This window comes from Mustela putorius, unplaced genomic scaffold (assembly GCF_011764305.1).
Source record: "Mustela putorius furo isolate JIRA1106 unplaced genomic scaffold, ASM1176430v1.1 tig00000695_pilon_pilon_pilon, whole genome shotgun sequence".
Taxonomy (NCBI): Eukaryota; Metazoa; Chordata; class Mammalia; order Carnivora; family Mustelidae; genus Mustela; species Mustela putorius.
In genome coordinates, this window is record NW_025421447.1 from 3,091,468 (window position 1) to 3,154,279 (window position 62,812).

The 62,812-nt window shown below is 48.1% G+C and overlaps 2 protein-coding genes and 1 long non-coding RNA gene across 11 annotated transcripts; 2 read left to right on the top strand and 1 right to left on the bottom strand.

Annotated features, from left to right (window-relative positions):
• Positions 1-8,046: 8,046 nt before the first annotated feature.
• Positions 8,047-13,388, top strand: MCL1 (MCL1 apoptosis regulator, BCL2 family member). Its single transcript, XM_004776787.3, has 3 exons — positions 8,047-8,846; positions 9,197-9,444; positions 10,394-13,388. The coding sequence occupies exons 1-3, from the start codon at positions 8,159-8,161 to the stop codon at positions 10,508-10,510; spliced, it is 1,053 nt and encodes a 350-aa protein (XP_004776844.1). The 5' UTR covers positions 8,047-8,158; the 3' UTR covers positions 10,511-13,388.
• Positions 13,389-20,977: 7,589 nt separating this feature from the next.
• On the top strand, positions 20,978-23,659 carry LOC123392914. Its single transcript, XR_006607608.1, has 2 exons — positions 20,978-22,470; positions 22,832-23,659. It is a non-coding gene; the product is annotated as an uncharacterized LOC123392914 (long non-coding RNA).
• Positions 23,657-46,221, bottom strand: ADAMTSL4 (ADAMTS like 4). 9 transcript variants are annotated; one of them, XM_045083126.1, is made up of 20 exons: positions 41,944-46,221; positions 41,335-41,460; positions 35,260-35,464; positions 32,058-32,162; positions 31,802-31,877; positions 31,162-31,517; positions 30,259-30,940; positions 29,911-30,013; positions 29,037-29,173; positions 28,459-28,663; positions 28,048-28,220; positions 27,786-27,897; positions 27,497-27,682; positions 27,179-27,308; positions 26,420-26,624; positions 25,894-26,070; positions 25,398-25,604; positions 25,106-25,285; positions 24,675-24,819; positions 23,657-24,528 (listed from the first exon to the last, which is right to left on the bottom strand). In XM_045083126.1, exons 3-20 carry the CDS (start codon positions 35,268-35,270, stop codon positions 24,392-24,394), a joined length of 3,327 nt encoding a protein of 1,108 aa, XP_044939061.1. In that variant the 5' UTR covers positions 35,271-35,464; positions 41,335-41,460; positions 41,944-46,221; the 3' UTR covers positions 23,657-24,391. The 9 variants fall into 9 exon arrangements, 7 of the variants coding, with proteins under 7 accessions (XP_044939061.1, XP_004776852.1, XP_044939057.1 ...); XR_006607606.1 differs by lacking the exons at positions 35,260-35,464; positions 41,335-41,460; positions 41,944-46,221 and adding an exon at positions 34,601-35,211 and having other exon boundaries at positions 23,657-24,115; positions 24,675-24,833; XM_004776795.3 differs by lacking the exons at positions 41,335-41,460; positions 41,944-46,221 and having other exon boundaries at positions 35,260-35,934.
• Positions 46,222-62,812: the final 16,591 nt, after the last annotated feature.

The window sequence follows — 62,812 nt, forward strand, 5'->3', positions numbered from 1 at the left end:
CTCCTTGAACACACCACAGTTTCTGCTCTGTGCCTTTGCACAGCTTTTCTGTTTAGAATGTTTTGCCTCACGTACTCCCAATGAACACTCACACACAGTTCAAAACCCAGCTCAAAATCACTTTCTCCCAAGGCAGAGTTAAACAAGGCACTATTCCTTCCTCTGGGTGCTTATACATTTTGCTCTTAAGTCTACTTTTGGCACCAAACATGGTTTGATTTTAATGTCCTTGTATTTGCCAATTTTTTCCTCTATGGTTACTGCTTTTTATATTGTTTAATAATTTTTTCCTACACAGAGTTCATAAAATATTCTCCTATATATAATGTTTTCAATTTCAATCCTCCTGGAATATTTTTATATATACAGTATGAGGCAGAGATCCAGTTATCCAGTGTCCTAGCTCCATGCAGTGAGCAATATGTCTTTCCCCTACTGATTGCCAATGCTGCTTCTCTTACCAAGTTTCCATATACATGTAAGTCTACTCATGGGTTCTCTATTCCATTAATCTGTTGGTCTCTCCCTGCTGATATCACACTGTCTTTTTTCTCTATAGACTCGTAAGTCATGTCCAACATGTTGTTCTATTGTCCTTTTTTTGTTTCTCTCTCAAGAGTGTCTTGGCTAATCTTGGCCCTTTGGTCTTCCCTATAAGTTTCAGAATCAGCTTACCCAGCTCCTTATTTGGAACTGCATTCAACATGTGTATCAGTCTGAAGGAGATCTTATTTTTACAATTATGGGTCCATCTACATATGAACATGGTTTATATCTCTATTTGGGTTTGTAAAATGTATTTCAGAGAGTTTTATAATTTTCTCCACATAGGTTTGCACATAGTGGTAGAATCTACTGGTTGTGCTTCCTTTTTTCTAGAATAACAGAATCCCCAATTTTTAGCTGGGCATAGAGACACTCAGAACAGATTATACTTCATAGCATCCCTTGTAGGTAAAAGATCATGTGACTAATTTCTGACTTACATGATAATAACAAAGACAGTATGCAGAATAGTATGGGAAGTGTCATTAAAGGAAATTAGATACCCTTTAAATACATCATTCAAGGAAACTAGATACTCTTTTCTCCTTCTTGCTAGTTGGAATGCACATAACATGGGTGAAGCTTGCCATCTTGGGCCATGAAGTAAAAAAGCATGTATGAAGAAACCAGAACAACATATTAGAAGAAATTGGAGTTTCTAATCATAACAGATCCACCTTTCTGTCAGAAAGGAATAAGAATGAATATTGGAGAGGGCAACTAGCAATGTTTGTCACACCTTCTGAGAGGCTACTGAACCCTAGTTATATGCTAGTTTAACCTGTGCGGATTAGGGTCTGAAATTGCAATCCTCTAGGCAAAGATGACAATTATGGTGTTGCAATGGGAGGGCAGGCAAATCCTGATGCTAAAGGCACGGGATATGATATGCAGTAAGCGGTGTAGAAGTGTCGAAAATGGCCAACTAAACAAGAAGTTCAATTAACGATTTTGACAAAAACCAGGAAATCAACCATACTGGTGTATAAGCGAGAATAGCCATTAGAGAATATGATCATGGGGGGCTGTTTAGGAAAAATTGTGCACACCTTAGAAATAAGGCCAAAAAATGACCATGTGGTCTTTTAATATCATGCTAGAACATTTCCAGGTAAATCTGCCTGAGGTTCACCAACTTATCTTGGGGAATATAATTTTGTTTGATTAGCACCCAAAAGTTTTATAACCTTCAAAAGTTAGAGGGTAATATGCAGTGATGTTTTTCTCATCAACTAAAGAAGATAACCCCAGGGGCACCTGGGTGGCACAGCTGGTTGAGGGCCTGACTCAGTTTCAGCTCAGGTCATGATCTCAGGGTCCTAGGATTGAGCCCTGCAGCGGGCTTTATGCTCACCTCGCTGTCTGCTTGAGATTTTCTTTCTTTTTCCCTCTGCCCCTCCCACTTGTGCTCTCTCTCTCCAAAAATAAATAAATAAATCTTTTTTTTTTAGATTATTTATTTATTTATTTATTTGACAGAGAGAGATCACAAGTAGGCAGAGAGGCAGGCAGAGAGAGGAGAGGAGGAAGCAGGCTCCCCGCTGAGCAGAGAGCCCGATGCGGGACTCGATCCCAGGACCCTGAGATCATGACCTGAGCCAAAGGCAGCGGCTTAACCCACTGAGCCACCCAGGCGCCCAATAAATAAATCTTAAAAAAAAAAAAGATAACCCCAAAAGTTAGTTTATTGCCTTATAGGAATTAACTGCTTTTGTATCTAATTTAGCATCCTTCTTCAACAGTTCCCTAATACGAATCTCAACTTTCGTATCTTCATGGAATCAGTTTTGCCATTGTGTTAATTTCTTTATTTTTTTAAAATTTTATTTATTTGACAGACAGAGATCACAGGTAGGCAGAGAGGCAGGCAGAGAGAGAGGAGGAAGCAGGCTCTCCACGGAGCAGAGAGCCCGATGCGGAGCTCGATCCCAGGACCCTGAGATCATGACCTGAGCGGAAGGCAGAGGCTTTAACCCACTGAGCCACCCAGGCGCCCCCTGTTAATTTCTTTATTATTGAGGTAAATAAAAATGTGAAATGTGTTAAAAAAGAAATAGTATGGCATAAAGAGGCCTTAGAGCTTAAAGGCAAAAGATCAGCTTCACCTTAGTGGAAGAGAACAGGTGCTCCAGTAATTCTGGAAATTTCTATCAGCAGAGTTGAGATCCTCCCCAAATTCAAGTTATAAATAGGGCTAAAAAAAGGGGGGAGCTTGGGGAGCTCAGTTGGTTAAGCGTCTGCCTTCAGCTTGGGTCATGATCCCACGGGCTCCCTGATCAGCGGGAAGCCTACTTCTCCCTCTTCCCCTGCTTGAGTTCTCTCTTTTATCTCTCTCTCTGTGTCAAATAAATTAATAAAATCTTTTTAAAAAATAAAATATAAATAAAGAGCAAGAGTTTTTTCATTACAGAAGAGGAAAGGCAACAGGAAATATTAAGTATACCCAATTTCAGGCCCCAAAGATGGAGAACAATGCTATTAGAATACATCTTAGTTCTGAGGCACCTGGGTGGCTCAGTCAGCTGAGCGTGGGACTCTTGATTCCAGTTCCATCAGGATCTCAGGGTTGTGGAGTCAAGCTCTGCACTCGGCAGGGAGTCAGCTGGAGATGCCTCTCTCTCCCACTGCCCCGCCCCCTCTCGTATAAGTAAAGCCTTAAAGATTTTTTCTTATTTAGAGAGCTGGGGGAGGGGAGGGACAGAGGGAGAGGAAAGAGCATCCTAAGTAGACTCCGTGCTGAGCATGGAGCCCAATGTGGGGCTCCACCCCAGAACCGTGAGATCATGACAGAACTGAAATGGAGAGTCCAAGCTCAACTGAGCCACCCAGGCACCCCATTTTTTTAAAGATTTTATTTATTAAGATTCTCTCTCCCTCTGCTCCCTACCCCCAACCTGCACTCTCTCAAACAAACAAACAACAAAGAAAGAATACATCAGAGTTCCTAAACTGGGACCTACTTTTTTTTTTTTTTTCTATTTTAAAAGAAATGATGTAAATGGATTCTCTGAAACAAAGGCACATTTTGAAGAGGAAATGTGCTCACAGTTTGGGGAAGTCTCAAAGGATTTAATACATACTTACAGAAAGATTGGCACAGTCAGGATGTCAACAATGCTTTTCTACTGAGGGTCAGGACTGTGACCAAAATAGTTAACCTAAGAACAAGAACCATTCTTGATAGGTGTGTATACAAATCCGGAGGTTACTCCGACTCTGAACAATACTAGGGATCAGAAGTCCTAATCGAACTCAAATTCCCTGAGGACAGGACCTTCCAGATATCCTGGAGATAGGCTGACTCCTTGCTTCTAAGCCATACAGGCTGGTGAGATTAGTGGTTCTCTAACGCAGTCCACAGGAGTCTGGAAGGGGGTCTACCTGTTAATCTTATGTAATATGGATGCCTACATTATGATAATGTCAACACTGTTCTGTCATCCTCTTAGATATCAACCACTATAGACTCTGCCTCCACAGTCTCTCCATGTCATCCTTTTCATTTCCACTGCCATCACCTAAGCACAGTTCACCTCTAATTCTTGCCTATCACATTGTAGTACCTCCTAATTTATTTGCTTCCAATCCTTTTTCCCTCAACCCATTCTAAAACCCACAATTAGAATACTGAATCTAAATTACAGCATACATCACAGTACTCTAGTGCTCCGTGGATCCCAACTGCCTGAAAAAGTTCAAAGCTCTTTGACTCTCAAAGTCCTCAGTGGTTATCATCCATCCTACTTTTCTAGCCTTTACATAGCCTGTATTAGTAAACATTCAGATTCATCCACTCAACAACAGAGTGTCTAGGCATAGCTAGGGTTACAGAGGGAAACACAGTAAATGTCCCCATTAAATGGACAGCCAGTGGAAGAGACAAATAAAACTGAAGAGTAGCCAGGGTGGGAAAAGGAAAACCAGTGCAGTGAGGTGCCCTAAAACCACATAGAGAAAGTGTTTCAAGGGGCGCCTGGGTGGCTCAGGGGTTAAAGCCTCTGCCTTCGGCTCAGGTCATGATCTCAGGGTCCTGGGATCGAGCCCTGCGTCAGGCTTTCTGCTCAGCAGGGAGCCTGCTTCCTCCCCTCTCTCTCTGCCTATTCGTGATCTTTCTCTGTCAAATAAATAAATAAAATCTTTAAAAAAAAAAAAAAAGAAAGAAAGAAAGAAAAGAAAAGAAAGTGTTTCAAGAAGGGAGGGATCATTAAAAAAAAAAAAAAAAGGAGTGATCGACCACATCAAATACCGTGAAAGATCAGGTAAAATGAGAACTACAAATTGACCCCTGGAATTTGCCAGTGTGGAAGTCACTGATGACAGGACAAAAATGGTTTCATTGGAATGGTGACAATGTTGGCTTGAATGGGGTGGGTTCAAGAGACAAAGCTGGTAAGGAGGTTGAAGATGACTGGCATAAAGGAGAGAATCAAAGAATCTGGGTTCTAGGAAAGGCTTTTTGAGGATGTGAGAGAGGACATCAGGTTTGTATGTTGAAAGCAATGATTCAACAGAGAGAAACTGACACAAGAATGTAAATGGATAGGGGCGCCTGGGTGGCTCAGTCCATCAGGCATCTGGCTCTTGGTTTTGGCTAGGTCATGATCTCAAGATGGTGAGCTCCAGCTCAGCGTGGACTCTGCTTCAGATTCTCTCTCCCTCCCCCTCCTTCTCTGCCCCGCTCACAAATATGCATACTCTTTCTCTCTAAAAATAAAATCTTTAAAACAAAACAAAACAAATCATAAAGGGAAAACTGCAAGTACTTGAGACAAAGAAGTGGGATCCAATGCACAAGTGAAGAGGCTGGGCAGGAAGGGTTCGTTTATTTTACAAAAAAAAAAAAAAAACAGGAAGAATGGTGGCAGGAATAAATTAGTAGATTTGGTGGTGAGAAATGAAGTTTTTCTCTTTTGTTTGCTTCCATTTTCTCAGTAAAGTAAGTTAAACAGCTGAGAATGAGGAGGGCAGGAAGGAACATTGGAGGTTTGGGGACAGAAGAGAAGGTGTGCCACAGTCATCTTGGACCATAAGGGAGTGAACTGAAGAAATGCAACAGGAATGCTGAGCACTTGAGATTTCTGGCTGTAAACTTAAAATGAAACCAGCAATGCATTTCCTTTTTCAGCCTTTAGAAAGATAAAGCATTTGCACTTGCTGTTTCCTCAATCTCTCTCCCCTTGTCTATTCGATAAAATTGCATTCTAGAAAGCCCACTAAAAAAAGCTATCTTCCATAAGGTCATCTGGCTCTCCTAGCCCAAAGTGATTTTCCAACCTCTCAACTCCAAAAATAAATTGTTGATGCCTCCTAGAGAGCATATATTTCATCTCACATGGTTAGTACTGTGCAAGATTAAAACTTTAGTAAACTAGGGGCGCCTGGGTGGCTCAGTGGGTTAAAGCCTCTGCCTTCGGCTCAGGTCATGATCCCAGGGTCCTGGGATCGAGCCCTGCATCTGGCTCTCTGCTGGGCGGGGAGCCTGCTTCCTCCTCTTTCTGTCTCTGCCTGCCTCTCTGCCTACTTGTCTGTCAAATAAGTAAATAAAATCTTTTTTAAAAAGTTTCTTAAACTAGAGAAATGATTCTTTTTAAATTTTTATTTAAATTTTAGTTACCATACAGTCCAATATTGGTTTCAGAATTCAGTGATTCATCACTTACACACAACACCCAGTGCTCGTCACAAGTGCCCTCTGTAATGCCCATCACGCACCTACCTCCCTCCATCAACCCTCAGTTTGTTCTCTGTCATTAAGTCTCTTATGGTTTGTTTCCCTGTCCCCTTTTCCCCCCTTCCTATACTTCCATCTGTTTTGTTCCTTAAATTCCACATGTAAGTAAAATCCTATGGTATTGGGTGCCTGGGTGGCTCAGTGGGTTAAGCCGCTGCCTTCGGCTCAGGTCATGATCTCAAGGTCCTGGGATCGAGTCCTGCATAGGGCTCTCTGCTCGGCAGGGAGCCTGTTTCCTCCTCCTCTCTCTCTCTGCCTGCCTCTCTACCTACTTGTGATCTTTCTCTGTCAAATAAATAGATAAAATCTTTAAAAAAAAATCCTATGGTATTTGTCTTTCTCTGATTGACTTACTTCAACTTAGCATAATACACTCTAGCTCCATCCACATTGTTGCAAATGGCAAGGTTTCATTTTTTGATGGCTGAGTAATATTCCAGTGTGTGTGTGTGTGTGTGTGTGTGTGTCTACCACATTTTTATCCATTCATCAGTTGATGGACATTTGGGCTCTTTCCATAGTTTGGCTGTTGTTGATAATGCTGCTATAAACATCAGGGTGCATACACCCCTCTGAATCTGTATTTTTATACCCTTTGGGTAAATGCCTAATAGTGCAATTGCTGGATCACAGCGTAGTTCTATTTTTAGTTTTTTGATGAACCTTCATACTGTTCTCCACAGTGGCTGCACCAGTTTGGAGAAACCATTTCTTATTCATTATAACCACGGGATATTTCTCTCCATCCTCTCTGCCACATATTATAAATCCCCATGGTTCTAGTTCTTGCCCAAATACATAATTATGGGATATGGGTTCCCTATCTCCTTATTAAACTGTGATATTTTGGGGAACAGGAACCTTGCTCACCTTTCCAGCTTATGTGCCTCAATCACCTGGCTCTTGAATTTTAGGTATTATTATTATTTCTACAGACGTTTTTAACAAAAAAAGGGGTTGCTTCCTTTAATGTCAACTCACACATATGGCACACAAGTAGGATCCCTATCCTCAAGAGGTTTCTACCCCTAGAATCAAAAGTGCCTCATACTTAGTAAAAAAATAAAAGGTGTCCGGAGTCTCGGAATAGGTGCCAACAGAGTAAGGCTTACACATAAATAACTACAGACCGTGGAGCATAGATGGGGGATGAGAGGAAACAAGTAGGGAGGCAGGAATAAAACGTACCAGGGGCAGAACAATTTCATTTAGTCAACTTACATATAAATGGTCCATAGGGCAGTTCTTGGAGCGTCCCCATCTCCAAACAATGTTGCACTGAGAGCAAAGGTTGTGCAAAATAACTTCAGGTCCCCAACAGTGCCCCTAAGGACCCGTATAGCTAGACTGTTGCTCCCCAGCCGTGCCAGAACTGTCCCATCCCCTCTCCTCAATCTCCGAGTGATCCAATGGGTTAAGACTTTAGTACCGAAAAAAAAAAAGCCTCTGCGGCAGAGCAACAGCGGGGGCTCGAAACCAGGTGTTTGGGAAGTAAAGCGAGGAAACCATTAGCAGGCCCACACCCGCACCTGCGAAAAACTGGAACCCTAGAGCCAGAGCATCCGCGCCGCCCTTACGTAACCCGCCGCGCTCCGCTCGGGCGCCGGAAGACCCCGCCCAGCCCTTAAGCCCCGCCCCTACCTCTACCGGCCGGTGAGGTGCCGTGCGCAACCTCCGGAAGCTGCCGCCCCTTTCCCCTTTTATGGGACTACACTTTTTTTTTTTTTTTTTTTAACTTGCTGACGCCACCATAGGACTGGCCCTAAAACTAAGACACAGAAGCTCCTCTCACAGTCCTACTTCCGCTTCCTTCCACCGAGGAGTTAGGCTCATCCCCCATTTTTCTCACCTGGGAGGCGGCGTCGGCGTCGGCAGCTTGAGATGTTTGGCCTCAAAAGAAACGCAGTAATCGGACTCAACCTCTACTGTGGGGGGGCCGGGCTGGGGGCCGGCACCGGGGGCGCCTCCTCTTCGGGAGGGCGGCTTTTGGCTTCGGGGAAGGAGGCCACGGCCCGGCGGGAGGTAGGGGGAGGGGAAGCCGGTGCGGTGATTGGCGGAAGCGCCGGCGCGAGTACCCCGGCCACTCTCGCGCCGGACGCCCGGAGGGTCGCGCGGCCCTCGCCCATTGGCGCCGAGGGCCCCAACGTCACCGCGACCCCCCCGAGGCTGCTGTTCTTCGAGCCTACCCACCGCGCGTCGCCGCCTGAAGAGATGGAAGGCCCAGCTGCCGACGCCATCATGTCGCCCGAAGAGGAGCTGGATGGGTACGAGCCGGAACCTTTGGGGAAGAGGCCTGCTGTCCTGCCTTTGCTGGAGTTGGTGGGGGAGGCCAGCAGTGGCCCCTGCACGGACGGCTCACTGCCCTCGACGCCACCCCCAGCAGAGGAGGAGGAAGACGAGTTGTACCGGCAGTCTCTGGAGATTATTTCTCGGTACCTGCGGGAGCAGGCAACGGGCGCCAAGGACGCGAAACCACTGGGCGGGCCTGGGGCTGCCAGCCGGAAGGCGTTAGAGACCCTCCGACGGGTCGGGGACGGGGTACAGCGCAACCACGAGACGGCCTTCCAAGGTAAGGGGGTTAGTCGCCGAGGCTGCATTGCCTTTTTTCACCTGTCCCTGGACTCACCCACCAAAGGTGGGTGGAAACCGAAAACAAGTCTGTGTTGAAATGACTCGTAATCTATTTCTGAACCCAGAATTTTCTGGCCGTGAGTCATTGTATCCGCCCATCTTAATTCTTTTGGAAATGGCAGCTCTGTTCAAAGCCCGGAAAGGGTGGGATGTCAGTTTTCAACTGGGGTCGGACTGAGTTCTATAGACCCCAAATAGCGATTTCCCCCGCCGTGGGTGGGCGGACAAATCATGCCCTGGTTTAGACAAAGGAGGCCGTGAGAACCTGCATGCTTTTCTTCCTCTCAGGCATGCTTCGGAAACTGGACATCAAAAACGAAGACGATGTCAAATCTTTGTCTCGAGTGATGGTGCATGTTTTCAGTGACGGAGTAACAAACTGGGGCAGGATTGTGACTCTTATTTCTTTTGGTGCCTTTGTGGCCAAACACTTGAAGAGTATAAACCAAGAAAGCTGCATCGAACCATTAGCAGAAAGCATCACAGATGTTCTCGTAAGGACAAAACGAGACTGGCTAGTCAAACAAAGAGGCTGGGTAAGTTTGTTTTAAGGTTGAAGAGGGGTTTTGGAGTGGAAATGGAATGAAGGATTTTATAGAGAAAGTCTGGGGCTCTCTAAAGCTTTTTAGGATGCACAACTCAGGTTTCAGCCTCCTAACTTAGGATCTCTGTTTGCCTAACCTTGATTTAAGTAGTGAGTTCACAGAGATAGTGTGTATGACCGACTTGAATTGTTTCATCAAAAATCCGGTTTTCTGGGGACGCCTGGGTGGCTCAGTTAGTTAAGCAGCTGCCTTTGGCTCAGGTCATGATCCCAGCGTCCTGGGATCGAGTCCCGCATCGGGCTCCTTGCTCCGCAGGGAGCCTGCTTCTCCCCCTGCCTCTGCCTGCCTTTCTGTCTGCCTGTGCTTGCTCTCTCGCCCTCTCTCTCTGATAAATAAATAAAATCTTAAAAAAAAAAAAATCCGGTTTTCTGGGGCGCCTGGGTGGCTCGGTGGGTTGAGCCGCTGCCTTCCGCTCGGGTCATGATCTCAGGGTCCTGGGATCGAGTCCCTCGTCGGGCTCTCTGCTCAGCAGGGAGCCTGCTTCCTCCTCTCTCTCTGCCTGCCTCTGCCTACTTGTGATTTCTGTCAAATAAATAAATAAAATCTTTTTTTAAAAAAATTTTTTTAAAAATCCGGTTTTCTGTAGGGTGTTGAGTCTTTTGCTTTTGGTATTGTAATTTGACTGGATACTTTTCAGTGGATTCAAATTGTGAAAAAAACTAGTCACTTGAGGATAATAGTAAACTAAATTTCTGAGAGCTGCGCTGCAACCCCCCCCCCCAAAATGAATGTGTCTTTTGTAGGCTGGGTAAATAATTGGTTCATTATGTTTTGAGGGGGGCAGAACTTTAGATTTTTTAAATTCTTTTCTTTATGAATAGTGTTTTTAAGCCAGCGGAAACCCATACTTGAAAATGTGCTTTTCTTTTTTGTTTTCTAGGATGGGTTTGTGGAGTTCTTCCATGTAGAGGACCTAGAAGGTGGCATCAGAAATGTGCTGCTGGCTTTTGCAGGTGTTGCTGGAGTAGGAGCTGGTTTGGCATATCTAATAAGATAGCCTTTTAAGTGCAATAACTGACTTTTAACCAACCCCAGGCAACAAAACCATGTGTGACTGCTGTGAAATCAAATGTATTTATGAAGTTGGACTTAGAGCTGTCCAGGCTGTAACCTCCGAGAGTTCTCCAGCAACGTAGAACAGCAAGTGGCAAGAGGATTATGGCTAACGGGAATAAATACATGGGAAAAGTAGTCCCCCTTGAAGAGTCACTGTCTAAAAGAAGCAAAGTTCAGTTTCAGCAACAGGCAAACTTTGGGAGGCCATAGAGGAGAACTTTTAGATTTAGTGAAGATGGTAGGGTTGAAGAGACTTAATTTCCTTGTCTAGAACAGGAGAGTGGCCAGTAGCCAGGCTAGTCATAGAGTCCAATAAATATGTCCACTGAATTCATTAACTTCTTAAAGTGTTAAAAGAGAAGCACTAACAATGGCATTGATCTGTATAAAATGGATTTAAGCTACAGGTAATAGAACTATGACTAGAAGCCTCAGTACTGTACAACAGTGTGTGAAGGGAAGCTTTTTCTCTGCAATTAGCCTTCCCAGATATACTTATTGAATGGAAAGTCCCAAGTGTTCAGGACTTTTATACCTGTTCTACTTTGGCTTGGTTGAGTGGTTTAGTTTATTAGCCTAGTAATGGCCAAGAATACTTGACTTAAGGCTCAATAATCAGAGTTGCAAATATGAGAATATCCTCAATTTTTAAGGCAAAAACAACTTGTAAATGTATTGTCTGTAAAAATTGTATATATTTTTACAGAAAGTCTATTTCTTTGAAATGTAAAGGGATGAAGAGTCTCGAAATACATTAGTTTTTTCATACCCGTTTGAAAATTTACAACTTCTGTAGTTAGGAATCTATTTCTTACAGCTTTACTATTCTAAATTTTGTCCTGGTCAGTTCTAGATTGTATACAGAACCAATTGGTGGAGTTGTACACAACTTGGTTATAATGGAACAATACTGATTCATAACTATGCAGACTTTAATTTTGCTATCTGGTTGGTAAGTATTCCTCAGTTTTTGTTTTTGTTTTTTAAACTTGGGATTGAGAAATTGAGGAGTGGAAATTCTTCCTTTTCACCTCCTTACATGCGGGTTTTCAATAATTGAGTCAAAGTGGAGTTTAAGTTTGGGGCAGGGGCACATGTGGGCTGATAACTTACAAAATAATGGGCTCTGGTTGGTGAGTAGCTACTCACTTGAGTTCCTTATATTTGACCTAATTTAACTGGTGAAATTTAAATTGAGTTTATGAGCTCATCTTCAAAACTTTTGCTAAAAGATTTTCAGCTGTTCCAAGTGGAACTTACTAACAGTATGTATATAAAAAGATCACATCAGTGGATGAGAGATATTTGATCCCTTGTTTGCTTAATAAATTGTAAAATGATGACTTGGAAAAGCAGGCTTACACTCTAACCATGGTGCTATTATTAGGCTTGCTTGTTTAAACACAGGTCTAAGCCTAGTATATGAATAAAACAAATACTTATGTTTCATTTCTATTAATGATTCCCAAACTTTGTTTCAGATTTTTGTATTGGCATCTCTTTGGATTTCAGACTTGACATGTTATTGAACCTGACTTTTATTTTCTGTCTTTGCTGCTTAATTCTCCCTCTATAGATAGTTATTTCAGTTCTTAATACCCTTACCCTGCCATCCCTGAACTCTTACTAGCCCTTTTAATTTTTGGCACTATGAACCCTACGTAAGCCCCTAAACCCCCACCCCAGGAGACCAGAGACCTTCATCCTTAATGAATTTTATTCTTGGGATGTGGTGGTACAGTGGGTGCCATGACCATAACAGTCACGTGGTAGGAGGAGTCCCTTTTCCTTGGATTGGTACCTTTTCAGTTGCTTCGTCCTGTCTGGGGCGGGGAGGGGGGAGTTTTAAAAGTCCCTTTAGGAATTTTCAAAGGAAGGGACAGCAAATTATGTGACTTTCTGTAGGTTCCTTTGCGTTCAAAAATGCTCATTTAAAATCATAGAGACGGGCTCTGTTAAACCTCAAAGAGTTACATAAAAGCTACTGGTAAACTGAAGAAAGCTTCTATAGTAGACCTAGGGTCATTTGAAAGCTTCATCCATAGAACATGACCTTTAGTCTATGGACTCCAGATGAAAATAGGTATGAATAAAATGACTAAGAATGTAATAGGGAAGGATTGCCCTGCCTGCCCATCATCGAGCCATAAGGTCATCTAGCTAGAGCTATTTTTACCTATGTATTTATCATTCTTGATCATGAACCATTTATTTATGTCAGGTTTATCTCTAAGGACCTAAAAGCACTTTATGTAGTTTCTAATTAATCTTAAAATCTGGTGAAGGTGACTAAAAGGCCTGTCTCCCCATATGCAGTTGTGGAAATAAGCACATAGATGTAAATTGGAGGAGTTTAGGGAACCCACCTCCCTATTTACTAGGTGTTAACTGCTGAAATGTAGAGGAGGATGTTAGTTGAAACTTTGGGTTGGGCTCTCAGGGCTTAGGGAGCCCAAGTGCTTTAGGGAAGGGTGGGTAGTTTTCTAGGGAGAGGAGGAGGCACGTGTTCTAAGTGCTGACGAGCTGCATAGTTCAAGCAAATCCTCCAGAATGGAAAGGGAGGGGCTGCTTGGAAAGCTGGCTCTCAGCAACTTGTCTTATGCTTCTCTCAGGGAAAAACATGCAATCCTCTAGTACCCATGTACACTCTGTTGGGGGTGAACACCTTGGTTCTGGTTAAGACAGCTAATGCTGTTGACAGCTGTGCCAGGAAGGGTTAGGACCAACTACAAATTAATGTGGGCTGTAAAATGTAGTGTGTTTCCCTAACTTCCTGTTTTTCCTGAGAAGAAAATAATAAATCTTTTATTCAAATGCAAGGTGTGGTACGGGTGTTTTCTAATCCATGACTGTCTTCCTTCCCCCACTTAGACAAGCCTTTTAAGGAAGTCCGGCTGAGTAAATAAATAACAGGTGAATTAACAAGCAAAAGCCTCATAAAGCTGATTTGCTTTAGAGCAAAGGATGCTTCCCTTCCAAATAACCCCTTCCTTCATTCAAATTAGAGGTACTGGGTTTTGAAATGTATTAACTGCTGTAATTCATACATTTTAACAGCCAAAATCCCTGTCCTGGTTTTTTAGTCACCATGAGCTGATTCATTACTGTGGTTCCTCTGTTCCCCATCTCCACCTTCTTAGATGAAGGAGCTAGAAGAATTAGTACCCACAGTTAAGGGTTTTGATAAGGTTCTTGGTACTTTTCCCTCTTCGTCTCCCCAAAACAAAGGTGAGAATAAGTACATTAATTTCAGAAACCCTATCCTGTCTTTTTTATTTTCAGCTACCATGAAATGGAGCTGAATCACCATGGAAATGTGCAAATGTGAAGTTTGCATATTGGTTTCAAGCCCTGAGCACCATTAGTTTGTACTAATAGTACAAACAGGATTCTGTGCTTTTGTGCATTTAGAAGTTCATTTCTGCTTGGAAGCCCCTCTTTTTCTGGAGCCTCACTACTAGGAGATGGCAACTTTTTATCATTACAGAGCTGTTACACACTAGTGCACTCCTAAACAGAGGGTTGGAGGGAGGGTAACATTGGACCCAAGGGTGTAAATCTGGGCCCTTGTTGAGTTCTGTGCAGTGCAGTCGCTCCATTGGTAGGTTGTGCTGTGAAGCCAGTTCTGTAGTTGAACATTGGCTCAAATGGTAACTAGGTAACATGAGTCACTGAGGGAGTCAAAGTAATCAACACTTCCTTCGTTTGACACAACCAGACTTTGTCTTTCAGTTCCTGTTTTGTGACTTTAGAGCTCTTGCTTCATACTGTTTCCTTTCAGAAAATGTTAAAGCAGTTGTGACAGCTGGTATATTTTACAAAAATTAAAGGGAAATAACTTGCACAACTGGTGTGTTGCATGGCTCCAGCCAGATGCTCAGAGCATGGGCTGTTAATTCCTGGAGTTCAGAATGATCTGCTGTCTTAATTTATCCCTAGTTCTTTCTGGCCCCACTTGTTCAATGACAGAACTTGTCTTCTTGAATCCTCCCACACTGTTCAAAGGCTTCTCATTTTCAAGATTTTGAAAATTTAACTGGACCAACTTTGTAGTTTCAGAGTTATCTTAGTTATGTGTAGCATGTGGGAAGATGGGGGTTGGGAATGCAGATGGAACAGGCATCTGAGGATTCAGTGGAGGTTTGGGGGGTTATTTTTGTTTTGTTTTTTTTTAGACTTTGAAATTTTGGGGGCACCTACCTGGTTCAGTTGATAGAGCATGCAACTCGATCTCAGGGTTGTGGGTTCAGGTCCCAGGCTGAGCATGGAGCCTAGTTTAACGAAAAAAAAGTAAGGTACCTGACTGGTTCAGTCAGAGGAGTGTGTGATTCTTTTTTTTTTTTTAAGATTTTTTTTATTTATTTGTCAGATCATCACAAGTAGGCAGAGAGAGAGAGAGAGAGGAGGAGGAAGCAGGCTCCCTGCTGAGCAGAGAACCCGATGTGGAGCTCCATCCCAGGACTCTGGGATCATGACCCAAGCCAGAAGCAGAGGCTTTAACCCACTGAGCCACCCAGGTGCCCCGGAGTGTGTGATTCTTGATCTCCAGGTCATGAGTTTGAACCCTATGTTGGGTGTAGAGATTACTTAAATACATTGTTTTAAAAATATTTTAAGTAAGCTCAGTACTCCATATGAGGCTCAAATCTTAAACCCCAAGATAAAGAGTCACCTGCTTTACCAACTGAGTCAGCCAATTGCCCTGAGAATTCAGTGTTCCTTACTCATGATTCTTGGGAGGTAAAAAAAAAAAAGAATACATGTGGCAGGCTTTTGTTCCCACACTATACTTGGTTTCCCTTTGCAGTTCCTTTCTTTACCTGCATAGAATAATTGTTCCTGACTGGTGGGAAACCTGTTAGGACCACGGATACTACTCCAGATTTTACCTTCCAAGTTTCCATTTTCATGGTGTATTTCTGCATTACTCACTTTGCCTGCTCTCATTTCCTGTTCAAGGATTACTGTAGTTTAAGAATGTTGCAACTCTGCAATGAGCTGGGACATTTAATGAGCTCTAGGCAGCCAGATGTTCGTTGGAGTCTCTTCATTTATTCATTACATGGTAGTGGACTGCTTGCTGTTTACCAAGCACAGTTGGACACTGAAATTTTAAAGGGACTAATTCTTCCTCAAGAAAGAGAAGTAGAGAACTGGGGTGCTTGGCTGGCTCATCAGTGGAGCATGCAATTCTTAATCTCAGGGTTGTGAGTTAAAGCCCCACATTGGGCATGGGACTACTTTAAAAAAACAATAGGGAACAGTGGAAAGAAACATGACAGCTAATGATAGAACGATCTTTGATTGGATCCTAGATGAAAACTATAAGGGACATGTGTACAGTTGAGGAAATTTTAATATGGACAATATGTTAAACAGTACTGTATCAGTGTTAAATTGAGTGTGTTTTAATTATAGTGTGATTGATTATGTTAGAGAAGGTTCTTGTTCTCGAGATACGTGCCTGAAGAGTTGATTGTATTACAAAACCATAGAATGAGAAAGCTATTTGTGGCAAGAGTCAAAGCTTAGGGGTACCTGGGTGGCTCAGTGAGTTAAGCCTCTGCCTTGGGCTCAGGTCATGATCCCAGGGTCTTCAGAATGAGGCCCGCAACAGGCTCTCTGCTGGGCAGGAAGCCTGCTTCCTCCTCTCTCTGCGCCTCCCTCTGCCTACTTGTGATATCTCTCTGTCAAATAAATAAATAAAATCTTTAAAAAAAAAGATGTCAAGGCTTCCAGTCTTGTAGGAGTGACAACCATGGACAAAAATAGAATACATTGCATAAAGTGCCATGATAAAGATATTCTAAGATAAGGAGTGGGACAAAGGGTGACCACTTCTGGAAGCAGATATGGTCAAGGCCTCAAAAAAACATTTTTAGGGCCCACACTGGGCTCTGCTCAGCACAGAATTGGCTTGAGTTATTTCTCCCCTTCCTTCTGCTCCTCCCCCATATGCTTCCTTTCTCTGTCTCTAAAATAAATAAATCTTAAGAAAAAAAATTTAGGTTGAACCTTAATGAAAAGGGAACAAAATGCACAAAAGTATGGTGTTAGGAAAGAACCTCCAGGAGCGAAGGGGGAGGGTGGGGAGATGCAGATAATTTTTTTTCTTCTCATTTCTTCCCTCCCTGCCTTCCTTCCCCTTTACCATACATAGCCACTGAATGTAGTATCTGTTCAATTTCTTCCTTTTGGGGTCTAATATAAAAGTAGTGAAAAACACTGGTGGAGGAAAAAAAATGTGTCTTTGGTCTTGGAAGTCTGACTTGGGTCTAAATGACACAGCTGGGTGGGTTGTGCTTATTTGGGAAGTAAAAAAGACAGACGCCATTGATTGTTTCCTCTGTCATGTTCAAGTGGCAGCCCTGAGTACACAGAGTCTCTGGGCTCACAGCTATCGCTGGATCTTGGCTGAAGGGCTGGCTTTGGCAAACCTGCTTTAGATCCAGTTGCTTTGAGTAAGGTTGTCTTAAGAGCCTCATCTAGAGTAGGTAGTTCACTCACCAGGGAAAGCAACCAACTTGAATACAGACCCAAGAGTGCTGTGCTCTCTGCAGAAGACTTTGAGAATAAAGGACAGCCCTCAAAAGTTATTAAACTGGACCCCAAGATACTGAATGGTGGCTCCACGCTCTCTAATCCTATTCCCATGGGAGACTCGATTACAGCTATTCCCATCCTAGTTAAAAAACCAGTTTGCTCTGACTGCCCAGACTTCCCCACAGGCTGCATTCTTGCCCATGAGCTCATTGTTTTGGCTTCTCTGTCTGTATAAATCCACTGCCAGTGCCAGAGGTCTCAGCCAGGGCCCCCTAACTAGCTGGGACTGCATTCCATTCAGAATTTCGCCACCCCCACTTGGTTTTCTTCCCGCCCTCCTGTGGTCACATGTGTGTGTTTATTCAAGTTAGCCTGGGACAAGGTGTGCTGGGAAAGCCGGGCAAGGAAGCAGACAAGGAAAAGAATATTTAACTGTTGTGTTTCATCCTGGATTTGATGACTTTTCCACTTTGATTACGAAACACCTCAGTTCTGTGCCCCTTTAAAAAAAAAAAAAAAGTTAGTTTCTTTGCTAGTAAGAGGAGCTGGTTTCAAAAATTTTGCTACCCAGTTCAGTCTCCCCTACTTGGCTGATCTGACAGTGGTGTTCAGAGTTCATGAGGAGGTAGGGGTTTTATCTGGGAACCTTAGCTTCGTGTGCATTTTACTCCTGAATCTCTATGCATCCCCATCCTCAGCTCCCACCTCCACTTCTGAGTTTGCCTGGAGCAATTCCTACCCTTCTCCTACCCTTGGTGGGAACCGTGGGGAGGAGGACAGCTGGGGTGCTGTAAAGAGCAGCTGTTAGGTTTCACTGCTTTGTTATTGACATTTCCTGAGAAGATAGCTTGTTTATTTCCTTAGCCCCTGAAAGCCCAGATCTAAGGCAAGGTGGGCCCACCCAGGCTGAAGGGTATTGGGAAGGGCAATTCTCTCTTGTGGTCAAGTTTTGAATTAATACTGTATGCTTATGGCAGAATACGCCTTTCTTCTAACCCTCTCTCTCTTCATTTCGAAAAACAAAACTGCAGACTGAGGTGGTGGGAGGTGACATGTCATTTCTCAGAAATCCCTCATCAGGCAAAGCAGAGAAACAGAAAGAGGGAAATAACTTTCGTGTCGAAATGAAATGTTTTGTGTGTGTGTGTGTGTGTGTGTGTTTTGAAATGAGGTGGCTTATTTTCAGCTTTAAGGAACAGCTCTGGAGGAGCTTGGTTATAATGGGGAGAAAGGTTTCTTGCCCTGGCTTCCCTGACCCCTTCCCCGTCTTTATAGAGTTTGGTAGTTGGGGTCAAGTGTGAAACAGAAAAGGTCTCTGTATCTTCCTTCCCCATGATGAGCCATGTAGGATGTATCAGTGCTACTGAATCAAAGAAAAACTCCAAATACAGAATAAGAATTTGGTAAGCAATCCCAGATATAGGTTATTTTATTTTATTAAGGATTTTATTTTTAAGTAATCCCTGTACCCAATGTAGGGCTCAAACGTAAAACCCCAAGATCAGGAGTCACAGGCTCTACTGACTGAGCCAGCCAGGCACCCCAGACATAGGTTATTTTAAAAAGAAATGCAGCTGCATTCCTTTTAAGGACAGAACTTGGAGCGATAAAGTTTGTCTAAGGGAAAAAGCTGTGACTCTAGTAATAACCAAGTGTAGGTTTCATGACAGCGTACCTTAAACAAAGACCATGTATATGTAATTATTTCCTTGGGGCTAAAATGCTGAATACATTTGAAAGTATTTTTAATTCCCTGAAACTTTGGGTTGAAAAAGAAAATTTAGATAGGATTTTCCTGAAATGCTGGCAAGTCATGAAAGGCATTTGAAAACAACAAAAACACTTACAGCCATCCAAGTTCTGGATCACTGCAGACCAAATTACTGAATATTTTGATAAAGGGTACCTTATGGGAGTGAAATTGAGTAATAGAACAAAGGAATTAGGTAGAATTTGAAGACTGAAAAGACTACCTTAGGTCTCAGGCATTTGTTTTCTCCCCTATAAACTGGATTTAACTGTCCTCCCTATTTTATTATTGTGATGATTTAAAGAGAATATATACAATTGCTTTACCCTAAAGCACTTATCCAAAACATAGGGAATTTTAGGAAATGTCCCTTAAGGGTTTATTCTATCGGCCATTTCCAAGTCACTGAAGAAGCCACTAGGAAGCAGCCATCATTAGACAGGACCTTGAAAGGGTTCTACAGCTATATTGTGAAGGCCAGAGGTGACACAAACAGGATTCTCCATGGCCAGGTGGAGCAGAAGTTCAGCCAAATGGAAAAAGTCCCAGGGATCTGTAAACTACCCGCCTGCCAACTCTGCCCTAGTGTCTATGTGGCCAGCAAGCTAAGTGTGATTTTTGTATGTTTCAGTGGTTGGGAAAACACTTTGTGACATGTTAACATGACATGAAATTAAAATTTCAGTGTCATAAATTTGATCTGAACACAGCCATGGCCTATTTGTTTACAGGTTGTCTCTGACTGCTTTTGTGCTACAAGAGCAGAGTCAACTGGTCACAACAGAGAGATACTATGGCCTATTCTGTGGTCCTTCAGAGAAAAAGTTTGCTCACTCCCCTACCAGAGCCAAAAAGGAGTCACATTATGTGATGAAAGACGCAGGTCAACCAGGAGTCAGTAGCAGGGTGGGGAGGGAGAGATGAAAAAAAGGAGGGGTACTCTGGTTCCAAGAGCAGATCAGTTCTGTCCCTCTGGTCAGTGGCAGGGCGTTCGGCACCATACCTTTTAGCCCACAGATCCCAGGGACACAGTCTGCTCCATTTTAGGAATAATCCTACCATCTTTCCTGGTTTTCGTTTCCTCCTCAAAGTTCTATAGCGTTCGGTCTTTTTTTTCTCTTTAAAGTAAGCTGTACGCCCGGTGTGGGGCTCAAACCCACAACCCCAAACATACACTGACTGAGCCAGCCAGGTGCCCCTGTGAAGCTGTGTCTCAAAGAGATTCAGGCAAGGCACAGAAGAGTACAGCATTGCACATCTAACCCCAGGCAGGGATCTTCCTAAATTGCACCCATCCCGCCTCTAACTACTGAGGTTCTTCCCCAGGCCACTCCAACAGTTCTCTGGTGCTGCCTGAGAAAATCCCCTGGTTTGTCAGCTTCTTACTACACCTCCCCGTCCCCTGAGGCCTGCTTGCTTCACTGGGATCTGACTGCCATGCCTCATGCGCACCTTGTTCTGGACTAGTGTTATCCATTCATCCCTCAAATTCTCTTTACCTTCAGACCTCAGCCCCAGAACACCCTCTAGATGTTCCCCAGTCTCCCGGGTCAAGGGCCCAAAGTCAGATTCAGAACTTGTGCTGTCTAGTTTGAGGTTAACCCAAACTGTTTATTGCTCTCGATAGACTCCGACTTAGGTACTTTCCTGAGGCTTTCCACTTCCTGTGGAAGAAGCCCCTCCCCTGCCCCCACCCTTTAAAGCTAACACCTCTTCATCACCTGCCTGTGACAAATAAGCCCCCTCTTCTCTAACTCGCCCACCCAGTTGCCTCCCAGCTCCAGAGGTGGTGGATTTGAGGGGTGTTGGTAGGAGAGCGTGGGAACCTGGGAACCCCTACCACATACACCCAAACTACAATCTCTAGTCTAGGCTGATTCTCCGTGTTTCAAGGAGAGGGGGCGGCTCCCTGACTCAGTTCACTCTAGTGCGGGAGCACGTTAAGTTAAAGTGAAGTGTCTAAAAAATAAGTAAAGATAGAGCGCTTGGGTGGCTCAGTGGGTTGAAAGCCTCTGCCTTCGGCTCAGGTCATGATGCCAGGGTCCTGGGATCGAGCCCCGCATCGGGCTCTCTGCTCAGCGGGGAGCCTGCTTCCTCCTCTCTCTCTCTCTGCCTGCCTCTCTGCCTGTTTGTGATCACTGTCTGTCAAATAAATAAATAAAATCTTTAAAAAAAATAAGTAAAAATAAAATGAAGTCTCTATCTGTAAAACCAGGCAGAAGGGGAGAGTGAGAAATGAAAGAGGATCTGGTCAGAGAGAATCTGGAGGGGAGCTTCTTGCACGTTGTTCTCACTCTTATCCCTCCCTCTCTGTCCCCCTGTCTAGACCCTCCATATTTCTGCTCTCTAGGGCTCCTGACAGAGGGAGCCTCAAGGCTGGCCACTCACGCTTGGGGCAGCCTGTGGGCCCTGCGCTCTGTCGCACCCCTAGTTAGCAGGAAGGTTGAAGCTGGTTCAGTGAAGAGTGCTGGTCTCCACAGACCCAGCTGTGAGCACCTGCTTGCAGGGAGGCCCAGGCGGGTGGGGAAGTCTAGGAGATAAATGTAGTCTGAAGGCTGCTGCTTATCGAATGGGTAGTCACCCTGGGGAAGCTGGGAGGGGCGAGAGGAGAGGAATTCTGACCCAGCTGAACTGAGACCTCACAAGTTCACCCCCAAGTACAGATACAGAACCACAATCCCCTTCCCCCAGCAAGCACTCAGAAATGACGCTGGCCAGTTTCTGCACGCTTGATCTCTCTTGTACATACCAAGATTATTCCTATAACCTCCCCACCCCCACCTCAATTCTCAGAGGTCCACTTCCTCTGCGTCCTTCCCTAAATTCCCCCCAGTATGCCAGACCTCGGGGCCACTCTACCACATCTCTCTGGCCTTGGCTCACAGCTTCCTCTCTCCCAAGTCCCTCTAGAGGGTTTCAGAGGTCAAAGGAGAGGTGTCTGGCCACACTACTCCCCTAGAAGGGACTAAGAAAAGGGGTTGCTCCGGGTCAAAGTCCCCTTCCTGAAAGCTTCCACACTGACCCCATACTGACTTCATGACCAGAGGAAAGAACCCTTAGGGGCTGCACTGAATCCTAGCTTTAAAGTGAAAGGGGAGGGGGCAACCCCCCAAACGAAAACCCATATTCTGAGAAGTCAGAGGCTGGTGGCTGTCAGGGAGCTCAGGGGCAGCCACAAAGAGCAGGGAGGTGCTGAAGCTGGGGGTGCCCTAAGAGGGGCTGCGGCTGCGATCCCCACCTGTGATTGGTTCTCAGACTCGGGCCAAACTCCAAACCTGCCCAGCAACAGCCCTAAGAGGCCCTAAGAGGGAGGGGAACTTCGGAGAAGTCAGCTGAGCTGGGGCCACCACCCAGGCTGCAGCTTCCAGGAATCGCTGGGAGGGCCCCAGCTAGTCACTGCCACCCCCCGCCCTCGGTCTTGGGACTCCGCCTTCTGCCCTCTGTATCTACTGGGCTGGGGCAGAGCCCACTTCCCTCCCTGATCCCCCACATCTCTGATCCCCTTACAGGTTCACCCAGAGACAGAAGAATATGTCTAATAGCTCCTCTTAAGGCAGAACAGAGACACCGAGACTGCACTTGCCCTTTTCCTCACTCCTTCCCCCAGGGTGAGTCAGTTTCATTTTCCTCTCCCTCCACTCCCTTGGCCTCCTTCCTCACCCATTTTTCTTCCAAGATGTTGCCCAAAGTCTTCCTTCTCAGCCACTTCCAACCCAGGAAAAGTCCCCAGGCAACAGCATGACCCCAGTCTGCTGCTAGAGTAGAAATCTTCTATCCTTGGGCAACTCTGGTATCCTTCACAGGGTCTTAGTGTGTTCAAGGAAACGGCCATCACTGAGCTCAACTGTTTCCACCGGCCTTTATTAATGGCCTTACTTGGTCAGACTTGTAGAGATGCAGAGCTGGGGGAGGGATGCTTCCAATGGGGATGAATCTGATTCTGTTGCACTGCCCCCCTTCCTCTCCTAGACACAGGGACTCCCAGGAAATCTGGCTTCCAGAAGCAGAGATCTGGAACTCAGACCTCAGAATTGCAGAGGTCCGTACTGTGGAATAAGCTGCCCGCTCTCATACCACCTTTAGCAAGCTATTTACCTTGGGCGATGACAAGACCGCAGGAAGGGAGACTAGCATGATACATCTCTGAAGAATGTCTCTGGCAGGACATCCAGTACTGCCTTGGCTCCACCCTCGACCCGCCCTAAGTCCCCTAGAGCCGGGCCAGGCCAGGCTCCTCCTCCTCCAGTCCTTTCCACGGAGGGAAGCAGGGAGGGGCAGAAGTCACTTCCTTTCCCCCACCCTAGCAAAAGCAATAAACCGAGAGCTTAATGCGGAAATGGGAAATGAGGGCAGAAAAGATGGGTGAAGCAGGCAGGGAGGGCCAAAGAAAAGAGAACAGGAGAAAAGACCCCTGCAAAGCCAACTGCTATTCAGCTCAGCCCCAGACAGAAAGCAGGGCTACTGGATTCGAAGAGACTTTACAGAAAGACTCAGTCTGGAGAAACCCACCACAGGCCATGCAGTTTTTCCTCAGCGCTGGAACCAAACTCCCAACTCCATACCTAAAGTGGGAGAAGTGGTGACCTCTAGTGGTCGATGGCCAACCTGCAGGGCCTATGGTTGGCCAGGATCCCCTCCCGGGATTGAGGCTCACTTAACATCCTATCTGGGCCCAAACTCTCTCTGCCTGGGCTATAGGTACTATTCCCCTTCCCACCGCTCATTCTGACCTCACACTGCTTGTTTAGGGCCCAGGTGAATGGGTTCCCATCAGGACAATAAAGAGCCTGTTTCTCATTTGTCATAATCATCTTTAATAAAAAATAAATTAGTTCTGGGGGGGGGAGCCATTTTCGGAGGTGGGGAGTGGAAGCAGGGGCTATGGTGTCTTGTTCTATTTTTTTCTTTTTTCCATCCTCTGCCCAGCTGGTCCCTGCTCTGGGGAGATAGTCTCTCTTCCTGGGGTAAGGCAGGACTGGCAGTGGCTGACGCCCATCCCTAGCTGATTCTGAGAGGTAGGGATGGAGAGACTAAGTGTGGGAGGAGGGATCAGATGGTAAATGGTGCTTTAGAAGAGGTGAGGCCTGAACATGAGAACTGAAGTTTAGGGCACAAAGTCAGGTTGATGGGGAGACCAGGTGCTATGCAGTTTGGATTACTAAGGAGCTGCAAACTTGCTTTCCTCTCAGCCTGGAAAAGTCTCAGGGAAACAGGCATCGTCCACTCTCCACTCCTCTTCAGTCTGTTTCACTTCTTTTTTTGAAAAATAGTATGTGTATGAGCACATCCATCCATGCAGGCCCCCAATACCCATGTGGTGCACTTGTGCACACGGACCATCACACCACACACACACACACACACAGCCACATATCTTGACAGTCATCTTTGCCACCTTCAACCATCCTAGGGGACACCCCTGATGAGACTAGGGCAGGCCGGAGAGCCAGAGAGTACAGAGTGGGCTGATGGGTGGGTGACTGATGGTGGCATGAGGAAACCATGAGGAGAGGGTCTCCTGTACCCATTTCAGGCAGGCTCTGGGGGAGAACGCTCCAGGACATGGGCACAAGAGCGGCAACAGGTGGCTGTGTAGTAGGGATAGACGCAGAGACGGGCCTGTACCACCAGGGGGCAATGTGGAGAGCTGTCCTTGCATTGATCATCTGGGGACAAGAGGAGGCCAGTGGGCACGTCACCCAGACCCTTCCCTCTGGAGATGCAGTGCCCACTCCCACTGGTCCTCTCTCATCCCTCCCATACTTCAGTTAACTCCACTGTTAGGGGGGTTGGTGGGGGAAGGGCTCTTTACCGGGGCGCTGGCTGCAGGGCTGGCTGTTACAGGGTCGTTTCCTGGAGGGCCGCAGGTGAGGAGGGCATCGGACGCTGAGGGTCTGGTTGGCGGTCAGACACTGGACCTCCCTCGTCTGAATACCCCCCTGGCAGGAGCGAGAGCACTGCGGACACCCCGCTATCAAATCAGACCTTTGTTATGACCCAGGTTCCTCCTGACCCCCAGGCCACCTCCTTCTCTCAAAGTAGTGTGTGCATGTGGGGCCTCTCCTGAACATTATGAAATCCCACATGGACGGGGCCCACCTGTCCTCCATGTCTACATGGAAATGGGACAATGATAAACCGACTGCAGCTGGCCTCGTCCTAGGACACAGTGGGGATGCCATGAGAGGAGCCTCCCCTTCCCTGAAGTCCGCGCTTAGTAGGACAAGGGGGCCAGGCACTCACCGGACTCCAGGGCGTAGAAAACCATCGGTCGGAGCAGTCCTGCCCCTGACAGGGCTGCAGGGCAGGGGGCCTAGGCAGGTGGGAGCAGTTGCTGGGAGAAGTCACGTTGAACTCCATACCCAGTTTGGATACACAGATGATGTCTCTACGCTGTGTGCCAGAGCCACATTCTGAGGAGCACTGATGCAAAGGAATGGGAGGGTGTGCAAGAGGAAGGGAGAACGGGGGTGACTCCTGCCAGCCCACAGGGACTCCCACTGATGGACAGCCCTGTCCCAGGCTTTTCACTCACCTCGGCCCAGGGCCCCGTATACCAGCACCACGTCATCTCACAGGGTCCCAAGCTGCAGGCACGCATGTCCGGGGGACGGCTTCCCGGTGCACAGCTCTGCTCAGTGCTCCCAGCTCCTGCTTCCTCCTGGCCTGCCCCACGGGACTCCCCACTCCCAAGGCAGACCACAGACCGGCGCTGGATTCCTGTCCCACACTCCGCTGAGCACTGTTGAGAAGGTGATGGATTTGGGGGGGAGGAGGAGGGGCTGAGGGTGATGCATCCTGGATCCCCAGAGTTAGGGAGGGCCCCGACTACCAGCCAGCTAAGCGGAACCTGTCCTGGGGGCTGAGGACCCTAATGCAAGTTCTTCCTCACTTATATTGCAGTTCCCAGTACGAGTGGCATCTAGCCCATAATAGGGCTTGCTGAGTATATGCATACGGAAACGTGTTGGAAAGATCTTAGGGTAGGGGCACCAGGGACGCACGACTGGGACGAGGGGTGCAGGGCCCACCTTGGAGTTCCAGTCGCTGTGGAACCAGGCTGTGGTACAGGGCCCCATGTCACAGGCCTCTCTGCTGGGGGGCCGCGGGGGGCCTGACGCACACTCCCTCTCGTTCACTTCATCACCGTTGCTCCCCACACAGCGAACCTGCCGGCTCCTCTGGCCCCGCCCGCACCGCACTGAGCACTGAGGGTAGGAGAGCCTCTGAAAGATTCCCAGACTTCCCCACCACCCCCCCCCGACGCCCCCGGCAACCCCCCCCTCCCTGGGCCCCCAGCTCCACGGCCTCTGAACCAGGACCTGCCTCTGACCCCTGACTGAGCGGTTCCATGGCTTTATGGGCTCTGGGCCCCCAAACCCTGTCCAGGGTCTTATTTGGATTTATAGATAGGGGCTTCTCAAGAGGTCTCGTTAGTTAAAAAAAAAAGTCTCTGCTAATTAAAAAGGACTGGAGAGACCACTGTGCCTACCCACCGGTGCCCGTTCACCTAGGCTCCTTCCTCACCTAGCAGCCTCCCTGCCAGGTCCCACTCACCTGGCTCCAGGGGGAGCGAACCTCCCAGTGGCCACAGAGGCGCAGCTGACAGGGCTGGGTGGCATTGGGCCGAGGGAGGTGTCCACAGCGCTCGGGAGGCACCGAGGAGCCGCCGCCCCCAAACTCCTGGCGGCAGCGCAGCTGGCGGTGCTGGGTGCCCGAGCCACAAGAGCTGCTGCAGGACGTCCACTCGCCCGCCTCCCAGCTGCGCATGCACAGCAGACATGAAAGAGGCAGAGACACAGAGCAGGGAAACAGAGATGAGTAGTGGGGAAGGGACGACAGACTTGGGCTGGGGGGACCCACAGAGGGGAAGGGGAATCTTCATCACTTTGAGTCTGAGGTCCCTTGTGGGGCTCAGGCTGCCAGGGTTTTCTTCCTGTCTAGGGAATGTAAGCCTTTCTCTCTCTTTTTTTAAAGATTTTATTTATTTATTTGAGAGAAAAAGAGTGTGTGCACATAAGGAGGGGAAGGGGCAGGCAGAGGCAGAGAGAGAAGCAGGTTCCCCGCTGAGCAGGGAGTCAGATGCGCGGCTCCATCCCAGGACCCTGAGATCATGCTCTGAGCAGAAGGCAGGCAGTCAGACGAGTGAGCCACCCAGGCATCCCAGGAATATAAGCCTTCCTAATCAAATACTGTCACTGATCCCATGAGCTGGGTGCAGAGCCCACGGTGAGATCCTATGGCAGTGTGGACGTGTCTGCCTGGGACAGCTCTCGTGCTCCTAAGACCCTAGCCCTCCCTGTGGGCCATACTCACTATGGGGGACATGGAGGACCATGGCAGGGCTCCAGGGGGACTGGGGGCCTGGCGCCCATGGCACAGCTGTGTTCATCCAGCTCCTCCCCTGACTCACGAGAAATGCAGAGGAAGATGGGGCGCCAAACACCTGAAGGGGATGAGAGGGAAGCCGCAGGAGGCAGGATGGCTCAGAGCTCGGTGGGGTCCCAGATGCTGGGATCTGACTTGTTACAGAGTCAAGGCATGGACCATAGTCCAGGGTGTGGGATCAGGAGTGCCAAGTCGGGGATGTGAGCTAAGGGTGCCAAGAATACAGGCTGGTACATGAAGTCTCACCTTTTCCACAGGATGCTGAGCACTCCGAGTGTCCCACTTGCTTCCAGTATCCAGCTGGAGACCCCAGGGGTGTCCTGGGATGGGGTGGAGCATGCATCTGGGGGATCCGCACCTGACGCTGGAGGGTGCCTGGGGTCCGGGCAGGGCGGGGCATCGAAGCGGGTGGGGGCTCCACCCTCAAAATCTCTGGGCAGGGACAGTTGCGTAGGCAAATCAAATACCCCCCACGGCCTTGAAGCTCCCCTGGCAGCCCCTCCCCACCTCCTAGGTCTGGGGAGCAGAGTCTCACCTGGCTGGAGTTGGGGGAAGTGGGGCTCTGGGGTGGTGCTCCCAAGGTCTGGAAGAACTGAAGAGATAATATACTGATAAAAAATGCCTGGGTTCTCCTCCTGAAAGATCACCTGGGGAGAGAGAAGATAATGAATTGTCTGGGGGAGGAGGCTGGGGGGCATACTGCTAGCCTTCTCCGCCATCTTGTGCCCCACAGTTTTGCCCCCAGAGGGAAAGGCCCCCCTCTCCAGCAGTCCAGCTTTTCCAGGTCCCAAGCTCACATAGACATCCACAGGCTGGGTCGTGGGGCCTTTGGCTGACAGACTCTCCCCCTTGCCCTCCTCTCGGGAAGGCCGGTTGTACAGGAAGACAGTTCCACTGGCCGTGTAGGACCCAGGGGGATCCACGGCCCAATTTCCATTGATGATGGACTGGCCCCCAGGGCCTCGAAGGGCTGAAGATTGGAGGTCAGGGCACAGGGTCAGTCATAATGTCCTCCACCTACACCCCACTTAGCCACAGAGAGCCCGATACCCCGCATTCTCTCGGCTTCCTCCCACCTCCGCAAGGGAAGGAGCCCCTGACTTCTCTCTGCTTGGTCCATTTCCTGTGCTCAGTGGGGTTGTGGAGGGCTGAACCAAGAGACCAGGAGTGGAACAGGACCCAAGACTCGGAGAATCTGGAGAGCTCACCAAGATAGTTGGAGCTGGGCCGGAGCTGGGCAATCTGGAGCTGCGTGGCTCCGGCAGGAATTGACAGGATCTTCTGATAGCCCAGAGGGCCCCCCCGGTCTGTGAGGTTCCCTGAGACGAGGTGGCAGGTGGAATCATCCCCTCCACAGACCCCACAGCCATCTGGACGCCTGCCAGAGCCGAGGATCCCATCACAGCCGGGGCTCTGGGGGAGAGTGAGGCAGGGGCTACCTGAAGCCAGACCCCGCCGCACCCTGCCTGGTCCTCTCGGGACCCTCCAGCTCACCCTGCATCTCGATCTTTACACTGTGAGGGAGAAGGTGTTCCTGTGCCAGCCCATCACCCCCAGCCAGCCTCAGGGAAGCGTGCACGCGCCTGAGGGGTTCCTTCCTGCAATTCACTTCTGGCTCTGCGCTCACCTCCGGCTGGGTAGGTGAGAACTTTCCTTTTTGCAATGTCAGCTTGGGGTTTTGTTTCTGTGATGATGACTGAGGAGACTGTGCGCATGCCCACGTGTGTGCACGCATGTGTGCATACACACACACACACACACACACACACACTCCATCCTCTCTCACCAGACAGCGTCCAGCCACGCAGATATCTAGCGCTCCAGGCTGACACAGGGTCCCATCCTGGACCTTTTCCGTGTGACGGACATAGAAACGGAAGCCACGGGGACGGCAGTTCAGTTCACAGCGTTGGGAGCCCTGAACTAAGAAGCAGGGTGGGAGAGTGGTTAGCTGGGGTCCCGGCTGGGGGGCTGGCAAAGGTCCCATTTTGGCTATAGGACATCCTGAGCTCGCCTACGTCGCCGTGGATGGAGGGGAAAAAAAAAATCTGTATTCTGAAAGGTTGCTTTGAGGGTCATACAAAAACTGAGTCAGGTCAGTTGAGGTCACTGAGATCAGCAAAGGGGTTGTGAGCTGTGAGAGAGAACAGATACCTGAAACCTATGATTACATGAGCTCATGAAGGGGTTTCTTGGCGTTGGGTTGACACAGGCCGAAAATTAAGTGGACAGTAACTTGGGAACAAGTGGTCTAGGATTAGCGAGGGCCCACGGTACACCCCCACTCTGATGTCGTCACCGGACAGGATCTCTCTGGCCATGCCCTCCTGTCAGGTCCACCTCCTGGGATGGACTTCTTCCTGGAGGAAGGCAGCCGTAGGGCACTTCTGTATACTCCCTCTCCCAGCCTGATCCCTCTGCGGGGTTATCCCTCACCATCTGACAGCTGGGCCATGTCGGAAACCCACTCCCCTTTCCCAGCCTGTGCTGTCTCTTCACCCCAACCCTGAGAAATAAGAAAGAAAATATTACAGAGGAGAAATGCAAGGGCCTACAGAAGAGAAATAGAGGGGCTGGTGTCTCTCTCTCCCCATCATCCCCCAGTCTGAAACCAGCTCATCTTCCCGGGGTGGGGGGTGGAGGGGGGCCGGAAACCTCACCTTCGGTAAAGGGCTCCCACTGGTAGAGCTGGCCCATGAACTCCTGGGAGTCAAAGGCGGCACACTGCTGGGCCCGGGGGTCTGGCTGCTCAGGGGGGCAGGGCTGAGGTGGGGAGATACAGAGGAGTCAAAGCTGGGGAGGAAAATGGGGGTATGGGTCAGGGCTGGATTTGGGGGTGGGGGGGAGGTCAGGTCCGTGGAAGAGCTCCAATGCCCCTACCCTGAGGAGGTCAGATGCCAAGGCCCTTCACCCTCAGGTCCAGATCTGACAAGCTAAGGACCCAGACTTAGGGCCAAGGAAAGCAGAAGTGCAAGTCTGGAGAGGGGATGGTCCAAGGAAGAACTCACCGCTTGGCTGCAGGCTCTCAGCTGCTCACTCTCCCCAGAACACCTTGGCACAGGGCTATTGGGAGCAAAGAGGCTCCAGAGCGAACTGGAGTGGGGGCCATCATTCAGCAGAGGCAGCCAGCCATCTGGATAGTGGGGGGCAGGCTCCATGAGGGACCCATGGAGATTCCCCCCAGGTTTCCAGTGCTCCTGGCTCTGGTGGCCTCTGCCCCGAGGGACAGAAAGGAAAAGATTAGGGTATCTCTCAGCCACCTGGAAACTGGCCGAACCCTGAGATTCTGGCATTCTTGGCTGAGGGGACACATGGAAGGAGTTACTTTCTCCTGGGTAGGGGATGGACGAGGCAGGCTCTGTGCCAGAGGCCTGGGCTCTGGGGTGGGGCTGCGTGGGGAAAGGCCTCGTTCTAGAGGGCACTTCTGTCTGAGTAGTTTCAGGGCTTGGAGGTTCTGCTGGGGGGTGTGGGGGCCGGGCAGAAAGTTCTGTAGGAGCGAGCTGAGTTTGAGCTGTGTGGTTTGTGGAGAATGGTTCTGTTCTTGGAGTCAGGGATGGAAGATCTGAGGTCTGGGAGGTCTCAGCCCTGGGCAGTCTCTGGGGGTGCCTGCGGTTACGATGCAGTGGCAAAGCAAAGGGCACTCTCCCGTAACCAAACATTCCTGGCTTGATGGGGTCTCGAACCCGGGACCTAAGAATGTGTAGCAGACATGGGGTCAGAGCTCTGGCCAACTCCTGCCCAGCCTCTCCAGCCTACTTCTAGCACCCAAGATAAGCCTCCCTAAGCCCTGCATCCTTTGCTCCCTTTCCTTCATTTGCTAAGCCCCGCCCCTCAAGCAAGGCCCCGCCCTCCCTTGAAGCCCTACCCCTCACGACAGGCTCCGCCCTCCCCCTCGAAGCCCCACCCCTCACCTCCGAGCTCCTGGAATCTCCCGGATTTCTGCTCTCCCTAGTTGGGAAGTAGGACCTCGACGTGGGCCACCTCTTCCCCGAGGCTGTGGCCTGTACAGGGGGAGGGTTCCTCGGGAAGTCTGAGGTCTGGGGCTCTGACCCCGGGGGAGCAGGGCTTCTGGATGTCTTGGGGGCCGGGGTGGGAAGGGCAGGTCCTGGTGGAGTTGAGCTGTAGGGAGCTGACATGTCCGGCTCCTGCGCTGCACCCCAACTCCACAGGGCTGGGAGCAAGAGGCCCACTGCTCCCAAGGACCCCAGACACCCTCAGGACCCTGGCCCTCCTCGGGGAGTGTCTGAAGAGAGTGTCCAGACAACACCTATGTGGACAAAAAAGTCAGACAAAATTAGAAGGATTTTCGAGGGAACTGTACAGGGTATCTAGTCCGGGACCCGAGGGTGGGGGCAGTTGTTACTGGTCCAAGGTCAGAGTCAATAGCAGAGGTGAGACTTGATATTGTTTGGCAAGGAGTTGGTTGGGGGTGGGGGAGTGGGAAGAGAAGGCAAATGTGAAAGGCGCCATGTTTTATCAGAAGCTTCAGAAAACGGGAGGCCCGGCCTGAAGAAGTGGGGTGGGTGCTAGGGAGAATGACAGTATCACAACCTCTGGTCCCTGGCGCACCTCCTGATCCAGGCCGAGCTCAGGGAAGGACAGAAGCAGCATCAGACACAACTGAGGCCTGCAAACCAGCCAGAGATGGTGTTAGGACGCCCCCTCCCCCTCAGCAGGCTCCCCACATCCTAATACCAGCTTCTCAGAAAGCAGATGCTTCTTATTACTTGCCCCCGCCCAGCCCAGTAATGGCCTTCCCTCACTTGCAGAGACAGAGCCGCCCCTCTGCCCGCAGCCCCACACTTACCTGCCCGCCCACTTCTCCATCGCTCCTCCCTCGATGCCCCGGGCCTGGGAGAGGGGACCGGAAGTAAACACACTACTCAGGCATCTGGGTTGGAGTGGGCGCGCTCTGTAGGGACAGAAGCCTGGTGGTTACCTCTCCAGGCTCCAGAAAGCCAGGGGTTGGCAGGGATGGCTCCTCAGAAGGACATCTCCCAGTGAGGATGGAGGGGTGGAGGAAGACTGGCCCACCCCTTTATAACCCTAAGGGTAACAGCGGGAAGTAATGCTGCCCTTTCCTGTCCGCTAGAGGGTGAGGGGTCTGACCTCAACCTCCCAACTGTGGCACAGTCCCCTCCCCTCAGCCTGCAGGGACTTCTCAGCTCCTCCCTCCTCCCTCCTCTCGACTAGTGACTGTTTACAGGCCAGCTCAGGCCATACATGCACACGTGTCTCCCTTAAGATTATTTTTTACTTCGTTTGCCTCCTGCCCTCGGGAAGGTCCTGGACACTTAAGGAAGGCATGGGTGAGGACAGCAGATACCTACTCTAAGGAGCTAAGACGAAGTCCCTTGAGGTTTCCTGTTCTTACTTGCCTCCCAGCCTCTTCTTCCGTTTTATTTTAACTAGGCTCCTTCTGGAACTCCCTGGCACATCTCTGCTGGCCTCACTTTGTAGCCAAGAGATAAACTAAATGGGCTGATGCTTTAATCTCTTAGAGAACCAGGAGATTTTCCCATTTCATTTAACCTCCCTCTAGGGACCAGCATCCCTCAGCACTGGTTCAGTGAGGGCTCATTTCAGGCCAGGTGATGATGGGCTGGGGAAACCTGGGAAGGAGAGATGCAGCCCTTGCTCCCCAGTCATAGTCCTATCATCCCGAGGAGCCAGGAAGTCCATCCTGAAGTCTAGCTTTCATCATCAGGGAAGTGGAGCTTGGAACCCTAGCCTGGTCTCAAAGCCACCGCTTCCCCAGTCCTCTCCAGCCCCTTGCTGCTCAGTAGGAGCCCTTCCCACCCCCACTCCTCAACCCGCTCTTAGTTCTGCTTTCCAGGAAAAAAAAAATGTTTCTGTTGGATCTGAAAGGCACCCGGGAGAGGAATCCAAGGAGCTAATGCCGAGGTGGGCCAGCTTAGGGGCAGGAAAATGACAGAGGGAAGGGCAGGAATGTACTTGGGGGTAGCAACACTCTCAGTCCCACTCCCCTCCCTGACACCCCAAGACCTGGAAGTTTGGGGGGGGTGCAAAGGCCGAGCCTGAATTCCCAGGGTCACCTCAGCTGTTTGGGGCTAGGAAGGAGTTGCTGATGGCTGCTCCTTCCCCTGGCTGGGCTAGCCACTGAGGTCAGCAACTCCACCCTGATGGGGGCGTAGGGGTTCCAGAGAAGGGCCAACGGTCCACCCAATCCTTCAGCTCTCTCCCTGGCCCTGTTGCTTGAGGTCAAAGAGGAGAGATGGGGCTGATGGTCACTGTCTGCCCCTTCTGTACTGCTGGGTACCCTCTCCACTCCCTCTCAGGCTCTGCTTCTCTCTGACCCTCTCAGCACCGGCCCTCCCATCTTGCTGTCTCTCTCTCTATGGGTCTACCCAGTACACATAATCCTGTCCTGAGCTGGGTTTGGCTTTGGCAGTTCCCTGGAGAAGTGAGGGGTGGGGGGTGGGGGTGACGTGAACTCCTGGAGCCCTGGCCAGGCCTGGCTCCCTGTCTGGAAAAGTCCTACCCCACCCCCTGCACAGCTGGGCAGGGGACCCACACCCCCTCCACTGCAGAAACAGACACACATTTGTGCTCCTCACCCCTTTTCATGTTCCTCATCTGGTGTGTCTCACTGCCCATGGTGAGGAAAGGAGAGGTCAAAAGTGGTCATCCCCGTGGCAGGCCGGACCCTGGTCTGGACAAACCTGGGCCCCTCCTGGCCACACCTCCACACCAGCCAGTGAGGATCAAGGACAGACCTGGGCAGGGCTAACCCCTTCAACCCCAGAGGGACCCACTTCTGGAAAATGGGCTGCTGCTGCAAGGGAGAGGGTAGGGCAGCATGTTTCAGGGCTGGCTGGAGAGTCCCTGCCCTGGGTCAGAACTCCTTGGTCCTCACTGTGCCCTCCATTCATGGGTTTGGAGGACGATCCAAACAGGTGTCCTTCCTTTCCAGTCATCAGGCTTTGCCAGATCAAGGGCACCCCTGCGCAACCCTCCCAGCGTCCCTGACCCCAGCTCCTGGATTTACGGGCGGTGACAGGGGCACACATCCTCGAAGGAGGCGCCGGCGAGTGCGGGGAGGTCCTGGGTATGTTTTCCAACTTTACTCCGTGACTTAGTAGGAATTTTGGCGGATTCTCCGCCGGGGTGATGGGGCCAGAGTTCCACAGGATCCGAAACCCCCTCCCCAGGAATTCGACCCCAGGAACTAGAAGATCTTCCGAGGCTACAGAGCTGGGGTCGGGGTCGCGGCTGGGGCACGACCGCGGGACGCGGGGAGCTGGGGCTGCGCGGGCGCGCGCGGCGGGGACTCTAACGGGACCCGGGAGAGAGGGCGGCCAGGACCGGGGGTCCCGACGGGGTCTGTACCTGCTCTGCGCGGGCCCCGGTGGCCCGTTAACCCTTCTGTGCCCGGGCGCTGCCTGGAGGTAGCCTGGCTCCGTGGCGGCCACTCCGGCCCCTGAGCCGGGCTCGGGACACTGCTGCCTCTGGCCGCGGCTCCGCCCCCGCGCCCGCCCCCGCCCGCCGGCGCCCCGCCCGCCACGCGCCCAGCCCGCGCCCCCCGGCGGCCCCACACCCGCTGCTCGTCTGGGCCACCCACCCCAGGGCTGCTGGCCTCGACCACCTCCGCGTGCCGGGCTCCGGACCATGGCTCGGGCGAAGCCGCGGCGGTCCCTACCCCCTGCGGAGGCAGCCGTAGCTGGGCTCGTACGCTGCACCCGGCCGGGGCTCTGGACTCCCAAGACCCTGGCTTCCCGAGCGGGGTCGGAGCGGGCTGCGCAAGGGGCGCCGAGCGGCGTGGGCGAGCCCCGCGCAGAGAGGAGCTGCGCGCTGCAGCGGGATGAGCCATGGGACCCCGGGCCAGCGGGTGTCCCCGCGCTCGCCTTCCTGAGAGCCCGGTTACCCCTGCCTCTCCGGGACTGGGCTGCGAGCTGTGTGGTGTGACACAGCTCGGAGACCTCCATGAGCCTCGGTTTCTTTATCCACAAAATTTTACACATGGGGCGTAGCAGAAAGAATGCGCTGACCTGTGAGTCATAGGATCTGGATTTGAATCTTGGCTCCCTCCAGGAGCAGCTCCGTGATCTTAGAGGAAGACTCCCACCTTTCTGTGCTGCAGTTTCCTCATATCTGTAAAATGGGACTAATCTGATAACTATGACAAGATTGCAGATATGTCTGTCCATCCGTAGCTGGAGGAATGCACCCCAAACGCGGAATGGGTGGCAACACCTGCGGAGGAAAAAATAGACTTTTGCTTTTTAGTCCATACGCCTATATACTGTTTGAATTTTCACTCAGGAGCTTTGTTATGTTATTAGTTTTGTTAATAAAACAATAATTTATACAAAATGGCTGGCATAGAGAAGAAATGGTCACTACTATTTAAAATTTTTAATTGCCATCTACTTGTGAACCACAGTCGTGCATTGTTGGGTCTACTCAGTATTTTCTTCTCTTTCTTTCTTTTAGATTTATTCATTTATTTCAGAGAGAGAGAGAGAGACAGGCGGACAGACAGCACTAGTGGGAGGGCCAGTGGGAAAGGGAGAAAAATACTCAAGCAGTCTGTGCTGAATGCAGAACCAGGACTCTGGGTTGGATATTAGGACCTTGAGATCCTGATCTGAGCAAAAACCAAGACACTAAAGCTTAGTGGACTGCACCACCCAGGTGCTCAGTATTTTCAAACTTTGTTTTTTACATTGACTTTTCAATATTTTAAAACCAGATATTTCATAGCTTCTCTTGAAAAACAAAAACATGGGGGCGCCTGGATGGCTCAGTCCTTAAGCATCTGCCTCCCACTCAGGTCGTGATGGAGGGGGCGGTCTTCAGATCCAGCCCCACATCCGGCTCCCTGCTTGGTGGGAAGCCTGCTTCTCCCTCTCCCACTCCCCCTGCTTGTGTTCCCTCTCTTGCTATCTCTCTCTGTCAAGTACTCCAAGGGAAGCAAGGAATGAAGAGCGTGGGTTTTCTCTGCCCTCTCCCTTGTAGGCACGGGGTGTGATGGCTGTGGGACTTCCTCCCAGGTTGCTGTAAAGTACTCCAAGGGAAGCAAGGAATGAAGAGCGTGGGTTTTCTCTGCCCTCTCCCTTGTAGGCACGGGGTGTGATGGCTGTGGGACTTCCTCCCAGGTTGCTGTAAAGTACTCCAAGGGAAGCAAGGAATGAAGAGCGTGGGTTTTCTCTATCTCTCTCTGTCAAAAAAAAAAAAAAAAAAAAAATCTTAAAAAAAAAAAGAGGGAGGGTGCTGCCCAGGTGGCTCAGTGGGTTAAAGCCTCTGCCTTCAGCTCAGGTTATGATCCCAGGGTCCTGGGATGGAGCCCCTCATTGGGCTCTCTGCTCAGCAGAGGGCCTGCTTCCTTCTCTCTCTGTCTCTCTCTGCCCGCCTCTCTGCCTACTTGTGATCTCTGTCTGTCAAATAAATAAATAAATAAAATCTTAAAAAAAAAGAAGAAAAACATAAAAATAGAAGTTCCAGAAACAACCTCTTACATCCCACAAAATCATAGGGTCCCAGGTGCCCACACCTAAGGATTCTAAAGCACCTTTTTGCACTTAGTGCTGAGGACACAGAAGACAGTATATGGCCTCAAGGAGCTGGGTCTAGTTGGAGACAGCTAGCCATGGGGAACTAAACACTTGAACTGAACCAAAATAAATGTTATCTGGAAAAGATGAGGAAAGGGAAAATACAATGTGCTTTTAAAATGTAAGAATTGTTTCCTTATTTGAAACCCAGCATGCATATTTTGTTTTCTCAATAAATCCTTACATTCTTTCCAGACAAGGACTATTTAGGCTGCTTTGTATCATCTCTATTTTTCCATACTTTGTGCTCCACACCCCCCCCCCCCGTATTTGTAGGGTTAAAATAAATATTTGAATTGGAATGTTACAGAACAAATGAGTCCCAGGTGCCCAGGCCCTCTCTCCCAGCTTTTCACTGCAGCTCAGAGGCCTGTGGGCAGGTAGGTAAGCCGAGTGGGGACACCAGAGACTGCTGTGATTTTCTGGGGATTCAAGACCACGTTGCGAGAGCTTCTGTATTTTGTTTTTGTTTTTTTTTTTTTCAGGAGAAGTTATACCCTGGTTTGAAAATATCAAAAAGTCACTAAAAAAATTTCTTAGGACAGTAAGTACACTCCACAAAACATGACTATTGATCAGATTTGTCTACAAGCCTCGAATTTGTGCCTCTCCTTAAAACATCTTTAGCAGGGGCGCCTGGGTGGCTCAGTGGATTAAAGCCGCTGCCTTCGGCTCAGGTCATGATCTCAGTGTCCTGGGATCAAGCCCTGCATCGGGCCCTCTGCTCAGCAGGGAGCCAGCTTCCCCCTCTGTCTCTGCCTGCCTCTCTGCCTACTTGTGATCTCTCTCTCTGTCAAATAAAATAAATAAAATATTTAAAAAAAAAAAAAAAGCTTTAGCAATGGTCATGTGTTCCTAAAGAGCTTGGGGAGATAATGGGTTAATGCTGCCCTCCTAGGAGGGCTAGTTTATCTAGGGATTGTTGATGATACAGTCCTAACCCAGAGACGTATTTATAGTCCTGGGTTTGGAGGGGAAGCCCCCCCTTTGCTCAGGCCTTAGAGCACAACACAGGTGACGAAACACCCAGCCCACAGGGCCAGAGGAAGATATTTTAGGTCAGGGATCTTTCAGTGTCCGGGGAATGACATCCCATCAGCATTCATTTATCTAAGAGGAGGCAAACTGCCGAACAGGAGGGAGCCTGGGAGAGGAGGGAAAAGATCTGCCTTTGACATTTGCAACTGCCATGAACTGAAGGTCAGAAATAGTCCTTTCCATTAAGAAGTGGCTGTGGACTGAAGAGCCCACAAGATTTACTACAGCTGTCACCTCCTGTGACTCGGTGGTCTGAAAATATCGTACAAAGGAAAGAATTTTCTATGGCTCAGCAACTTGTGAAGTACCAGATTAAATCTGTGGACATTGCCTCGGGGATAAAAAGAAGTGTTTTTCAAAGATTGTGTGAGAATTAGATGTTCACCCAAAAGCATCTGTAGAGATAGGCCAGATAAAAGAAAAAGAGGGGGACAGGCTGAGTATCCGTCTGACTTTGAATGTAACACAGCAGTTTAATGATAATAGAGCTAACATGTATGTGTACAGCACTTACTCTGTGCACGGTGCTCATCTTAACAGATCTGCAAAGAACACCACCAAGAGAAATGCAGTAGTCTGCCCCAAATCTCACAGGTCGAAGCTATTTTCTATATATGTATGTATGTATGTACAGATTTTTGAGAAATTTAGCTGAGTTGGCTTAATCATTTTTTTTTCTAGTAGTAGATTAAGGGAGTTGTGTTTTGAAGTAAGTAAAAATTTTAACTGTTTCCTGTGAGACATTGTCCTTATTCCAGATAATGTTGCTGTGTACAGGTGGGGCCCAGGAACCCGTATGAAATCATCTGTCTTTTGGCTTGTGGTCACAGTAACCATTTTCAGAAAGCCTGGTGTTGGCTTTTCTGCCTCTCGGAATCATGGTTTGCTCAACTCCTTTGTTCCAGAAGAGCCGCTCTTTTCCCAATCGCTACACACCAGGCTGGTCTCCAGCTGTTGATTCCCAGTATCCTGTCACATTGGTTCATGCTGTTTTCTTTCACTGAGGCCATTCTTCTGACCATTAGGCTTTGCCTTGGCCCATTTAGCTCACTTCCCACAGGTTATTAAAACAGCCGATTGTGACCTTTTCCCTGCGAGGAACCCGGTGGGTGGGACCACTGGGCACCTCACTCTGCACATAGCAGCATTTAATAAAAGCTTATGGGATGAGCCCATGAATGAGAAATAGGGAGCACCGTCTTAGCTCCGGCCACATTCTAGCTCTGATAGCTGTCTTGTCCTAGCATGGCTCCAGGGGCTCTAGGGTCATAAAATGACACAGAAACAGAATGTGACCTGTTTGCTAACAGCAAACAAGGACCAAGGACCAAGACACAGTGGGACGCTCTGGTTTCCTAGTCACTGCTCTGGAGACATTAAATGTGGTCTGAAACTCCCAAAGTTAGAATTCTTCTCAATTTGAGTTCCATATTTCAATCTAATAGTGCCCCTCAGGTAGGTCCCTGGTCCTCGGTGACAGACTTTTCCTCAGTACCTCCCTGAGCACGTGTCTGTCTGTTCTTCGGCGTTCTACAGACCGGACACACTCAGCAAATGTCAGTGGAATTGAGTGAATTGATTGGACAGAACTTGGCAGCCATTAGGTTTATAATATTGTCGGTACTTTGACAAATGTGTTAAGTGGTTTGGGCTCATATACATATCTTCTTCCATATGTGTTTGAGACATGGCCATAAAGCTAGGGCTTCTGGACCAGTCCTCTGAGATGTTTGTGGATATTCATTGTCTGCTAAGTTGGAAGATTTCTCAGGCCATATCCTCTGTGATAGTCTCCACACAACCAATTTAACAGGTTTAATAAAATGGTACCTGTCTCCAGGGATGGGAAGGACTGGCCAGCACCTGTCCCTCTGATGCAAGCTCCCAATCAGCCTTGTCATTAGGATCTTAGAGAACATTCAAAAGTATCCACATGCCCTTGCAGCTACCAGGCCCTGGGGAGCCCACGGTGGTCCGAGCTGTTGCTGCCACTGCGAGCTGGTGATACTCGGCACCTGGTCCTGAAGAGACGAAGTGCTGGAGAACCGGCACCAATCCAGACTCCAGTTCCTTTTTTTGCCATTTGGGGACCTGTGTGGCCTCAGGCATGCTCAGCTTCAGCTTTGTCATCTCTAAAAATGGACTAACAACAGTGCCCAGCTTCTCTACTTCGTAGGTTATTGTAAAAACCAAAATAAAGATGATAGCATGTGTATGTGAGCTCAGAGTCCTGTACAAAAGGTGGTCAGTGTTATGGTTGACGATGCTGTTCAAATTGTTTTCCAGCTGACGTGCCATACAGATCAAGACTCTGCCCTGTGTGAAGACTTACAAGCTGTTCTGTCTAGAGGCCCCGAGTTCTCTGACCAGCATGACTCAGCAAGGACTTGCCAGAGATAAAGTGACATATTCGTGTGTTCTCTTAGCAGGTTGAGATGGCAGGAGGGCGGGGGGTGGGGGCAGCCTCTGTGCCAGGGACTGGGGAAAAAAGTGATGTTGCTGTCTGGGCAGAAGTTGTCTTCCTTACTAAGATCTCTGGCTGCAGAGCTCTGTGATGTCTTCCCCACTTGGCAGGCTCCTTGCTGCCTTGGGGCTCCTGGACCAGAGCTTGAGATGCTCTGTCCTGAGTGAACAAGGGCTCCGCTGAACCCAGGGCAGAGATGCTCTGGGCAGAAGGGCTGGGCTACAGAAAGAAGGGCAGGCACTGCCTAGTGGTGGTGGGGACCAGGCTTCAGGACTCCAAGCATTCTGAGAAAACAGAGCAACCTATTGTTTCGTCCTTGAGTCTGGAAGTGCACTTAGTGTCCTGGCCACACAAAGTACTGTGACCAATTCCAAGATCAACTACAGATGTGAATTAAAAGCAGGAAATAGTGCATTTTGTCCCCAGACAGAAACCTATCTTCCCAGCCCCGAGAGGCTCCTACAAGAGAATAAAGGTCCATGTGATAACTGGACCCAATGTCCTACCCCATACCTAATTCCAGATGTAAATTAAGAATTTTCCAAGCAGAGCAGAGGTAAACAGAGAAAGCAGGTTCTGGAAGTGATGAGGGTCCTATTCGTGGTTTGAAGAAGGTGTCTCATTTGCAGTTACAGAACAAAACAGGGAAGGGCCAGCGGAGCACCAGATTCCATGGGCCAGAATCCATATTCCTACTTACCTGTGCCTCAAGAAATGGCTTCTTTCTCCAATGGGTTGTCATGGGACACAGAAGACTCTAACTGCCTTAAGGAAGGGGTCACGGTAATTCTTCCCATATGACATGAATTTTGCTCTCGTGCCTAGAAGTTTCCCTGCCTTTCCTCTTTCTAGAGAAAGCCAGTTTGGTGTCAAATTAATCTTGACAGATTGTGCTGAAGGCCCAAGAAAGGCAGACATAAAAGGGTAAGAATAAGGGTACAAACTCAAAACTGTGGCCAGAGAGGCGGGCAGGGCTGCCAAAGGAGGGGCAAGAATTTCATACATACCAAGGCCTTGAAGTCAGAAATATAAGTGTCTGGGCATGACGTGAAGGCAAGGCGAGTCGAGGCAGGAGGTAGTGTGGGCTTGTCCTCTGACCACAGGCCACGGCTCATTTGGGGACTTCAAGTGCCCTGCGTGGACAAATAAGGGCCACGTCTGTGCCTAGTGCTGGAGATGGTTTCCCCTCTCTGCTCACAGCCTTCCCCACTCTTGGCAGCTTCAGGATCTAGTCTGGCTCTGAGCTTGGCATTCAGAGCTTTGCCCTGTGACCACAGCCTGCCTCTCCAGCTTCACACCCCGCCAAACAGGCAGAGCCCCTCAGCCAGGGCCTATGTGTCTCCTTCCCTGCCTGGAGTGCCCTCTGCCCTCCCTCCCCTCTACGCTTGGAACATCCACCCCATCCCCAAACCCCCACTCAGTCTCTCTGAGCCAACCCCTTGTCTCCCAGGACCATCTCCATCCATCCCTGTCCTGGCCCCAACCCCTGGCCGCGGCAGCTGTCTCCCAGCCAGGGAGCCTCTCACCTCGGTGCCCGAGGTCCCCAGCCTGGGGAATCCTATTCCCAAGGGGTTGTGTTCATGCCTAAGCATGATGCCCCCATCTGAACCACTTACCGGAGGTTTGCCTGTGAACCAGGTACTCACGTAGGTGCAGGAACCCGGGCATGAAGGAACCACATTTCAATTTACTTCCCAACAATTTATTGCTCAAGCTTCCCTTACCCTGGGATGATGGAAACTCAACTGTCCCTTTAGGGGATTCCACCCCAGCCTTCAAGCACTCTGCAGCATCAGCTCCTCTTCCAGAAAGACCGTGTGGGTGACAACAGAGGTGTTTATTCACCGAGGGAGAAGCTGACAAGTCTCCCAGAGCAAAGGCCAGTTCCTCTTCCTTGCTCTGACCTTCCTGCCAGCGGGGTCACGCTCCCAGAGGAGGGGACGCAGTGGGACAGACCCAGTCAGCCTAGTGGAAGGCAGGGTCAGGGTGGGGTCCAGCCTGTTTACTTAAAACTCAAGTCTTCTCCCCAAACCTGATTCCTCTCCTGATTTCTCACCTCCTGTTGTTGGGACTGTTCTTCGGAAGCCTAGAGTCACCTGAGTCCTTTCTCTCCTTGCTCTAGAATAGTGTGGACCGTTAGAGACATTTTGCCCAGTCCTTCATTTTACAGGCGAAGCACTTGTGGCAGTTCCTGGCAAAGCCAGAGTTAGACCTCAGGTCATTTCACAGATATGAAATCCAGGGCTCTGAGCCCAGAGACTGACTTTCTGGCCTTCACATAGTTATGTGTTCTCGTTCTTTCCATGGCCATCACCTAATGAAGTTCCCCTGGCCTCCTACATGGATGATCGATGCAGAAGCCTGACACTGTGATCACAGCCTCCACAGAATGCCTTCTCGCCTTCCCCTTCCTCACACCCGACCTTCTTTAAGGTCAGCTCCACTGGCACCTCTCTCAGGGAGCCCTGCTGGTCTTCTCTCCCTCCAGCTGCACCCAGCTCTGCTAGTCCCTGCGGCTCTCCGCGGACTGCAAGCGCACTGCGTCAGTAACTGGCTTCTCCATTGCTCAGGGCCGGAGCTTTGCTTTAGACTTCTGGGTTTCACCTGCAGGGCCGGCTCTCAGTCACCTCTTGTGTGTGGCGTATGCAGAGGGGAAACCTTAGCAAAAGTCTTCGAAATGGCCACAGAGACATTAGTCCAAAAGAACTGGGGACACACGCCAAAAAAGGAAGTTTTGCCCTGTGCCGTAAGCAAGCTCTGAGAGTGGCGAAAGCACTCTGGGGGGAGAAGAGGGTGCATGGGGCCAGCAGGTGTCGCAGAACAAGAGGGGAGGCTGAACATGTTGAGGACAGAAAGGCAGAGCCAGGAGGGTGGAGGCTTGCTACGGGCGGGAGGCAACTCAGCTCCTGCAGCCTCAGGGTTCCCCCACACACAGATGCATGGGTGCACCTAGAGTCGGAGGTGCCATTGTCCCAGGGGATTTCCAGGGCTCTCAGGTGACCACTGCCCTTCCTGGTCTCTGCTCAGCGGCCACCTGGTCAGTGCGGACTTCAGCCAGGCTCCAAGGCCTTCCCACTCTGGCCTCCCTGGGCCTGCTCCCTGTGCCCATGGCCAGCAGGCTCCACGCCCCTGTGGTCCTAACATGGGCAGCAGGCCTTCTGCCTTGAGCAGTTTGCAGCTTGCTTTTCTCCTCTCTCGGGTACCTAGTGCCCAAGCGATGACTGTGTTTGACGACTGAGTTGCCTTATCTGGGCCCTGAGACTCTTCCTTTGAAGCCTTGAGGACTGAGCTCCAGGGCAGGTGTCAGGAGAAAAACATATCTGAGCTCCTCCTCAGCCCTCCTCCGTATCTGCGCCTCAATCTGGCCACTGGAAGGCTCTCACACCTGATTGGTCTTGCTTTCTTCCACCTGCGGGAAGGGTCCCTTCCACTGGAGGCCACTGGCCAGAGGCAGGGGATGGAGTGTTGGTGATGCCCAGTTCGGCCTCTGTCCTCTCCCTGCATCCTGTCCCGCCTCAGAGGCTGGGAAACGCAAGCAGAGAGAGGCTAAGAGACACACCACACCCCCAAATTCGTGAACTCGCCCTGGGCCTCACAGTCTCCACAGAGTTTTCAGATTCATCACCCAAACCTCATAAAGTGAGGATGCGTTGGTAGATAGTCCATGTATCAGATGAGAGAAATGAAGCAGGAGACCCCAAGCACTAAGCCAGGCAGCCAGGCCTCCCTCCAGTCTCCCGCCTCCCAGCCAGGCACCTCCCACACACCTGCCCTGTGCCCAGGGTAGGGAAGAGGTTTGGAGGGTCAGCCAGGATTTCCAGCTCCTAGCACCCCTGCAGGACGGACTGATGGACACCGTCATCCAAAGTGATGAGCAGATTTGGGAGCCTGGAAGGCTGGAGAAGTACAGGCTGTCCCCTTATTTCAGAGCTGGTAGGCGCCCCACACTGCACACTCTGAGCTCAGTGTGTGGAACCGTCAAGGACCCGTGCTTTTGTTCTCTGGCTACCAGGCTGAGGACTGGATACGATTTGGTGCGAGGTTGTAGGGTTCTTCTGCAGATCACTTTGTTTTCATTTGCGACCAGCTGCCGGCATGGTGTGCCCAGGCTGCCTGGGTTCGCACTGCAGCTCCCTGGTTGGCTACGGGCCAAGGGGACCTCCTTGTGCCACCACCTAAAGGTTCTGCGGGACTTTTAGGGAGGTGAGACACATGGAGTCTTCACTGAATCGGGCCCTGCCACAGTGACTCCCCACAAAATACTGGTTGATGTTATTATGTACTTATTCTGGAGTTAGAAGAAGGGGCAGGAACATTCTGTTTGGCTTTGTGAGTGGAAGTGGCTGTGCCGGTTCCCATGTGGTCCAGAGGCCTCAGGAGGGTGTGGAAAGATCTCAACTGTTCCGCAGCAGGACAGGAGCTCTGGGGTTTAACTGACCTGCACATAGCCACCCTCGTACCCTCCTCAAGTGTGAACCAGGAGGCCCTAGCCTGCTCTGCATCCTGCCAGGGACCTTTCATCAGCGGCTGACTCCACTCCCTGACTTGTGGCCCCAGATTACCGGGGATCAGAATACCCGAGGGTGGCTGGTTCCTACCCCTGGCTGATGGCTGAGAACAGCTGGGTCCTGAAGGCCCGGCCAGACCTATTTGTGGGCAGGCAAAGCATATCCAAGCCGAGATGTTGGAGAGAATTCGAGAAAAACAGCCCCATCTCAGCTTCCATTCGCCAGGCTAGGGCCGGGCACAAACCCAGGCAGAACCGGGGAACTTCTATTCAAAGCAAAATGACCAACCAAGCTGTTGGGAGTTGAAGTGTGCTTGGATCTGAGCCAAGAGTTCCTGGGGGACTCAATGGGGTGCTCAGGGGGTCCAGGATTCTCTCTTTGAAGGTGTGGGATTCTGAGGAGCCTGGGGCATGGACAGAGGACAGTGGCTTCAGTGACCTGACCAAAGGGCATCTTTGGGAGAGCTGTTTCTGTCACTCTCCCAGAACAGTGCAGGTGGTGCTCACTGGGCAGCCGAGCCCTCTGAGGACTCAGGGTGAGACTGCTCTAGGCGTGAGGCATGTGTGCACAGGCTGGGGGTGGGAGAGTCAAGTTAGGATCAGCCTGTATGTGTCTCTGCCCCTCCCAGGCCACACCAAGGCTTTGGCACCTTCTTCCCCACCCATCCATTCCTCTCCAGCTTCAGTCCTTTACACTGAAGTGGACTTTTAAAAATAGGTAAAGCACATGGTACTCAGTGAAGTTTCCCATCCTGCCCTGCCCCCCACTCTCCTCTGCAGGGCATCGTGCACAGGTCCTTACTGAGGCAGCACGTGTGTATCAGGCATACAGGTCAATATTCTCCTTTTCTGGCCTTTTTTGGTGGCAGACTCCTCTGAGTCTGGAAAACTCTGGGTTACTCCCTAAAATAAGGCATGCACACACACAGAATTAGTGTATAATTTCAGGGGTTTACTCTATGACCACTTTTGTCCTGCTCAGCAAGGGGTTCTGGCTGTGACTTGCAGCAACTGGGTCTGACCCCTATTTTTTCTCCTTAACACTGTCTGCCCACATTCACACATCCCTCACCTACCTAGATCTTCGCAAGATTTCATCGGAGGCGAGCTTTGAAGGCCTTGACAAAAGAGCTTTAGCAAAACAGCCATTTTGTGCCTTCCTTCAGTAACTTCCTATTATATTGAGACCAAAATAAAATCTCAACTCTTAGAATGGCTTGGAAGGCCCTTGACTCCTGCTGTCCCTGAACGTCCCTCCTGGTCTCACCCCACCATTCTCACCTTCTGCCCACGCAGCTCTGGCCACAGCGACCTTCCTTCTGTTCCTTATTGAACTTGTCAGAGCCAGGTCTCCCATCAGGGTCTTTGCTTCAGCAGCTCCCTCTGCCTGGAAAACTGTTTCCCCTGATGGCAGAACCCCTCCCCTGGTTCCCTCTGGGTCAGCCCCCAGGTTGTGGCTCCAGGAGGCCCTCCCCAGCCACCCCTTCTCATGGCGTGTCCCTTCCACAGTACCATCCCATCCACGGTCCTCAGGGCACTTACCACTCTGAAGTTATTTTACTTCTTTAGCCATTTGCTGTCTTCCCCTACTAGGATGTGAACTCCCATCTCCAGCACTGCAGAATGGGGCCTGGCACAACCTAGGCACTCAGTAAATGTCTGTGGACTGAATAAAGGATCTCAGTGGAGGTTAGATAAGAATCTGGACTCCCCCCACCCCCAAAAAAAGGATCCGGACTCCCTTCTCCATCCCACCAAAGCAGCCCCAGGCAATCTCTGGCTCCTGTTCTAGGCAAAATTCCGGCCTCTCCCTCATTTCTCTATTCCCAGATGTCCTACCCTTTTCCCAGACTTCTGGGGCCCCTCCTTACCAATCAGCATCTAACAAAAACTCTTTTGTGATTTTATGCCTGGAAGATTTAATCTGAGTCAATTTGGCTTCTCCAGCTCTGGCTCAGTGGAGTCCAAAGGTCTGATCAGCGTTTCCAGTGGACCAGCCAGCAGCTCCGCTGTCTGAGGGCTTGAGCTCCACCCCGGGCGGACCAAGGGTACTGACGGAGGATGGTCCGAGGCTTGCTCCCTGAGCTGCCATTCCTGGGTCTTGGGGAAATAGACGAACACCAACCAGATAAGAGCAAAGCCTATTTATTCAGAGCTTGTTACATCAAGGGAGTCAGTCAGCCATGGTCACTTGTTCTCAAAGAGACTGAAGGTCAGGCAGAGGGGTGGGAAAGCTTTATTTATAGCAGGAAAAAGGGAAGGATTCCGATGTGCCTTCTCTGCAGGCTGTCTGCCTGGGTAAGCTGTAAAGGCAGGTACCTAGAAGCCAGGCATCCTGTGTGACTGGTTGGGGGTGCGTATTTGGCCATTTACCGTCTTCCACATTGTTTGGCTCTAAGTTGTAATGTGGACAAAACTTGGGGAAGTTGACCGTTCTGGCCATTTTGAGCCAATTGTTACAGAAAGTTCACGTTTCGCTTTCTGAATTGTAACTAGAGATAGTCTTCTTACAGATGTGACCTATGGATAGCCTGGGTGTTTTCTTGTTGATGAGGAGTTGGTTTGCTGGGCAGGTTTCTGCAGGTCATGGGTTGGAATTCTGTTTTTCCATCTGCTCTGGCCACTGCCTGTGTGTTCAGTCTCTTAGTCCACGGTGCAGATCAGTCTCTCGTTGTCTCCTCTTTCCCTCCCTTCAAGATGGGAACATCTTGGGGTGGGAGAATCATCACCATTCTGATTTCCTTCATTCAGCAGCTTTCTGGCAAAGGCCTTGGCTGTGGGAGGAATCTCGGTGAGAGGTGCAGGCTGAGCAGGACTGGCCAGACATCTCTCATGGGATTTGTTCTGCAGGGGGATTCTCAGTTGGGAAGGCTTTGTGGTCAGTGTGGTGCTTCAGGAGTGGGATTGCTATAGATGGGAACTGGGGAGAGACGGGGTGGGGGAGACTCTTGGAAGGGAATACGATGAGGCAGGGGCAGATGGAGGGGCCTAGGGTAGTCACTTTCTCTCTGCCGCTGGGAGGCAGACATGGCATATGCGTGAAGGTGCTGTGTGAGTTGTGAAGTTTCGGCGTGAGGGAAGGCGGTGGGAATCGCCTGGAAAGGGCCTCTCTCAAAACAAGGAGACTGAATGTACCTAGGCAGCAATAATTGTAATACTAGCAGAAGGGTTCCTGGCTGGCTCAGTCATAGAGCATATGACCCTTAATCTCAGGGTTGTGAATTCAAGCTCCACGTTAGAGCCTGGTTAAAAAATTAAAAAAAAAAAATACTACCATTTACTGAGTTGAAGCCGCTGCTCTGAGCCTGCCAAGAACCCCTTTCACAGCCCGGTGAGGTAGTTACTATTATCATCTACATACTGCAGGTGAGATCCCTGAGGCACAGACAGGCCAGTTAAGGAACTTGCCCTAAGTGCCAGAGGGGAGAGAATGCTTAGATGTGTGCTTTGCACAAGATCAGCAACAATCATGCGCCTTCAAATGCTGCTTCCTTTTTTTTTTTTTTTTTTTAAGATTTTATGTATTTATTCAGAGACAGAAAAAGAGGCAGAGGGAGAAGCAGGCTCCTCAATGAGCAGGGACCCCAACATGGGGCTTCATCCCAGGTCCCCGGGATCATGACCTGAGCTGAAGGCAGACGCTTTACCATCTAAGCCACCAAGGCACCCTCAAATGCTGCTTTCTGATTCAAGGTCTTTGTCCACGACGTGCATTCCAATGCATCACTCACAATTAGCTATAATAAAAATCGGACCTCACTAAGTGTGAGGAAGCATCCTAACATTTGCAAGTATTAACTCATTTAATGTTAGTATATCAGCCTCTGAGGTAAGGAATGTGATTATCATTTCCATTTTATGGAGGAGAAAACTGAGGAGCTATGTGGCACGGCCTATGCCTCCATCCCTGGGGTCTGCACATCTACCACCGTGCTACCACCTCCTGTCAACAAGCAGGACCATGACTCCGCCATCAAGCCCTGACCCCCACAGTGCTCCACGGGTAGGAGTTAACCCAAAGTCAGTGCTTCTCGCCTTTCTGGACACTCTTCCCAGAAAAACATGCATGTGCACACACACCAACACCCCTTAGGAAATTCGGATACCCCCTCAAATCTTTCCATGGCAAGTGGGTGATGGGGGAAGACTCTGGGGGTGAATGCTCCAGCCAGGGGGTATTCTGCAGTTTGGAACAAAAAAGGTCAACAAAAAGTCAAAAAGACTTTGAATTCTAAGAGATTTACTTTATTGAGAAAATGGAAATGAAATTCTACAGCTACTTTTATTTACTTCACTAGAAAACAGCCTGTTCAGGGCACCTGGGTGGTTCAGTCCGTTAAGCATCTGCCTTCAGCTCAGGTCGTAATCCTGGAGTCCTGGGATTGAGCCCCAGGTCAGGCTCTCTGCTTGGTGGGCAATCTGCTTCTTCCTCCCCCTCTGCTCCTCCACCCTCTCCCTACTTGTGCACACACGCTCTCTCTGTCATACTAATACATAAAATCTTTAAAAAAAATTAAAATTAAAAAAAGAAAGAAAACAGCCTGTCCTGAGAGTCCCCATCTTTGGATAAACTTAATTACCCAACATGTCTCACACATCTAGCCAGCTGGACACTGCTGGAGAAAATCTCTTAATTCTGCCGATTTATGCCAATGCACATTTATGGGGTCTAATCCCAGCTGGGTCTTTAACACAGCTTGGCAGCTCTTATTTGTACCAGATAAACACTCACACCCATGCTCACAATGGCCACTCCAACCCGTCTATAATGACTCTTTGATCTTTAAGAGTTTTCATGTGTTAGAAGCACAAATGCACAAATTTTAATTCACATCCGCCAGGACTTTTATCCAGTTCCTCCCTCTACTTGGCCTCTTGACCCTTTATTTTGTTTGTTTATTTGGATAATTATTGATTTAGAGGCTAACATGCCTGGCACTGGGCTGGGCTCTAGGCCCCTACCATGGTCTCTCTTCCCATGCAGTTTACAGCCCAGAGAGAACATTCCACATATAATTACAAATATGATGAGGGACACTAAAAGGAAAGCAGAGAGACTGTCAAATGTGTTGATGTGGAGGTTTCAGGAAGGCCTCCCTGAGGAAGTGGCATTTCAAGCTGAGTCCCAAAGGATGACAAGTCAGTTTGGAATGCTTTGGGTTGCACACAACAGAAAATCCTACCAACAGTGAAACCATAAAGATGTTTATTATTTCCTTAAGAAGCCTGGAAGCAGAGTTTCAGGGCTTTTAGTTGGCTCAACAATATCAAGGGCCATGAGTGGATATCCCTTCTTGTTTTTCCTTTCAGCCATAAGAGGGTTGCCATAGATTCAAGTGTAACTTCCTTACATAATAACATCATCTCAAAGCCCAAAAAGAGGAGAAAGGGCTCTGGTTCCCATGCAGCTCTCTTTCAAATGGGCACAAAAATTCATCCACAAATTCCCAGGAGTTTTCCTCTTGTGTTATTTTCTCCCAAAAATGGGTCATAGGCCCACCTCAGGCACAGAGAGAAGGGGTTTCCCTGACTGACTCAGACCAATCAGGATTGATCCCATAGCACAGTGAGGACCCCACCCTTCCTGAAGCTATTCCTGCCTGTTGGATCCCTCAAATCAAAGGGTCTACTAATTCTGGATTCGGACACCTAGCTATTATGTAAATAATAAATATGTCTGAATGCCAATAAAAATAAATTTTTAAAAGTCATCTTAATGAGAGAAGTAACAAGATCTGAGGAATTGCTGAATTGAGATGCTGAGATACTGGAGAGGATGGGAAAGCGGAGAAGTGAAGCCTCCTCCAGAGGCTAGGGTGGAAATTTCAAAGTCAGGTGGTTCCAACTGCTAGTGCCCTCAGGAGAGGGCAAAAGAATAAGTTCTATTTAGAGGAAGACAATATTATCTTGAACGTCAGGGTGTTTCTATAAATAATTTTCTAAAACAATGTCTAGTACACAAAGATAACCCAAGGATTTCAGCACAAGTAAGAACAGTAGGTACAGGGGCGCCTGGGTGGCTCAGTGGGTTAAGCCGCTGCCTTCGGCTCAGGTCATGATCTCAGGGTCCTGGGATTGAGTCCCGCATCGGGCTCTCTGCTCAGTGGGGAGCCTGCTTCCTCCTCTCTCTCTGCCTTCCTCTCTGCCCACTTGTGATCTCTCTCTGTTGAATAAATAAATAAAATCTTAAAAAAAAAAAAGAACAGTAGGTACAGTAGGTAATAGAAATAGACTCACAGGGTCTCCAGATACTGAGATGACTAGCATAGATTACAAAACTATTATGCTTATTATGTGCAAGGAATAAAAGCCAAGGATGGAAAATTTGGTTGGGAAATAGAAATTTTTAAAAATGATATTGTAGGGGCATCTGGGTGGCTCAGTGGGTTAGGCCTGTCTTCGGCTCAGGTCATGGTCCCGGGATCCTGGGATCAAACCCCGCATTGGGCTGTCTGCTCAGCAGGGAGCCTGCTTCTTCCCTCTCTCTCTGCCTGCCTCTCTGCCTGCTTGTGAGAGTTTATCCACTGTCAAGTGGATAAACGGAATCTTTAAAAAAAAAAATGATATTGTAAATATTAAACAGGAAAAAAATGTAAATTCTGGAACTTAAAACCCAGTACCCCAAATTAAGAACTGAGAGTTTTTCCAGCAGGTTAGAGATAGCAGAAAGGAAAATTAATGAACTGGAATATATAGGTTAGAAGAAAATACCCAGAATGATGCATAATGGAGTAAAAAGAAAGAAAATGGAGAGGAGTGGGTAAGAAACGTGGATGTCATAATGAAAAGTTCTAAGAAGCATCTGAAAGGAAAGGAATGGACATAGGCAATATTTGAAGGAAAAAAATGGGTCAAAAATTTCCAGAATTGAAGAAACACATTAAATCGTACATTTAAGAATCTAACGACTCCTAAGCAGGAAAAATAAAAAAGAAACTCACTGCCTTATACATTAGTGAAATTGCAGAAAACCGAAGAGAAGGAGAAAATAGTAAAAGCAGTCAGAATAAAACAGACAAATCACCTTTAAAAGCCACAAGATTTAGAGGACCCACACTTCCCTATTTCAGAACTTACTATGGAGCTACAGTAATCAAGCCAGTGTGGTGTTGGCATAAGGGTAGACACACAGGTCAGTAGAACAGAATTCAGAGCCCAGGAAAAAATCCTTACATTTAATGGCCAATTGATTTTCAATACCAGTGTCAAAAATTCAATAGGGAAAAAACAGTTTTTACAGCAATCAGTTCTGGGACAACTGTATATCCATTTACAAATAAATAAAAGTGGACCCCCGCCTCATGTAATATACAAATATTAACTCAAAATGGAACAAAGATCTAAGTGTAATAGCTAAAAATATAAAAATCTTAGATGAAAACAAACACAGAAGTAAACCTTTGTGACCTCAGGTTAGGCAATGGTTTTCTAAACTTTTTTTTAAAAGATTTTATTTATTTATTTGACAGACAGAAATCACAAGTAGTCAGAGAGGCAGGCACAGAGAGGGGGAGGCAGGCTGCCCACCAAGCAGAGAACCCGATTCGGGGCTTGATCCCAGGACCCTGGAATCACGACTGGAGCAGAAGGCAGAGGCTTTAACCCACTGAGCCACCCAGGCGCCCCAAGCAATGGTTTTCTAGATAGGACATCAAAAGCATAAACAATTAAAGTAAAAATGGAGGGGGGGTGGTGCCTTTAATATATAAATAAATAAACAAATAAATAAAATAAAATTTATTTTTAATAAAAAAACAAAAATAAAATCTTTAATAAATAAATAAAATCTTTAAAAAAAGAAAGAAAAGTAAAATTAGAGGGGCGCCTGGGTGGCTCAGTGTGTTAAAGCCTCTGCCTTCGGCTCAGGTCATGATCTCAGGGTCCTGGGATCAAGCTCTGCATCAGGCTCTCTGCTCAACGGGAGCCTGTTTCCTCCCCCTTTATCTGCCTGCCTCTCTGCCTACTTGTGATCTCTGTCAAATAAATAGCCTACTTGTGATCTCTGTCAAATAAATAAATAAAATCTTTAAAAAAAAAGTACAAATAGATTGATTAGACTGTATGAAAATTTGAAGCTTTTGTGCTTCAAAGGATACCATCAAAAAAGTGAAAAGAAAGGGCACCTGGATGGCTCAGTCAGTAGGGCATGCAACCCTTGATCTCAGGGTCATAAGTTCGAGCCCCATGTTGAGGGTAGAGTTTATTATTTATGATAATCAACCATATACTAAGCCATAAAGCTAGTTTCAACAAGTCTAAAGAATTAAAATCATTTAGCACTATTTAGCCACAACACAATTATGCTAGAAATATAAAACAAAAGGACAGCTAGAAAACCCCAGAAAATTATTTGGCAATAAAACAATATATTTCTAAATAATTCATAAATCAAAAAAAATTTAAATAATTCATGAATTAAAGAAGAAATTATAATAAAATTACAAAGTCTGAAATAAATAATTTTAAAACATTACATATCAAAAGTTGTGGGATACAAGCTATTCTCTTGATGGAAATTTATAGCCTTATATAGTTAAATCAGAAAAGAAGAAAATATAAAAACTAATGAACTAAATATGCATCAAAAAGTAGAAAAGAACAGCAAATTAAACTTGTAGAAATGGGGAAATAACAAAAATAATTGAAAGCATACATACACACAATAGAATAAAAATAAAACAAGATGGTACTTTGAGAAGACTAATAAAACTGATAAACCTTTGGTAAAATGAAATAGAAGAGAGAGAGAGACAGACAGACAGAAGGCTGGAATGAACCCTGTCAGGAATGAGAAACAAGGCATTACTATAGTCCCTGCAGATCCTTGGAAGAAACCAAGAGAATATTATGAACTTTAAGCTAAAGCATTGGAAAATTTTTATGGAATGGACAAATTCCCAAGGGGAAAAAGAGAGTTTATAAAATACCCAAGAAGAAACAGGAATTCTGAATAGACCAATAACTCAAAAGAGCTGAAACCCTAGTTTAAAAATTTTGGTTAAGTATCTGCCTTCGGCTCAGGTCTTGACTCTGGGGTCCTGGGATGGAGTTCCCTATCAGGCTTCCTGCGCAGTGGGGAGTCTCCTTCTCCCTCTGCTTCCCCCCCATTCATGCTTTCTTCTCTTGCTAACTCTCTCTCAAAATAATAAATAAGTAAATCTTAAATAAAGAAAGATGGAAAAATATTTCCCTACAAACAGGTTCCAGGCCCACATGGCTTCATCAGCAACTTCTATCAAATATTTATGGAAGATATAAGTCAATATTGTACAAACTCTTTCAGAGAAAAGAAGTAATTAATTTTGAGCCTAGTACAATGTCACACACACACACACACACACAAACACACACATTTTAAAAATAGATGTATTGGGGCGCCTGGGTGGCTCAGTGGGTTAAAGCCTCTGCCTTCCACTCAGGTCGTGATCCCAGGGTCCTGGGATCAAGCCCCACATCGGGCTCTGTGCTCTGCAGGGAGCCTGCTTCCACCAATCTCTCTCTGCCTGCCTCTCTACTTACTTGTGATCTCTGTCTGTCAAATAAATAAAATCTTTAAAAAAAATAAAAATACATGTGTTTTTAAAGTTTTCAAAGAAAGAGAAGATGGAGGACTTAGGAGAACTCTAAGCTCACCTTGTCCCATAGATACAACTAGATAACACATCAGTGTAAATAACCTAAAACTTTCTATATCTTACTATGTTTTGACGTCCTAGAAAAACCCTTTCCCGGCTTGGGAGAGACAATTCTTAAGAGATGGCAAAGGGCCCAGCTGGGAGCATCATCCAGGGCCGTCTCTTCTCTGTCCGGCCCCTGCAATCCAGGAGGCAATACTCCTCTGCCTTAATCATCCCAGGGCCAGGTGCCAGGCAACTAGGGACCAACCCTGGAGCCCAAAGCTGGCCAAAATTACTCAACTAGCCAGTCCTACACCCTTCCCTGACTTTTCCCCAGAAACCCCTGTAAAGGCCTAAATATTCCCACATCCCAGTTTTCTGCCTCCTGACCACCCTGGTGTCTTTCCAATGTGGCCCTGTAAAATTTATTTTTTTCTTTTAAGATTTTAATTACATATTTGTCAGAGAGAGATACAGTGAGAGAGGGAACACAAGCAGGGGGAGTGGGTGAGGAAGAAGCAGGCTCCCTGCTGGGCAGGGAGCCCAATGTGGGGCTCCATCCCAGGACCCTGGGATCACGACCGGAGCCAAAGGCAGACACTCAACTACTAAGCCACCCACGCATCCCCCAATTTTTTTTTTAATTAGCAAAAGGTGGATTTGTGTCTCCTGTCTCTAGGACCTGTGCATTCTGGGGGGCTCCCCCCGCTCTCTTCTGTCTTCTCTGTGGCTGCATCTGACCAACCACCTCATATAAACCATAAACATAAAATATGTACTTCTATTTATTTATTTTAAAAAAGATTTTATTTATTTATTTGACAGAGATCACAAGTAGACAGAGAGGCAGGCAGAGAGAGGAAGGGAAGCAGGCTCCCTGCTGAGCAGAGCACCCGATGCGGGGATTGATTCTCAGACCCTGGGATCATGACCTGAGCCAAAGGCAGAGGCTTTAACCCACTGAGCCACCCACGTGCCCCAAATATGTACTTTTTAAAAAGATTTTCTTTATCTATTTGAGAGAGAGAGGGCATGAGAGAGGGGAGGATCAGAGGGAGAAGCTGACTCCCCGCTGAACAGGGAGCCCAATGCAGGGCTCAATCCCAGGACTCCACGATAATGACCCTAGCTGAAGGCAGATGCTTAATTGACTGAGCCACCCAGGTGCCCCAAAATATGTAATCTTGATACCAAAACCTGATACGCTATGGAAGAAGAAAAATTACAGATAAATCTCATTCATGAAAAATGACACAAAAATTCTCAAGGAAATATTAGGAAGCTGAATTCAGCAATATGTAAAAAAGAATGCCACAGGGGCACTGAGTGGCTCAGTGGGTTAAGGCCTCTGCCTTCAGCTCAGGTCATGATCCCAGGGTCCTGGGATCGAGCCCCATATTGGGCTCTCTGCTCAGTGGAGAGCCTGCTTCCTCCTCTCTCTCTGCCTACCTCTCTGCCTCCTTGTGATTTCTGTCAAATAAATAAATAAATCTTAAAAAAAAAAAAAGAATGCCACATCATGTTTATTACAATTTTAGTAATGTAAGCTAAGTTTAATTTTAAAAATATCAATGAATGAATTCACCACGTTAACAAACCAAACAAGAAAAATCACAGGTCATCTCCATAGCTGCAGGGAAAATATTTAATAAAAAAAAATTGACATATATTAATGATACAAAACTCTTAGCGAGGGTGCCTGGCTGTCTCAGTTGTTAAAGCATGTGACTCTTTATCTCAGGGTCGCAAGTTCAAGCCCTATGTTGGGGTACAGATTACTTTAAAAAAATAAACAAAACAAAACTAAACTCTTAGTGAACTAGGACTGAAAGGGGACTTACTTTTTTTTTTTTTTTTAAAGATTTTATTTATTTATTTGACAGAGAGAGATCACAAGCAGGCAGAGAGGCAGGCAGAGAGAGAGGAGGAAGCAGGCTCCCTGCTGAGCAGAGAGCCCCATGCGGGGCTCGATCCCAGGACTCTGAGATCATGACCTGAGCCGAAGGCAGCGGCTTAACCCACTGAGCGCCACTGAGCTTAACCCCAGGCGCCACCAAAAGGGGACTTTCTTAATAGGACAAAGGATACTACAAAGCACCAGTAGCAAACATCATGTTAATGGTGAAATGTTGAAAGCTTTTCCTTTGAGGTCAGTGATTTATTATGGTATAGCAAGTTACCTCAACACTTCGTGGACTAAAACAACAAATGTATATATTATCTCATGGATTCTGTGCTTTAGGAATTTGGAAGTGACTTAACTGAGTGGCTCTGGCTCAGGGTCTCTCATAAGTTGCAGTCAAGAAGTGAGCTGGGGCTATAGCCATTTGAAGACTTGACCGGGGTCAGAGGACCCCTTTGAGGCCACTCACATGACTGTTAGCAGGAGGCCACAGTTCTTTACTTGTTGGCTGGAGTCCTCAGTTTCTCACCATAGACCTCTTCTCACAAGATGGGAAGTGGCTTCCCCTAGAACTAGTTTCCATGAGAGAGAGGCAAATGTCCCCATGTCTTTTATGTCCTAGTCTCACAAGTGACATACTTTTACCACGCTCAATTGGTCACACAAACAATATGAGGGGGGACTACATGAGGGTGTGAAGACCAGTAGAAGGTATTGACATTGAGGGCCATCTGGAAGGCTGGCTACCACATAAGATCAGGATGCCCTCTATCTCCACTTCCCATCAACATTACTTAGAGGTCTATTCAGAGTAGTAAAAAAGAAAAAGAAAAAAAAGAAAGAAAGGAAAGAAAAAGAAGTAAAAGGCAAAATGATTGGGGTACTGGTTGGCTCAGTCAGTACTGCATGCAACTTTTGATCTCAGGGTCATGAGTTTAAGCCCCATATTGGGCATGGAGCCTACGTTAAAAAAAAGAAAATGCAGGGGCAAAAGGATTAGAATGAAGGCGTAAAAATATTGATATTTACAGAGAATGACTATGTGTGCCAAAAATCCCAAAGACTTCACATCTTTCCCTCTCATAGCCAACCTCAGGGTGCCAAAGTAACAGCTTTCACCTTGCTCGTCACAAGCCAATTCCACTGACAGCACGTTCCACTAAGGGGGAGATAAAGATCCTCAGGGGATGGGCAAGATTTCTCTGTAAAAAATGGAAGCTATGTAAAAAAGACAATAAAGGGTAAGTCTTCAGATTTTTTTTTTTTTAAGATTTTACTTATGTATTTGACAGAGAGAAAGAGAGAGACAGCACAAGCAAGGCTGTCGGTTTAAGTGTCTGTTTTCAGCTCAGGTCATGATCCCAGGGTCCTGGGATCGAGCCCCACATCAGGATCCCTGCTCAGTGAGGAGCCTGCCTTTCTCACTCCCTTTGCCGCCGCAAACCCTGCTTGTGCACTCTCTCTCAAATAAAGAAATAAAATCTTACCCCCAAAAGAACAGTTATGTGCAAGGCCTTATGTGGATATGTTTTCATTTCTCTTGGGTAGATACCAAAGAGTAGAATTTCTGGGTCATATGGTAAATATGTTTAGCCTTTTGAGAAGCTGTCAGTTTTCCAAAGTGACTATCATTTTTTGTTCCTGCCAGCAATGTTTGAGGCTTCCCATTTCCTCACACCTTGCCAACATTTGCTATTGTCTGATTTTTTAGATTATAGTCATTTTGGTGGGTGTGACAAGGTTTGCACATAGTTTGGATTTCCATGTCTCTATCATTAATGATACTGAGCATGTCATCATATGCTTATCAGCAATTTTTATACCTTTTAGGTGAAATGTCCATTCAAATTTTTGCCCATTTTCTAATTGGATTGTTTGTTTTATTACTGAGGTGTGAGAGGTCTGATATTCTCTTCTGGATATACACCCATGTTATTTTTCATCAGAATTGTCACTTTTTTTGGGGGGGGGAGAGAAAGAGAAAGAGTAGCATAGGGGCTGAGGTAGAGAGAATTTTTTTTTTAAGATTTTATTTATTTATTTTATAGAGATCACAAGTAGGCAGAGAGGCAGGCGGGGGGTGGGGGGAGCAGGCTCCCTGCTGAGCAGAGAGCCTGATGTGGGGCTCCATCCCAGGACCTTGAGATCATGACCTGAGCCGAAGGCAGAGGCTTAATCCACTGAGCCACCTAGGTGCCCTGAGAATCCTTTATTTTTAAAAAAATATTTTTATTTATTTATTTGACAGACAGAGATCACAAGTAGGCAGAGAGGCAGGCAGAGAGAGAGAGAGAGAGAGGAGGAAGCAGGCTCCCTATTGAGCAGAGAGCCCGATGTGGGGCTCAATCCCAGAACCCTGGGATCATGACCTGAGCTGAAGGCAGAGGCTTTAACTCACTGAGCCACCAAGGCGCTCCATTTTTTTTCTTTAAACATTTTATTTATTGGGTGCCTGGGTGGCTCAGCTGGTTAAGCAACTGCCTTCAGCTCAGGTCATGATCCTAGAGTCCTGGGATAGAGTCCCGCATCAGGCTCCATGCTTGGCAGGAAGTCTGCTTCTCCCTCTGACTATCTCCCCTCTCATGCTCTCTTTGTCTCACTCTCTCTCTCTCAAGTAAATAAATAAAATCTTAAAAAAAAAAAAAGATCTTATTTATTTGACAGAGAGAAACCTAGCAAGAGCAGGAACACAAGCAGGGGGAATGGGAGGAGAAGAGGGCTTCCTGCAGAGCAGGGAGCCTGATGCAGGGCTTGATCCCAGGACCCTGGGATCATGAGCTGAGCCGAAGGCAGTTGCTTAACAACTGAGCCACCCAGGTGCCCCCAAAGAGAGAATCTTAAGCAGTGCAGCACAGCATGCAGAGCAATGTGGGACTTGATATCATGACCCTGAGATCATGACCTGAGCCAGAATCAAGAGGTGGATGTATAACTCCTGGGTATTTACTCTAAAGATACAAATGTAGTGATCTGAAGGGGCATGTGCACCCCAATGTTTATAGCAGCAATGTCCATAATAGCCAAACTATGGAAAGAGCCTAGATGTCCATAACAGATGAATGGATAAAGAAGATGTAACACACACACACACACACACACACACACACACACACACACACAAACTGGAATATTATGCAGCCATCAAAAAGTGAAATCTTGCCATTTGCAATGACATGGATGGAACTAGAGGCTATTATGCTGAGCGAAATAAGTCAATTGGAGAAAGACAATTATCATATGATCTCCATGATATGAGAAATTTGAGAAACAAGACAAAAGGGAAGGGAGGGGAAAATGAAACAAGACGAGACCAGAGATAGAGACAAACCATAAGAGACTCAATCTCAGGAAACAAACTGAGGTTTGCTGGAGTGGAGGAGGTTGGAAGGAATGGGGTGGCTGGGTGATAGACACTGGGGAGGGTATGTGTTGTGGTGAGCACTGTGAATCATGTAAGACTGATGAATCACATACCTGTATCCCTGAAACAAATAACACATTATATGTTTAAAAAAAAAAAAAAAAAAAAGAGCGGCACCTGGGTGGCTCAGTGGTTAAATCCTCTGCCTTCGGCCCAGGTCATGATCTCAGAGTCCTGGGATCAAGCCCCACATCGGGCTCTCTGCTCAGCGGGGAACCTGCTTCCTCCCCTCTCTTTGCCTGCCTCTCTGCCTACTTGTGATCTCTGCCTGTCAAATAAATAAATAAAATCTTTAAAAAAAAAAAAAAAAAGGAGCTGGATACTTAACTGACTGAGCCACCCAGGTGCCCCTTTAGCCACTGAATTTACAGGAATTTGTTACAGCACCTATAACAAATGAATACAGACAGCATTAGTCTAAATTTTTTTTAAATTTTATTTATTTAACAAAGACAGACAAAGAGAGTGTGAGAGAGAGCGAGCACAAGTAGGGGGAGTAGCAGAGGGAGAAGGAGAACCAGGCTCTCCACTGAGCAGGGAGCCCGATGCGGGGCTCAATCCCAGGACCCTGGGACCATGACCTGAGCCGAAGGCAGATGCCCAACCAACTAAGCCACCCAGGTGCCCCTTAGTCTAAATTTTTTTTTTTAAATTTTAAACTGGGACGCCTGGGTGGCTCAGTTGGTTAAGCAGCTGCCTTCGGCTCAGGTCATGATCCCAGCGTCCTGGGATCGAGTCCCACATCGGGCTCCTTGCTCCGCAGGGAGCCTGCTTCTCTCTCTGCCTCTAGCCTGCCATTCTGTCTGCCTGTGCTCGCTCTCTCTCTCTGATAAAAAAAAAAAAATTGTAAACTTATTTTAGAGGGACAGCACAGTGGGGAGGGGTAAGGGAAGAGGGAGAGAGTCGTAAGCAGACTACACACTGAGTGTGGTGTCTGGGTCTTTATGTGGAGTGTGGGTCTTTATCTTATAACCCAGAGATCACAACTTGAGCTAAAACCAAGAGTCTGACCCTTAACCAACTGTGTCACCCAGGTACCCCTCTAAATTTTTATTTAAATTTAATATTATACACACCATCTACTCAATAAAAATTTCCAGGCTTTCACAGCACCTTACCAAAGGTATTATTACTATTATTATTTATTTTTTTAAAGATTTTATTTATTTATTCAACAGAGAGAAATCACAAGTAGACGGAGAGGCAGGCAGAGAGAGAGAGAGGGAAGCAGGCTCTCCGCTGAGCAGAGAGCCCGATGCGGGACTCGATCCCAGGACTCTGAGATCATGACCTGAGCCGAAGGCAGCGGCCCAACCCACTGAGCCACCCAGGCGCCCCTTACCAAAGGTATTAGGAGAAACTAAACTACCACTGTCAAAGATGTGAAGGATAGCAAATCATTCTGCGAAGGAGACCCAAGACCAGAGTGTAGTTGTGTTTAAGAGACAAATTCTAGGGGCGCCTGGGTGGCTCAGTGATTTGGGCTGCTGCCTTCGGCTCGGGTCATGATCTCAGGGTCCTGGAATTGAGCCCCGCATCGGGCTCCCTGCTCCGCAGGAAGCCTGCTTCCCTCTCTCTCTCTCTCTCTGCCTGCCTCTCTGCCTACTTGTGATCTCTGTCTGTCAAATAAATAAATAAAATCTTTAAAAAAAATAAAAAAAGAGACAAATTCTAGGGGCAAACAGCAGGACTGGTTCCTTCTGGAGGCTCTAGGGAAGAATCTTTTGCTTGTTTCTTTCAGTTTTTGGTTGCTGTTCACATCACTCCAAACTCAGCTTCGATAGTCAAATGCCTTTTCCCCTTTTGATGCCATATCTCACCCTGCCTCATTTTTTTTTTAATGTTTTAAAAGATTTTATTTATTTATTTGATTGAAAGTGAGGGAGCACAAGAAGGGGGAGCAGCGGGCAGAGGGAGAGGAAAAAGCAGACTCCCTGCTAGTGCTGGATCCCAGGACACTGATATTATGACCTGAGCTGAAGGTAGATGCTTAACTGAGCCACCCAGATGCCCCATCCTGTCTCCTTCTTATGAGGACCTTTGTGATTTACATTCAGGGACTATTCAGATAATCCAAAATAATCTCCCCATCTAAAAGTCCATACTTTTTTTTTTTTCAAAGATTTTATTTGTTTATTTGACAGACAGAGATCACAAGTAGACAGAGAGGCAGGCAGAGAGAGAGAGAGGGAAGCAAGCTCCCCACTGAGCAGAGAGCCCAATGAGGGACTCGATCCCAGGACCCCGAGATTATGACCCGAGCCAAAGGCAGCAGTTTAACCCACTGAGCCACCCAGGCGCCCCTAAAAGTCCATAATTTTAATGCATTCTGCAAAGTCCCTTTTGCCATGTAAAGGTAACACTCACAGATTCCAGAAATTAGGACCTGGACATCTTTGGGGGCCATCCATCAGCTTACCACACTCTCCAGTACAAATATAGTACAATGTGAGTCACAAATACAAGTCACATTTATAATTCCAAATACTTTAGTAGTCATATTTTAAAAAGTCAAACATGGGGGGGGGGTGCCTGGATGACTCAGTGGGTTAGGCCTCTGCCCTTGGCTCAGGTCATGACCTCAGGGTCCTGGGATAGAGCCCCACATTGGGCTCTCTGCTCAGCTTGGTGCCTGCTTCCCCCTCCCTCTCTGCCTACTTGTGATCTCTCTCTCTCTGTCAGATAAATAGAATCTTAAAAAAAAAGTCAAACATTGGGACGCCTAGGTGGCTCAATTGGTTAAATGGCTGCCTTCAGCTCAGGTCATGATCCCAGTATCCTGGGATCGAGTCCCGCATCGGGCTCTTTCCTCAGCAGGGAGCCTGCTTCTCTCTCTGTCTCTTCCTGCCACTCTGTCCTCATGTGCTTGCGCTCTCTCTCTAAGAAATAAATAAATAAAATCTTTAAAAAAAAAAAAAAAGCCAAACATGGAATACTATCAAGCCATCAAAAACATTCATATTTTTGCAATGACATGGATGGAACTAGAGGGTAATTACGCCAAGCAAAATAAGTCAACCAAAGAAATACAATTATA

What these genes read in the sequence shown, in the direction of transcription:
- MCL1 (XM_004776787.3), top strand. Translation starts at nt 8,159, where the DNA reads ATGTTTGGCCTCAAAAGAAACGCAGTAATCGGACTCAACCTCTACTGT. An exon ending in CCACGAGACGGCCTTCCAAG is followed by an intron (nt 8,847 to 9,196) that starts GTAAGGGGGTTA and finishes TCTTCCTCTCAG; the next exon opens with GCATGCTTCGGAAACTGGAC. An exon ending in TAGTCAAACAAAGAGGCTGG is followed by an intron (nt 9,445 to 10,393) that starts GTAAGTTTGTTT and finishes TTTGTTTTCTAG; the next exon opens with GATGGGTTTGTGGAGTTCTT.
- ADAMTSL4 (XM_013047941.2), bottom strand. Translation starts at nt 35,196, where the DNA reads ATGGAGGTCTCCGAGCTGTGTCACACCACACAGCTCGCAGCCCAGTCC. An exon ending in ATGGAGAAGTGGGCGGGCAG is followed by an intron (nt 31,878 to 32,057) that starts GTAAGTGTGGGG and finishes GCTGGTTTGCAG; the next exon opens with GCCTCAGTTGTGTCTGATGC. An exon ending in TGAGAGCCTGCAGCCAAGCG is followed by an intron (nt 30,014 to 30,258) that starts GTGAGTTCTTCC and finishes TCCCCACCTCAG; the next exon opens with CCCTGCCCCCCTGAGCAGCC.